Source organism: Vulpes vulpes, chromosome 3, assembly GCF_048418805.1.
Source record: "Vulpes vulpes isolate BD-2025 chromosome 3, VulVul3, whole genome shotgun sequence".
In the NCBI taxonomy this organism is placed as follows: Eukaryota; Metazoa; Chordata; class Mammalia; order Carnivora; family Canidae; genus Vulpes; species Vulpes vulpes.
The window spans coordinates 82,826,619-82,879,142 of NC_132782.1; the positions used below are offsets into that span (position 1 = coordinate 82,826,619).

General features: G+C 51.3%; 1 protein-coding gene and 1 long non-coding RNA gene across 2 annotated transcripts; one reads left to right on the plus strand and one right to left on the minus strand.

Moving 5' to 3' along the window:
• The first annotated feature begins 4,190 nt into the window (after positions 1–4,190).
• On the plus strand, positions 4,191–14,960 carry MYL10 (myosin light chain 10). The gene is made up of 7 exons (XM_026019612.2): positions 4,191–4,234; positions 6,493–6,585; positions 7,090–7,165; positions 8,083–8,187; positions 11,569–11,647; positions 14,373–14,421; positions 14,711–14,960. Exons 1-7 carry the CDS (start codon positions 4,232–4,234, stop codon positions 14,807–14,809), a joined length of 504 nt encoding a protein of 167 aa, XP_025875397.2. The 5' UTR covers positions 4,191–4,231; the 3' UTR covers positions 14,810–14,960.
• A 7,898-nt stretch (positions 14,961–22,858) lies between these two features.
• On the minus strand, positions 22,859–29,179 carry LOC140598127 (uncharacterized). Its single transcript, XR_012000255.1, has 4 exons — positions 28,968–29,179; positions 27,540–28,405; positions 25,783–27,357; positions 22,859–25,044 (listed from the first exon to the last, which is right to left on the minus strand). It is a non-coding gene; the product is annotated as an uncharacterized lncRNA (long non-coding RNA).
• Between the last annotated feature and the right edge of the window lie 23,345 nt (positions 29,180–52,524).

Sequence of the window (52,524 nt, forward strand, 5' to 3'; positions counted from 1 at the left end):
AGTCAGGAAGTCTGGGTTCTGATACTGACTTGTCACCACCCCCCACCTCCCTCTGACATCCTCAGTAATGAAATCAGAGATTGGGCAGAGGAGCGGTTTCCTCCCCACCCCAGAGGCTCTCCAAATAAGCTCTAGGAGGCTAGGCCCCCAATACTGGGGAGTGCATGCTCCTTGAGGATGATGCTCCCCACTCAGAATCCAGAACAATAAATCTGGCATGGAGCCGAGGGATATCCAACATGTGCTACTGGCACAGTGGGCCGGAGCTCACAGGGGTGGGGGGGCTGGGGAGAGGGAGCACCACATGCCTTACTGGCCTGCCCAAGGCAGCATGGCTCCTTGGCCTTTCCCTCCCTATTTCCTAGTGACCAGGGCCAGAGCCTGGGTCAGGCCAGAGCAGCCCACCACCCTGTAGTTAATATTTCAGCCAGAACCCAGACTTAGAGCCAATTAGCTGTTTTCTCCCTCTTACCCCAAAGGAAATTGCCTTTTGCACTGTCAACTCCCTAATTACCAGATGGGAGGACCAAGGTTTTGAAGACAATTGGGGGGGGGTCTGTCTTTTCCCAAACTCCCTGGTGTCCCCTCCTCCCCAGGCCCGCCCCTGTCTGGAGCCTTCCTCTAATTTGGAACCACTTAGAAAAGACAGAGAAGCCTTTAAAGCTAAGAAGAATGTCTCCCGGAATGCCTCCGCCTGTTTTATGGCTGTAGCTGGGCAGGCTGGCAAACTCACTCACTCTGCAGAAGCACGGATGATGCATCCTGTTCAAGGGGCCTGTGGCTATGGCATCCTGCTGTAAAAAGAGCTATGGGTTTGACTGGGTTTGACGGTTGAAGGGGGAGAAGGGGTCAGGAGTCACTCACAAACCAGAAGAGGGAGCTTCCGAGGCGGGTTTGGGGACTCTTGGCCTGTCCCTGCCTGGGTCACCTCTGGAGGGTTCAGCTGCCGCCCCTGAGCTCCCTGGCCCCTCTCCTCCCCTCTCCTGCCTGACCCTGGCCCCTCACTTTATATGCCTTCATATCTGGGCAGCTCTGTGAGTGCTCTGGGATGTCCTACACATCCCCCTGCTCTTCCGCAGAGCAATGACAACTCCCATTTTTGTCCTCATTCTTCGAGTCACAGTCAGATGGACCCCAGCCCATAAAGCCTCCTCGGACAGGTCATGGTGCTCTGTCCCCTCACGTTTGAAACCATACCTGTTTTTTTCACGTCTGTGTCTGCAATGCTCAGCACTCAAAAGTACCCATAAATATTTGATGAATGAATGAATACATGCAGCATACATTGTCTGACTGTGTTACTAAAATGATTCAAACCCAAGAATTTGTCAAGGATGAATTTTTAGTCTCCCAGAACACCCGGGTAGGGCCACAGCAGATAATCAATGAGCATTTGTCAATTCTGAGTTGCCACTGCTTGGGGAAGTGGTAAGTTCCCCATCACAGATGATGTGCAAAGCAAGAGTCACTTGAGAGAGTCTGCAAAGGACTCTCAGCATCTAGCAGGCCTCAGAGGGCCAGTGGATTCCACTGGATCTCTGAGATCCCTCTAGCCAGAAAGTCTCTAACAATGGTTCCCCATGTGGAAGGTTATGTATGAGCAACTCCTGGAAGCCAGAATTACTGAGGCCTCTGTGCTCCTAGAGGCCAGGTGGCTGGAGGCCAAGGAGCAATGACAGTAAGGTCCTAGGCCAAGGGAAAGGCAGGTAGTCACAGATCTACAGAGCAGAGGTCAGAGAGAAGCAGTGATTGTAGTGGAAGAGGGAAGGGAAGGGAAACCAAGGAAGGCTTCTGGGAGGAAGTGAGAGATGATAGAAAAGACAGTAGGAGGATGGAGGTGTGGTTGGGGTGAGAGAACACTCTCCATGGTCAAAGGCTTGGAGGAAGGAGATTTTGCAAATCATCGGGAAAATGGTGAAGGTCAAGAGGGTGGCCGGCCAGGAGGGAGGCCTGGGGGGCAGAGGACAGTCTGCTGACCATGAAGAATTAGAAGGGAGAGTTAGGAGAGATGTAATAGGCGAGGTCACCTGGCCCACTTTGCTCCCTCGTGATGTGGATGACAGCTGTCACCTCGCAGGGGACAGGCCATGTCCAAAGGCAGTTGATGCCTTTCAAGCTCCCTTCCAGGTCTGGTGACCCCTGGGAACTTGAGTTGCCCTCTGGAAAGTGGGGTGCTCTTCACAAGGGGCTAAGTACTCCTCTGACTTTCCCCAGTCTGACCTGGAATTCCAGTTCTGAAGCTGCTTACTCCCAGGAGGCCCCTGGCTGAAAGCACAGGCCCCTTGGGGACCACCCCATGGTCCATTGGGCCAAACAGTGTGGCCCGGACGGCAATGGCAACAGACTCGCCATCGCCGCCAGCTCACTGGCCAAGTGAGGGCCGACGACGTAGGCAGAGCTCACAGCTTCCCGGCTCGGGGCCCCTGCAGGCCCACCCCCTCGCCACAGCCCTGCTTGCCCCAGGGACAAAAGTTCTCCCCCCATCTCTCCTGTGAGTTTTCACAGTCCCGACCAGGTTTTTGATCAGGTCTCCCCACTTTTGTTACAGGGAGAAGGAGGCCGGGCGAGGAAAACATCAGGACTAGTTTGCTAAGCGTATGGAACCCCTGTTGTCACTGCCATCCCCTCTTGCATTTCCCTCCTCCTGACAGCTGGGTGGCTCACTCACGCGGGACTGGCCTGACCTCCGGAGCCCCTCCGTGGGTGAGAGTCCTGGGTGGTGATCCCCAGAGGCAGGAGCTTAGGAGGCCTCTGGCCAGCAGGAAGCAGGTGGTAAAGCCCCAGATGGCAAATCTCTCCCCACCCAGGGCCAGGCTCGCGGACTGGGCAATGAAGGGCAGCTCCCCGTAGCTGGTGCGGGCAGCAGCCCCCTGCCCCTCCTTGTGGACCTGCCACATTTACACAGCCCATCTCCTGCGTTCACCCCAGCCTGCTGGGCGCCTGTGGAGCATGTGGTTGGTCCCTGCCAGGGGTCAGGATGGCAGTCCTGGCCCCAGCTCAGTGTGGAAGTTTCCATCCCACGTCCCAGGGAGGTCAGGGAGGTGAGCATTGGGATGGGCAGAACTTTCCAGAACCACTGGAACCACTGCTTTCAGCCTTAGATGAGTGACTTCACCTGCGAGAGCCTCAGTTTTGTCACGTGGAAAATGGGGTGAGGACGCATGTTTTAGAACATGGCCTGACCCTTTTATAAACGTTAGCTGCTGCTCTTATTGTCATCATCACGTTTCCTCCCCCAAGGCAGGGATCAGCCGTCCTGGGGCCTGGAGGCCTGGAGACCAGCTCCAGGGACAGTTAAGCTGTGCAGTGCCTGGAGCTGGGTGGGCTCGCTTCCTGAGCCCAGCACTGCCGGCCCTGGCAGCAGATCAGAGGTGGTGGGTCCCACATGGGAGCTAACTTGGCTGGACAGATGGGGGATGCTGGGCTGCGCTGGACACATGGGGGTCATGGACAGGGGCAGGTGCGGGCTTGGCTTGGCACATCTGCTGGAGAATTCTCGGGCTGGATCAGGCCTGGTGGGGATGGTCCACGTCCGGGGGTACGTGTGGCCAGCGTGGAATGGGGATCTGATTTTCCAATTCTCTCTCATTGGGGTCACCTTTTCTTTTGGCTCCACTTGGGGTTCCATTTTTCTTTTGGCTGTCTCTGCTTTTTCAGCTCCCCAGATGTTTTCAGTGGCCTGAGGGCTGGAGGGGGTAATGGTAGCACTGGTAACCAACCACTAGGCAGTAGTCGCACTGCTTGAGGGGCCTCTCCCTGAGCTGACTGGTGCTTGCCCCTACGTGCTTGCCCCTTTGCACCGGTGAAGGATGGTGACCCACTCCAAGTCACACAGCCCAAGGGGTCGGGCCATGTTTCAGCCATGAATTTTCCCAGCTGGTGAGGGCAGCCCTGCCTTGGAAGCATTGTTGACCTCAAATGGCCCAAGGCCAAGTCCTCCCAGCTGGTCCCAGGCCTCAACATACTGTGCGTTCTCAGCCCAGTGCCCCTTCCTGGGCCATGGTCTCTTGGGTGCAGAGATCCGGTTGGCCCAGAACAGGCGGAGATCCTGCGGTTTGGACAGTGCCTGGTCCCCACCCACTCCAAATGGCCCCTGACAGGTGCCTGGCAGGGAGGCCTCCATCCTGTCCTCTGTCACCTTCCAAACTATTGTCTGGACCTGGAGCACTATTTAAAGAGCCATCCTTGAGAACTGCCAGCCCTGCTGCATCGAGAGGGAGCACTTCAGACCATGGTAGGGGGAAGGCTGGGGCTGCCCTGCCTCCTGACCCTGACCTCATCCCTCGACTCTGACCTCATCCTGGGACCTTGACTTCATTTGTGATTCTGGCCTTCACCTCATGCCTGAACTCACCCTGACCTTGACCTTGCTCCTCTCACTGACATCCTTGACCTTGACCTTGTGTTGTCCCTGGTCCTGACCTTTTTCTTCACCCTTGATGTTATCCCTGCACCTGGCCTGCCCTGGACTGTCCTTAAAGGATGGCCAGTCTATCCATGTAGGTCCCAATTTGGGCCTCTGTCTCCTGGACTTGGTGGGGGGGGGGGGGCTGCCGAGGTGAAGTGGTGGTGGAGGGTGGGTAGGAACGAGGAAGAGGAGGGTAGAGGGAGGCAGGGTGGGCTAGGCTTGGAGGTTTCATGGCAGAGGCAGGACTCTGCTCCTGTTGAGAGGACATGGCTCCTGGGGGATCAGGGTTGATATTCTGGAATGGCCCAGGTCCTATGCAGACTGCCATGGGGCCTGCCCTGCTGCCCACCCCTTGCCCCAGTCTCCAGCCCCTGGGGTGGCCCTGCAGGCTCTCAATGGCACGGCACTTCCAAGTCTCTGGCTCTCACACCTTCACTCTCCCTCCTGGCCTGAGAACTCTGACCTGGCTGTCAACCTCATCTCAGAAGCCACCTCCTCCAAGAGGTCTGCTCTGAATACCCCAGCAGAAGAGGGGCCTCCCTGTGTTCTCAGTGTCTGTCACTCCCACCATCACTCTCTACTGATCATCTGTCTCCCAGCTGGACAGGGAGGTGGGGGGTATCCTTGGGGACAAAGCAGGGCCTGATTTGGCACGAGGTCCCTGGGACTGGGCAGAGGGCCTGGCTAGAGGTCAGCAGGCACCTAATAAATGTCCTGATGCTCTGTGGTGGGCATCATCTTGGTTTAATAAATGGGGACACGGAGGCTCCAGAGCAGGCAACTGATTTTCTCAACATCGCAGGGCTGCGAGCGGCAAAGAAAGGATTTGAACTCGGGTCTGGGGGATGCCCTTCCGCCCTGAGGTGTTCCTTTTGGAAGGGTCCCAGCTGGGAGAGCAGGAGGTTGGCCGGTCAGGGCCTTGGGGCTCAGGGTGCTCCTGGGGAGTCCGAGCGAACAATCCCGTCCTCTCCTGGGTGTCCTGGAGGAGGGCCTGGCACACAGCGGGGTGACGTGCCATGAGAGGGACGTAATAGGCTGGCTGAGGCAGGGATGGGGGACACCCAGGCCGAGGGCAGGTCCTAGGAGAGAGAGGGTAGACTAGCCCACAGGCGGAAGTGATTGTTTTTTATTAATCAGAGGGAAATGTGTATGTAATTATGTGAGATGAGCCCCGCAGGGAGGTTCCTTTCTTTATGATGTCTGAAGGGATTTATAAATATTACAGAGGTTTTATAGCATCATAACGTCCTGGCTGCCCTGCCAGCCCCCTTTCAAAGGATTAGTGGAGACAAAGCACCCAGTAAAAGCTAATTATAAGTCAGCCGGCGCTGCTGCTCCTGAGCCTGGGAGCCGGAGGGGAAGTGGGGGTGAGTGCAGGGGGGGGGCAGGCGTGAGCTCGGGGAGGGGAGACCACACAGGGGCTCGGGGTGGGCAGGGGAAGCCCAGGTCCTGGGGGGCGAGGACAGGGGCTTGGCACCACTGATATAGAGGCAGGGGGCTGAGGGCGGGGGGCCACCCCTGCCCCCTCCTGCCCTGTGAAGCCCGGGCTGTCCTTCCCCTTGTGGCCAACTCCTGGCGAATACTGCTGTGGGTGAGGTCCCCTTGGTGAGGGGGTCCTGGGGACCCAGAGCTTTCAGGGAATGCTCAATGGCGGGCTCTCAGGCCCCTGATATCCTGAGAGAGGCATGTGGAGGCAGGACGGCTGGCCAGAGACCCTCCACGTGGATGGTCACCTGCTCTGCCCGCTGTAGAGATGGGTCCTGAGCTCTGGGCAGCTGGGCCCTGGGTGGGCGCAGAGGAGCCCCGAGGAGGGACCGACACAGGGAGATATGGCCCGACTGTGTCCTCTCTAGTATACTGTTCGGGTTCCCCATACTGGGTCAGGAAGGTGGGGGGTCCCCAGCCTCCAGCCTCTGCTTACCCACAAGTCTCCCTGTCTGTCTGCTGCACCCTGCGGCCCGGGGCGGCCGTGTTGTTTGGGACCGTGGATGGCACTCTGGGGGGTGAGGCGTGGGGGGGCGGACAGGATGCATGGTGACCTCTGGAGGAAGGGCTCCTGCAGCACCCCACCTGGCACCTCACAGGCACCGCGGAGAGCCCGCAAGAGAGCAGAAGGTGGAGCCAGCTCTAACGTCTTCTCCATGTTTGATCAATCCCAGATCCAGGAGTTTAAAGAGGTTGGTTGGTCAGTGCGATGCATGGAAAAAGCACTTGGGAGGGAGGGCGGCGAGGCCCAGGTCACCCTCAGTCTGTGAGGGTGATGATGTCACTCCCCTTAGAGGCTGCTGGGGTGCACCTCCATGCCTAGGGGTGTGACTTGCTGTGTTTGGGCAAACCCCTGCCCCTCTCTGCCTAAGCCTTTTCTTGCTGTATGACCTCAGGCGAGTCCTTCTGCTCTCTGAGCCTCAGTTTCCCTTTCTGTGAAATGGGGTTGCTGCAGCATGAAGTGAGGGAGGGCCATAGCGCCCCAGGTGTGCAGGGGGAGCTGAGTGGGTTAGCCAACACTCTCGTGCTCGTGCCATGCTGAGCCAGGATGCCAGCCGGCCAGAGGGGTCTGTACTGAGGTTATCCAGACAGCAGTGTGCAAGACAACAGCCCCGAGTGTGTGTGGGGGGGTCTGGGGAGGGCCTCAGGCTTGGACGAGTGGGTAGGTGGCTGCTCAGTACCCATGTCTCCACCAGGCCTTCACCATCATGGACCAGAACCGGGATGGCTTCATCGACAAGGAGGACCTGAGGGACACCTTTGCTGCCTTGGGTGGGTGACCAGTAGTTGGGGAAGCTCAGGGCTTGGGGCAGAACTGAGCCCAGGCCTTCTGGAAAGAGTGGGTGCCTGGGGACAGGCCAGGGCAGCAGTTGTAATGGGTGTGAGGGGCTTGGGTGCCATGGGGGTACAGGGGAGGGGTGGCCGGTGCCTGGAAGGTCAGAGGAGGTTCCTGGGGGTTCGAGGAGGTCTGGGCCAGGGATGCAGGGCGGGCACCAGGTACATGAATGGCCCATGCAAAGGCCTGGCCTAGGAGGCTGGGGTGGGGTAAGAGGGCAAGAGAGCAGGGGGAGATGCTCGGGAAGGAGGCTGGACATGTCCACAGGACTCAAGACTACCGGGCTTCGGCTGCCAAGGGAGGCTTTTGCCCTTTCTAAGGGCCCACAGAGACGCCTTAAGGCATGAACGGGGTGGGGGTTCAGGTCGCGGGAAGGGGGCATAACCAAGTCATGTCTGAACTAAGCTTTGAGCTCCTGGAGGTACGGTTTTCCACTGGGACATGAGGAACTCCCGAGTCCCCCCACCCGACCCCAGGTGACCTCCTCCTGGAGCATATGCGCTCTGAGCTCTGCACCTCCGTTTCGGCTTTTTTGGGCCTGTTCCTTCATCTGGGAAATGGAGATAATCACCCACTTGCTCTCCTTTCTAGGGAGGCCCAGGTGGCAGCAGTGGGGGTGGTGAGGCTGGGGGCAGCCCCAGGCTAACTGTGGCTGAATGTGTCCCCCTTCTAAGGTCCCCCAGGAGGTGGGCAGGGCCTGAGGCCTGAGTCGGGGTGGGGGAAGTGGGAGAGTAGAGTTGGGAGACCCTGCAGGACGCTCCCTGGTTCTGAGCTCTGCTGTCCTGGGCTGCCGGCGGGCAGGGTGCCCTCTGTTCCTCATGGTGATCCTGGGTGTCCCCCTTTCCTCCCCCAGGCCGCATCAATGTGAAGAATGAGGAGCTGGAGGCCATGGTGAAGGAGGCCCCTGGGCCCATCAACTTCACCGTCTTCCTGACCATGTTTGGGGAGAAGCTGAAGGGTGAGTGGGGCTCCAGGTGGCCCTGGGGAGGGCATGGGCAGCCTGGCCCTGTGTGCAGACAGCTGGGGGCATGGTATAGCCCCGGATGCCCCCTGGGCCCCGCCCCAGTTTCTACCTCTACTCCAGAGTAGGAGTGACTGTAATGATGCCTGCCTTGCGGGATGGGAGGGGACAGTTTGTGTGAAAGCCCTCCGCCCAACATCAGGACGGAGCCCCAGCCCCACTTCCCTATCCCCGGGCTCATCTTACCTGCTCTGCCTCATGGCCAACGGGAGGAAGGATACTGGGAAGGGGGTTCTGGAAGCTACCGTGACTGACCCCAGTACCAGGAGGGTCACTCACACAGCTTCTGGGGAATGGATCTAGAGGCTCAGAGGTCACCATCCCTGTGCCAGGTGCCCCAGCATCAAAGTGGCTGGGATAGAACCCCAACCATGACTCCTCGCTCTAACCATTGCCCCTCCCGAGATGCAGCCTCAGGCCTACGGTGTGGGGTCAGGGCAGTGGTCAGAACAATCCCGGCCCCTTTCTCTCTGGGCCCCAGGGAGCTACCCTTCGCTCCTTAGCAGCATTTTCCTGGGCTCAAGGCTTCCATGATCAGACGGAGGGGCCCGCCTGGGCTGTGACTGCCCTGGGAGGTGAGACTCATCACCACACACATCACCACCCACCTTCGGGCTGCCCTTGCCTGGTGGCCGCCCACTGATCCCCAGGGTGACCTTAGGCCAGGCTTTGCACCACAGTTTTCTGTCTGTATAATGGGAATTGTATTGGTTTCCTGAGGCTGCTCTAACAAAGAACCACAAATTTGACAGCTCAAAAAAGCCGCAATGTTCTCTCTCATTTCTGGCATCTAGAAGTCTGAAATCTGGACAAGAGTTTCCATCAGAGGCTCAAGGGGAGAGCCCCACTTATTTACCTCTTCTGGCTCCTGGTGGCTGCCTCCTCCCATTCCTATCTCTGTGGTCACACGGCCCCCTCTTCTTCTGCCTGGCCATCTCCCCGTCCCTCACTCTTAGAAGGACAATTGTCACTGGATTTAGGGCCCATTGGGATAATGCAGAATGGTCCCCCCATCTCAACATCATTTCCTTACATCTGCAAAGGCCCTTTTTCCAAGTTAGGTGACATTTCCAGGTTCTGGAGATAAGGACACAGGCATATGTTCTGGGGGTCACCCTGAACCCATGACAGGGGTGACCCTAGCAACATCACGGATGATGTTTGGCAGCAAATCATAATAATCTCATGGGTTGTGGCCTGCTGGAAAGTACAACAGCCTCCACACACACTGTCCTGGCTGTTCCTGGAGCTAGAAAGCCAACCTGTGACCTAATGGCCCCACCCTCCATGGAAACTGAGGGCCAGACATGGAGTGAGTGGGGAGCTGGAGCTCGCCCTCCTCCGGGAAGCTGTTAGGGGTTATTCCCGGGACTGTGGCCATCTCCTTGAAGAGCTCAGAACCCCCTGGGGCTGAGATAGGGGTATACTTGCAGGAAAGACATACATGACTCTAGCCAATGATTCTATGCAGGCAGCAGAGGCCCGAAGCTCATGTTGGTGACGGCTGAGCTAAGAGCTATGACCCAAGGCCAGGTGGGGCCAAGAGACTGCAGCTTTTTTCTCATTTTTGCAGGGGTACCAGGCTCCATCTGAGTTTGTCATAAGAACTTGGCTGAGCCTGCACACTTGGCCGCAGTGAGGACAGGAGAGGGGTCAGGGGGTCTGGGGCAGGCACCCTCTCATCCCTCTCACTGGGATGAGGACACTTGGCCATGTGATTCCCAATGGCCACTCTGCAGCCCATTCATTTGCTGTGGTTGCAGTCCACAGAGCAGAGCTCTTCTCTCGCAGGAGAGAGGGGAGGGTCGGGCCGGGGTCATTGCCCAGGAGGTCACTGCTCTGGCCCCTGGGCCTGAGCCCGGGACCGCTGGTCCTTAGGAAGGTGGGCTAGAGCCAGCTTGCCCCAGCAGGGAGGACTCTTCTCAAACCCTGGGAGGCCAAGACTTCCCACCAGCTCCCCACCATAATCCCTTGTGCACCCCCTCTCTGCTTCTGAGACCAGGATCTGGAGTGCCTGGGGCTCTGCCCCAGAGGAACCCTGGGCTGAGGCTCTGGACTGGGTAATCCCTTCAGGTCCCTACTGCCCTCCTTGGAGGAAGCCCACAGCTGTGGCCTCCACGAGCGACCAGGCTGGTGGGGCCAGCACTGTGCCAGGCTCGATCATTCAGGGACGCCGAGTGATTCAGATAACATCCTGCCCGGTATGTGTCCCCAGTCTGACAGATGGGAATACAGAGCAGCAGGACAAGCAGGGGGCTCTGGAGTCCAGAGACTCAGCTTCAGACCTTCCCTCCCCTTATCAGCGGGGACCTCAGGCAAGGTCCTCTGTCTCTGTTTCTTCTTTGACAAACTGAGGACATCAGTACCCACCACATGGGGTGTCCTGGGGCTTCCAGGAACTAAAATGGCACACAGCACTCAGAGAGGTTTGCAACGATCACTGATCAACATTTGACCAGATCTTTATCACTAGCGACCCATTTTGTGAACTGATCCTGGGAGGTGGGCAACAAACACCACCTTTGCCTCCACGTCCCTGGTGACATAGCTGAGCCTTGAGAAAGGACAGGGACATGCCTGGTCTGCAGTGAATATAGGGGCAGTGTGACAGAGGGAAAAAAGCACCAGGTCTCCTGCTGTCATTCATAGCTATGAGGCCTTGGTTGAGACCCTGCCTCTCTCTGGGCCTCAGTTTCCCCAGCTGTACAACCAGGGGGGTCCCATTGTGGTAATAGACACACTCCTTCTAAGGACATCTTCCCCCCCAAGCCCACACAGTGGAGGTGACAAAACAGAACTTCTCTGGCTGTGCCCCCCCAGCCCACCACCCTCCACCCACCCCTGCCTCTGGCCTGGACCATCTTGCAGACCCACCGGTGCCCCTGCCCAAGCCCAGCCTTCAAGCCCCAAGTACAGCACTGTCTTTCCAACCTGTCACCTCTTGTGCATGTCGTGGGTAGCAAGAGAGGCCCAGAGGTGACCCCATCCCAAACCCCACCCTCACTAATCATGACCTCTGAGCTTCAAGTTTCTCCATCTATAAGATCAGGTCCATTGGTAGGAGAGTTAAGCATGTAGTATGTGCTCAGTTGGGGTCTCCCTGTACAGCTGTGCAGGCTGCTCATAACTAAATGTAATGCCCTCGGTTGTTACTCCTACTCCTTGTTTCTCAAAAATCTCCCTTCTCTTGCTCCCACTGAGGAGTGGACATTGGGGACGAACCCCCCCCCCCCCCCCAGCCCAGCTCCTGCCCAGCCCCAGCCTCAGCCTGTTCTCCTCACCCTGGCTCTCTCTCTGCCTTGTGTGTGCTGCTTCTAGGTACGGACCCTGAGGAGACCATTCTCCACGCCTTCAAAGTCTTTGACACCGAAGGGAAAGGTTTCGTCAAGGCTGATTTGTAAGTCCACTCTGCCCTTCCTTTTCTTTTTTTTTTTTTTTTTAAGATTTTATTTATTTATTCATGTGAGACAGAGAGAGGCAGAGACATAGGCAGAGGGAGACATAGGCTCCCTCCCTGCAGGGAGCCTGATGTGGGACTCATCCCCGGACCCCAGGATCACCACCTGAGCCAAAGGCAGATGCTCAACTGCTGAGCCACCCAGGTGTCCCCACTCTGCCCTTCCTTTTGGCTTTCCTTCCGCAGAGGCTCAGGTGATAAGCGAGTTGGGGTGAGGACGGGGTGGGCTGTGCCCCACTCTCCTCCGGCACCCAATGCTTAGCCAGCTTGGGCAGTGTCTGGCCAGGAACCAGGAGGGCACTGCCCTGCCCAGCTCAGTCATCGCTCAGTGTCTCTTCCCCTTTCTGGGACTCGGTGTCCCCGTTTTTGCACGGAAGTGTATATGGAGTGTGGGGTCACCAGGGGCAGATTTCCCAGTGGTGAGGCGGAGTGGGGGTGGAGGTGGGCCTTCAAGGGCAACAACGTGCTGCCTAGGCTGGGGCAGGGAATGTTCTAGATGCAGGAACACAGCAGTGAAGGGACAGGGCATGGGGTTTGTGGGGTTGGTGAGAGGGCGGCTGGAGACTATGGGAGATGATAGGTAGGGGGAGAGTGGGGAAGGAAAGGTGGGCAGGGTCTAAGTGGGGTAGCTCCTGCATGCAACAGGCCCTGGATGCTGTGTCTGCCCTGGGGACCACTGGGCTGGCATTGTGGAGGTGGGGGCACTCATCCTGCTGTGCCTCAGCCCAGTGAGAGTGCTGAGCAGAGCCAAGGCGGTGGGCAGGGCCAGCCTGCCAAGAGGCTAGGACACCAAACTCCCTGGGCAGTCGTTCTAGAGACTCTGAGGTCTCGTTGGGCCTGTGGGTGGCCTGGGGCAGGTAAGATTTCCTCCCCAGGCACAGGCTTCCTGACTATTATGATGCTTGAGGCCTTGGCTTTTCTTTTTTTTAAGATTTTATTTATTCATGAGAGACACACAGAGAGAGAGATACAGAGACACAGGCAGAGGGAGAAGCAGGCTCCACGCAGGGAGGCTGATGGGGGACTCGATCCCTGGATCTGGCATCACACCCTGACCTGAAGGCAGATGCTCAACCGCTGAGCCACACAGGCGTCCCTTTTCTTTCTTTCTTTCTTTCTTTCTTTCTTTCTTTCTTTCTTTCTTTCTTTCTTTCTTTCTTTCTTTCTTTTTTTTAAAGATTTTATTTATTTATTCACGAGAGACACCCAGAAAGAGGCAGAGACATAGGCAGAAGCAGGGTCCCTGTGGGAAGCCTGATGTGGTACTCGATCCCAGGACCCTGGGATCACAATCTGAGCCAAAGGCAGATGCTTAACCACCCCAGTGCCCCAAGGCTTTGAGACTAGATTTGCTGCCTGCTGGAATCATCACATAATGGGGGGTTGGGGGGCAGGAGAGGGCAGGGGCTGGGCAGAGGGGAAACACAGAAGGTCCATCTTATCTCTCACGCCTTCTTACCACCCCCACCCCTCCATAGTTGTGAGTCACATGCTCCCCAGGGTAGGCAAGGGGTTGTTCAGGGTTCCTGCAGGCTGGGACCCTCTCCTTCACCCCTCCCTCGGTCTCTGCTTCCCAACACTCCTCTTGGGGGCCCCCAGGAGGCAGTGAGGGCAACCCCCGGAGTGGCCTGGACCAACCCCTCTACTGGGACTCACCTTTACTCCCACCAGTGCAAGGCCAGGCTTGTCTCAGGGACCCAGTTTGGGAACTGAAGCCCCCCCTCACCCCCACCCGGGGATACGGGACCTGGAAGCTGTGGTGGCCTGCCAGGCAGGCCACAGAGAGGCTCTGGCTGAAATGGAGTCTGAGAACAGTCCCCAGCTTGGAGAGTTGGAAACTGTGACTGTCCCACAGTAACATAAATAATGGAAAATGTGCGTTGGTCCTTAGCGGGCTCGCCACTGCCGGCGCCACAGGACACTCGGTGCTCAGGGCCCGGCTCAGGCCTCTGGTCCTTCCCTGCCTGCTGTACCCCCTGAGAGGCCTAGGGGCCCTCCGAGCTCCTGGGGCAGGAGTTCTTTGGGGCTTCACCTCTCACCGCCCCTCCAGGCCCAGGCAGCTCTGACCTCTGCAGGCAGCTGCTCCCCTGGACATCCCAGGGACACGGGCCCCACTGTCACTGCAAATCCTGATGTTTCTCGAACCTCAGTTTTTCCCTGTGAAAGGGGGCTCATAGCACTCGCTTCCCACGGCTATGAGGAGCAAAGGAGACCCAGGCAGGACCTTCCCATGCCTTGGCGGAATGCAAGCACCTTATACTCTCGAAGGCACAATGCAGATGTCAGCTCAAGCCACCCACTGACCTTGTGGTGCATCTAGAACCGAGGCTGAGAGGCTCCACTCAGGGACCTGGAGGTTGACTATTAGCACACAGTGGGCCATCAGAGTGGGCCCTAAGGTCATGGCAGGGTCCCAAGTTTCACTTCATTTGGGCCCCCCACCTTGGAGGAGAGTCTGGGTTACAAAGGAGGAAACTGAGTCTCAGTGATTGAGGAGTCCATCTGAGGCCACCTGGCTGAGACACCTGGCTGGTGTCCTCCTGGCATACAACGCCTCCCCGCCGCCTGTCATCTCTCACAACCCCCCCTCCCCACTGGGGATCTGCATGTGCACACCCCAGGGTGGTGCTTCCCCTGAACCTGACCCTTCCTCTCCCCTGAGCAGCATCAAAGAGAAGCTCATGACCCAGGCAGACCGGTTCAGTGAGGAGGAGGTGAGTGCGGGCTTTCCAGGGCACTGCCTAGAATCTTCTGGGGGAGGTCATGCCCAGCCCAGCCCCCCGCCCCCCCCCCCCCCGTGAGATCACTCTTTTTTAGACGCTGACTTCTTGGAGGGGGACAAGGAGGAGTGGGGGTGGCTGCGGGACGCTGGCCTCTGGGCCCTCAATCCCTGGCTCTGTCTGCAGAGAGGGGACCAATGTTCTGCCTGTCGCCCCAGGGTGACGTCCCAGCTCTGGCCCCCACTCCACCCATGTCCAAGCTGACACCCTGCTCCTTCTCCAGGTCAAGCAGATGTTTGCGGCTTTCCCGCCAGATGTGTGTGGTAACCTGGACTACCAGAACCTGTGCTACGTCATCACACATGGTGAGGAGAAGGACTAGGAGGCCAGGGATCCCCGCCCCCACCATTCAGAGGCAGGGAACACCAGTGGTGTTTTGGGGTGACCACGGGGGAGCCCCTACAGCCAATGTGTGCAAAGAAGAGGCTCCCCTGGCCCCATGGCTCGGGGGCAAAGGGAGAATAAATAACGCTAACGAGGCCTGAGTTGTCATGATTAATGCTCCTGTTGGTGAGAAAGCGAAACATTCCTGTGTTGGTGGTTTTTCCAAAACTTTTTACTTCCCCCGGCTTTGCTCAATTGTTCCTGATGAGCTGGTGTTTAGAACTAATTGACAGTTTTAATGATCCCCAGCTGGGCCACAGGACATTGCCTTCATTTAGGAAGCTTTTATTGAGCACCTAGGGCGTGCCAGACCTGGTGCCGCTCTGGGGGACACACAGATGAGCCAGCCCTGTCCCTGGGCCGGAAGGTCATGCAGTGAGGAGGACAAGAAGTGGGGTGGGGTCATGCAGTGAGGAGGACACAAGGGGAGGGGGAGGGGCCACGCAGGGCAGATCTTGCAGCTAGGAGCTGGGCAGAGGCCAAGAAGGTGGAGGCCAGGGTTTGGATGGATCCAAGTGACTTTCAAGGAGTAGGCAAGGATTCCTTAAACAGGACACATGTAGCACCAACTATAAAATAAATGAAAGTGCATAAATTAGACTTCATCAAAATTAAACACTTCCACTGAGCAAAAGACACTGCAGAGTGTGAAAAGGCAAAGCCCAGCATTGGGAATAGGTTTTGACAAAGATCTTGTATTATGAACATACTTTTAAAAAATCCTACATCGGGGCACCTGGGTGGCTCGGTTGGTTAAGCATCTGCCTTCAGCTCAGGTCATGATCCTGGGGGTCCTGGTATTAAGCCCCACATCAGGCTCCCTGCTCTCTCTGCCTCTCCCCCTGCTGGTGCTCACACTGTCTCTCTCTCTCTTTCTCAAAAATAAATCTTAAAAACCCAAAACTTTATGGAGAAACATTAAAAAAATTCCTACACATCAATAATGGAAAGCTAACAACCACACATGTGCCAAAAAAAAAAAAAAAAAAAAAAAGTCTCCAAATGGCCAAGAAAGACTTCAGAGATGCTCAGCTTCAGTGCTTATAAGGAAAACGCAAATGAAAACCTCCTTATAGAACACACTCACCGGAATGGCTAAAATTAAAAAAGATCGACAACACCAAGTATTGATGAGGATGTGGAACAAACAGAAGTCTCAGAGTTTGCTGGCAGGATTACGAAGTGTCAACCACTTTGGCAGCCTGCAGCAGTCCTTCCTCCTGAAGTTAAAATGGGTACGTATCCTGACCTAGCACGCCCACTTCTACACAGATACCACCAGAAACGTCCACACATATCCTTCAAAAGACAAGTGTGAGAACTCACGGATCTATAAGAGTCCCAAATTGGAAGCAAAATAAATATCTATCAAGAGAAATGACAGGGTGCCTGGGTGGCTTAGTCGGTTAACTGTGATAACTCTTGGTTTCAGCTCAGGTCATGATCTCAGGGTCATAAGATCGAGTCCTGCGTCGGGCTCCATGCCGGGCGTGGAGCTTGATTGACATTCTCTGATTTTCTCTCTCCCCCTCCTTCTGCCCCTCCTGCTTCTCTGCTCAAGCACTGGTGCCCAAGCGCTCTCGTGCTCTCGCTGTCTCTCAAAAAAAAAAAAGAGACATTTATCGAAATGAATGTAAGATGTTATGATGTCCACACACTGGAACGCTACACAGCAATAAGAATAAGCTGACACACACCACAGCACGGTGACGCTGTGATCTATTATATGACTTGGAAGAAGACACATACACACAATGTGCACCTGCCTGGCTCCCTTGGTAGAGTGTACAACTCTTTTTTTTTTTTTAATTTTTATTTATTTATGATAGTCACACACAGAGAGAGAGAGGGGCAGAGACACAGGCAGAGGGAGAAGCAGGCTCCATGCACCGGGAGCCCGGCGTGGGATTTGATCCCAGGTCTCCAGGATCGCGCCCTGGGCCAAAGGCAGGCGCCAAACCACTGCGCCACCCAGGGATCCCGAGTGTGCAACTCTCAATCGAGGGTTGTGAGTTCGAGCCCCATGCTGGAGGTAGAGATTTTAATATAAATTAAAATAAGCTCTTAAAAAAAAAAAACCAAGACAAACACAAAAGAAAGCACCCTTAACTTTTAAAATAATGGCATACTTTAAAATAACTTTTTAAGGGACACCTAGGGGGTTCAGCGGTTAGGCGTCTGCCTTCAGCTCAGGGCATGATCCCGGAGTCCCAGATCGAGTCCCCCATCGGGCTCCCTGCGAGGAGCCTGCTTCTCTCTCTGCCTGTGTCTCTGCCTCTCTTTCTCTCTATGTCTCTCATACATAAATAAATAAAATCTTTAAAAAAAAAGAAAGATAACTTTAAAAAAAGAATTTTTTTATTATTTATTTATGATAGTCATACAGAGAGAGAAAGAGGCAGAGACACAGGCAGAGGGAGAAGCAGGCTCCATGCACTGGGAGCCCGACGTGGGATTCGATCCCGGGTCTCCAATATCGCGCCCCGGGCCAAAGGCAGGCGCCAAACCGCTGCGCCACCCAGGGATCCCGAAAGATAACTTTTTCATTAAGATAAAATTCATGTACCATAAAATCCATCATTTTAGAGTATATAATTCAGTGGCTTTTGGTATACTCACAGGGCTGTGCATCTATCACCACTATCAACATCTGGGACATTTTCATCACCCCCCAAAAGAAACCCGTCACTCCTCATCCCTTTCTGTGCCAAGTCCCCAGCAACCACCAATCTACTTTCCTTTTCTTTCGACCTGCCTATTCCAGACATGTCATATAAATGGAGTCACACAGCATATGGCCTTTTGCGTCTGGCTTCTCAGCGTAATGTTTCCATGGTTAGTCTGTGTTGTGGTATTTTTCCTCTTTATACTGAATAACATTCTATTGTATGGCTAGACCACATTTTGTTTATCCACTCATCTCTTCATGGACATTAGGGATGTTCCTACTTTGGGGCTATCATGAGTAACAGGGTCGTGAACATTCATGTGCAAGTTTTTGTGCGAGCATGTTTTTTATTCTCTTCTAGGAGTGAAATTGATGGGTCATATAGTAACTCTATATTTAAATTTTCCAGGAATTGCTAAACTGCTCTTCAAAGCATCTTTTCAAAGTGACTGCACCATGTTACATGCCTGCCGGCAATGCTCCAGAATCTACTTTCTTAACATCCTCACTGGCACTGTTATTTTCTGGAGTTTTTTTTCTTTTTCAAACTTTTAATTTTTTTTAAGTAAGCTCTATGCCCAGTGTGGGGCTTGAACTCACAACCCAAGATCAAGAGTTGTATGCTCTACCAACAGAGCCAGCCAGGTGCCCCCACTGTTTTTTGTTTCTTTTTAAATAGCCCTCCTAGTGGATGTGAAGTGACATCTCATTTTGGTTTTGATTTGCATTTCCTTAAACGATTGATGATGCTGAGCATTTTATCACGTTCTTATTGACCATTTTTCTATCTTTTTTGGGAGAAATGTCTGTTCAGCTTCTTGGCCCATTTTTAAATTGGGTTATTTATCTTTTTTGTTGCTGAGCTGTAAGAATTCTTTATATATTTTAGATACTAGGCTCTTTAAATACACAATTTGCAAAAATGTTCTCCCATTCTGTGGGTTGTCTTTTCACTTTCTTAATAGTGTTCTTTAATGCTTATTCTTTCTTCTAAGAGTTTTATAATTTCAGCTTCCACATTTAGGACATCGAGACATCTTGAGGGCTTTGTTGTTGTCTATGGTGTGAGGTAGGGGTCCAGCTTCATTCCTTACCTATAGATATCCAGTTCTTCCAGCACCATTTGTTGGTGAGACTATGTTCCCCCTTTGAGAAGTTTTGGCACTCCTGTCAAAGATGAACTGATCAGAATTGTATGGGTTTATATCTGGACTCTCATTTCCAATCCATCTATCTCGATGTCTAAGAGTGCATACCTTTTGATTCCACTTATGTGGAGTTCGAAATCAGGTGAAACTAATTTATGGAGGCAGAAGGCAGAATAATGGTTATTTTTGGGGTAGGAAAGGGCCATGAGAGAAACCCATGGGAGTTAAAAATGCTCTATGTCTTGATCTGGTGGCAGGTACTCAGGCATAGACATGAAAGATGATCAAATGGTACCATTAAGATTTGAGCCATTAATGCACTTCACTGTATTTATGTTATATCCCAACAGGAAGGAAGGGAGCAAGAAAAAGAAGAAGGCAAGAGAAAGAAAGGGGAAAGAGAGAAAGTTGGTAGGGAGGGAAGGAGGGAAAGAGAAAAGACACTATAGTCAGGATACAGGGTGGAGACGATGGGCATTGGGGGACCCGTGGGGACATGGCTTTGGTGACTGATGGCACCATGCCCTGGATGGGAGGACTCAGAGGAAAATTGGCCCTGGAGAGAGAGGCTGAGTTCAGTTTGGGGCTGTTGAGTGTGAGTGGCGAGGTGCAAGGAGCAGCTGGATGCTATGTCTATGGCTCTAGGAGGCAATGGCCAGCATGGGACGCAGAGCCAGAGCCTGTGCTAGCCTGTGAAGAGACAGCTGGCAGTGGGACAAGAGGCCAGGGAGTAACCCTGAGCCCTTAGAGCAGGAGGAGGACCAGGCAGAGAGCGGTGGTCAGCAGGCTGGGGGGTGAGACCTGCCGGAAATGATCAGATGGAGGAATGCCAACAACGCGGGATCCCAAGTTCCAGGCTCCAGGCTGAGGTCTGCGTGCACCCTGATGCATCTCAGCCCTATGAGTGCAGGACAGGAAAGGGAGGCAGAGAGCTTGCCCACGGTCATTGGTGGGGCAGAGAGTGGAACCCAGGCTGCCCGGCTCTGAGCCTGCCCCTGTAAGCTCTACCCTTTACTACCACCCAGTGCAGTGGGATGTGGGGGTAGGGACAGAGTTTGGAGCCACAAGGAGAATGTTCCTTTCCTTTTCCCTCACCCTCCTGAGCTCCTTGTTGCCTGTGGGGGAGGTGGGGAGAGAGGTATGCCCATCATCCTGGAGCTCCCTGGCTCAAGGGCAAGGTCTGCGGGCCGGGGCTGGGGAAGGCCTATGGCAGAGGGGAGCAGTATTTGAGAAGAGCCCTCTCTCTGCCCAGGCCTTGTTCCTTCTGCTCTCTAAGAGTTTGGCTTTCCTGGAAGTCAGAATGTCAGCTGCCAAACCCGTCAGACCTGTTTGTGCCCTGAGGAACCAGGCCAGAGCCAAGCTGGAGGGCACAGATGCCCTGGGCACCTGCTGGCCCACCTGACACCCAGCTCCTGCAGTGACCCAGCTCCACAAGGACACTGGGCCGCCAGCGGGGAAGGCCAGAGGGGCTCTGTGTGGCTCAGGAGAGGAGACTGGGGGCCATTCCTTTGCTCATTCATTCCTCCATCCTTCAGACATCCATCCACTTACACCCCTCTGGTCCAGGGCCCAGAGAGATGATCTGTAATGGCAATAACGCCCACTTCTGTCCTCCATGGGCTCTGGCCTCACAGGCACAGGAGTGAGCTGACTCCAGTGGCCCAGGGAGAAGAAGGCAGGAGCAGAGTGCTGGGTCAGTTGTGAGGCTGGTGGTGGCTCCAAGGCACGGGCCTCTGCCCCTCTTGGCGACTCCACAGCATGGCTTGCTCATGGCCCCTCTCCTTCCACTGTGGTTCATCGGTGATCTCGGCTGTCCCTGACCTGAGCCCACAACCAGGGGCCTTTAATCTCTCTGATTTCCCATCCAGTTTTCGAGGTACACTTGGGTTGGCCCCACAGGCTGCCCAGATAGGTCCCCACTGGATTCTCCTCTACTCCAGGAAGCTGGGGTGGGAGTTGAGTGTCCTGAAAGTCTGAGAGAAATTGGGAGCAGCATTAATAGACTAACTATGTTAGTGAGTTAATAGACTAGCTATGTCTCCTGAGTCATATCTGGAATTGCTTTTTAAAGGTACAAGAACCTCCTTGTGACCTTCCTAACCTCCCCCTGCACCACCATCCTCTTGGCTCTTTGGCTCCTTGAGTGTGCACATTTCCTCCTGCCACAGGATCTTTGCATATGCTCTCCCTTCTGCCTGGAACACTCTCCCGCCTGGTACCACCCCCTCCTTGGCCCACCCACCCCACTCAGCTTTCTGTTCTCAGCTCCGCCTTGCATCCCCAGTTTCTGCTGCCTGGAATGGGTCACACCCCCTCCAGGGCATTTTCATGGCACCAAGCCCTTTTGCTAGGGATCTGTAAGTGGCGTTTGCCTTCCCGTAGGTCTTTAAGCCTGGGATCAGGTTGGATTCTGTCCTCCACCATACCCCTAGCACCCTGCACAGGGGCTGGCACTTAGTAGACTCTTGAGAAACATTTAATCAACTCCAGCAGGCCTGGAGAGTGAACCTGAACTGCATGAGGCCTCTGGAGGTAGCTTCTGGGGCCAGTGTTGTGGGCTCTGGGCCTCCAAGAAGGCATTACTATGGGCCAGAGCTTATGGGCAGGGCCCACAGCCAGTCCAGAGCCCACTGCTCCATGGGGGCCTGCCCCATCCATTTGGGCCTCAGTCACCCACAAACAGAATGGGATCCCATGGCCCCTGGAGGCTCAGGGATCTCCAGCCCCCTGGGCAGCAGGAAACCCTGAGGCCGTGGGCTTCCCTGGGCCTGCTAGCTGTGCTGTATGAAAGGTGACCCGTTCTCACCTGAGAGCTGGTCAGACTGGCTCTCCTGGAATTCTTGGTGGCCCCAGCCTGAGCCCAGTAGGTGACGGGCAACAAGCCCAGGCACAGCCACAGCAGGCCCTCCAATCCCCAAGGAGCTGGGTGCAGGGATCTGGCCCTACCCTGGCCCCGCCAGCTCCCCCAGCCAGCTGGGTCTCATTGAAGGTAATTAGCCCAGGGAGCCGCCTGGGTCTTGGCATCTGATTTTCCACTGTGATCCGTCAGCCGGAGCCTTCGGACAGTGGCCCCCGTATAAATCACGAGGGGGTCGCTGTTAAGAGAAACGGCAAATTCCTTCCACCCGTGCGGCTGGCTAAATTGACTCTGAGAGCAGATTCCCTCCTGGCGCTCACTCAGGAATGGCCAAGTCCTTTGAAGGTCTTTCCAGGACGGACCCCAGGGGCTTGGAGCCGGCTGGGCGGGGACTCTCCCGGGGAGCCTCTGCTGACCGCGGGAGAGGGGGAGCCCCTCCGGCCGGCCCACGGCTGTTGGGGGGGCCCTGCCGGGCTCTGCCTCCGCTGGCCGTCTCTGTGGCAACCCGGGGGGTGACTCTGCACCTTTTTCACAGCCAGCAAGTGGCTGGGGTGGAGGTGGGGGGGCCCTTGGGGGCCTCAGTCCAGGGACACTAGCCCTCAGCCGAATGAAACATCCCGCTGGCATTTCAGGCCTCGGAGGCCGCGGTGAAGGCAGGCGGTGAGGTTCTCTAGGCTGCCCCAGCAGCCGGAGTCTGCTTGGTGGGAAAACCTACCCCATTCCCCGCTGTGAGCTGAGCCTTGGGCTGGACCAAGATTTTAATCTGGCTGTGGGTCAGTCTGGGCCTCTGGGGACCCCAAGTGTCATGTCTGTGTGTCTCACACATAAAGCCTTCAAGTCTCACCTGACAAAGGTAAAGAAAAGCCCTGCACAGGACGCAGGTTGTGGTAACCTTGGCTGACTCCACAGCCCAGATGCCTGAGTTTGTATCCGACTTTGCCACTTCTGCGTGGGTGACCCTGGGCAAGTCGCTTACCTTGCTGTGACTCAGTTTCCCTATCTGGAAAATGAAGATCATGGCAGTGCTATCCTCACAGGATAGCTCCTTGCTTCATGCAGGCCAGGCTTAGGGATGCGGTGGTAGACCGGCAGATATCACCCAGGCCCCCGTTGAGCCCACGTCCAGGGAAAGAGAGACAGACACCAAGGCCAATAATGACATCATAAGGCAAGAAGGACTCAAGGTGGTGGAGGGATGGATGGGCAAGGGGCAGGTGAGGAGGCAGTAGGCCACCGCTATAGGCCAGGGTAAAGTTGTGTCCTAGAAGCAGGGACACTTCTGTGTCATTGGGAGTGACATGAACACAAATGCAATTTTTTTTTTTTTTCACAAATGCAATTTAATAACCCAGGGTGACAAGTGCAAAATCAGGGAAGGCCTGTGCAACTGAGAAAGGACCAATCCAGCCTGGAAGGCTTCCCGGAGGAGGTGATAACCTGAAGAATGGGTAGGGGAAATGCAGACAAAGATGATGACAGGCCTCCAGGTGGAAGATAGAAAAAGGGAGTCTTCTTCCAGAGAAGTCCACTCTTGATTATATCAAGTGGAGCGGCTTGGTTTGATGTTAGTGGGGCTCTGACCAGCCCATTGCCCTTCTTAACCATCAGGACGCAGACTCCAGGCCAAGAGGATTCTTCAGCCACAGCAGCCAGCCAGACTTGAGCAATATGGTTTTGTTCACCCTCTGTATTTTTATGGTCACCTCCTATTTATGGTGTGTGGAACTAGCTTCTCATTTTTGGTAGTGAGGTTTTTAGGAAAAGCTTTCTTCAGAAGAAATCTGTGTACGTGAGTCAATTTAAGGACAATAGACAATATTTAAGGACAAAAATAATAAATGTGGGGGTCGGAAACCCTGAGGTTTAGGAAGAGGTGAATTCTGGAGAAGAGACTGTGAGAGGCTATTCGGAAAGCAGATGTTCTAGAACTCTCTGGAACACGAGTTCTGGAACCCCTATGCTGAAAGTGTTAGCTTGAACAAAAAGGCTCCTTCCAGTAGGGCAGGGCCAAGGGAGTGTGACTGCTTGCTGACAGACCGACAGACGGGCTCTCAGCCACGAGAGGTTGTTGCCGGGCACTCGCGTAGGCTCGGAGTTCATTGTCTTGAAGCCAAACTCCCTGGATGATTCAGGCGCCAGCTCAGTCCCACTGATTTGTTGTCTCCGGGGGCACTCTGCATGTTTGTTCTCCTAAAGCCCACCCAGGGTGGCGCCCACTGCCCTCACTCCACCTGCCCCCTCTGCCCCCGCTCTCCCAGCTTGCTGGCTGAGTTTTAGAACTCGAGTCACTCATCAGGACAGAAAGATTGGGGTACATAAAGCCCCTAGCCTGTTGCCTGGTATGCAGGGATGTCTCTCCCCTCCCACACCTGCCTGGCTTCCATGTGGGTGTGACCCAACCAAGATCACAGAGCCTGAGGCAGGCTGAGCTGGAAGGACCCTCCAGGGTCATGGAGGTGCCATGAACAGATGACAAAGCTGACAGTGAGAGGGGGCTCTCCTGTCCCAGACCTTCCACAGTTGTCTCCCTTCCATCCGCCCCACATCCCGAAGGTATTCAGATCACATTCCTGTCCAAGTCGCGTTCCTGGGGTGATAGGTGCTAATGCGCGTGTGTCAGTGGGGCTGGGAAGGGGGACAACACATTAACATGAGACTTCCTAGGTGGTGATACGGGGCTGTGAGATGGTATTTCAGGCCTCTGGCAGGTCGTGGGGGGACCTGGGGCCCCTTAGCAGGGAGACGGTTTTCAGGAGAGGGGCTGTGTCTCGTGAAGCAAGGCTTTCCCTCTCTGGGCCCCAGATCTTTCTGTGCCAAGAGGACAGTGGACTGGGGGGGAACCGTGGGCGTGGGCCTGGCGACGGAGCTGGGAGGGACAGGCCAGCCTGGAGCCACCCTAATCTGGGGCTTAGCTCTGACTTCAAAGCTGGCGGCTTCAGCTTTGTTGGAATGTCCAGCCATGGTGGGGGCAGAAGGGGGATGCCTGGTTCCCATCAAGCTCCGGAGAATAACTGTGGCCTCTTGGGGCCCATGAGGGTAGGGTAGATGTCATGAATGCAGGGCTGGGGATCTCAGTGGGCACATCAGGTGTCGGGGAGCCCCAACCCCTTATAGCAGCTGTGTCCTCAGGCCAGTGACTGAATATCTCTGGGTCTTAGTATTCCTCCTCAGAGAAACAGGGTGAGTGGTGCCTCCCTCCTCGGGGCAGCTCCTCTTGTACGGTATGGCCCGCGCTTGGGAGGACCCCAGTCGGTGCAAGACCTGAGGAGCGAACACAAGCTCTTGGCGCGAGGGTGGCCCTTGTGGCACCACAGCGCCATCTACTGACGGACGAGCCGCCGTGCCAGGTTCCAGCTTCCCCAAGGCCTGGGCGTCTTCTGGGCAGCCATGGGCACAAGGCTAAACATGTAATTTGGGGGCAGACAAGACTGAACGTGAGTCCTGGCTGCTGGATTTCTGGATGAGTGACAGGTTTTTTAAGTTCTTCAAATCTCGATATCCTGTTAAAGACAGCAGCATACAGTTAGCGCCGCTTCACACTATGCTTTATAGGCACTCACACATATCACTCTCCCAACAACCATGGGAAGGAGAGCCTGTCACCATCCCTACTTCGCAGATGAAAAAACTGGGGCCAGAGAGGGTAAGACATTGGCCCCAGGATTCACAGCCAATAAGTGGCAGAGCTGGGATTTGAACCAGGCAGTCTGGCTCCATCAGTCCTGGCTTCTTACCACTAGGCTAAGCAAGGCAACAGGTATAGCTGTTAGAGTCACTCCTGGTAATGGAGCTGAAACCCTTGGCTCAAGGAGGTATGCTCCAGTGACTTCAGCCCAGACTTTGCTGTTGCTCTGGGTTCACGTCCTAGCTCCGCTACTTAATAACTGTGAGATCTGCGTGTACTTGGGCAGCCCTGGTGGCTCAGCAGTTTAGCGCCTGCCTTCAGCCCAGGGCATGATCCTGGAGACCCTGGATCGAGTCCCACGTCAGGTTCCCTGTATGGAGCCTGCTTCTCCCTCTGCCTGTGTCTCTGCCTCTCTCTCTCTCTCTCTCCCCCCCCCCCCCCGGCTTTCATGAATAAATAAATAAAATCTTAAAAAAGAGAGAGAGATCTGCGTGTACCACCCCATGCTTGGTGCTCACCATCCTCACCAATGGCTTGGTGCAAGGGTCAGAGATGAATCATGGAAGGGATCCCAGGGCCCAGCAACAGGGAGCTCTTCATCGTTTTCACTTACCAGTGATGTCCTTGTTCCAAGCAGGTGGCCCATGATGGTTCCTGTGTACCCAGAGACAGTCCATGAAACAATGCTTACACTGCACACTCCTGTGTCCCTGCAGGGCCAGAAGGTCTGCTCCGTGTTCAGGGGGAAGCAGCCTTTGTCAAGGTTCCTGTGTCCAGGAATGTGAACTGAGACTGCCTGAGCCCTAGGGACCCAAGTGGAGGGAGAAGCAGCTTCAGAGGGCTCTTATCCTAACCCTTCTGCCTGTTTGGAAACCTGCTGGAGGGAGGGGGTTGTCTCCCAGGACAAGATGGTGGCGAGAGGAAATGTCTGCCACCATATGTCATGTGATCCGCTCTGTGATCCTGGGTTTCCTGGTCTGCAGATGGGGTTACTCTGTACCTTCCAGCTACTTTCAGCTCTAGAACTCTCTCACCCTTTCCTGCCTTCCTCGCAGTGCCCATCAGAGTGTTGCATTAGCCAAGGACACAGTTCTAGGCCTCCAAACACCCCACCTGGGGAGGTCCTTTTCTATGCAGTCTGGCCGTCCAGTGAGAGCAACAAGCTTCCCAGCTGCCCTGGTGGGGGATGGAAGGGACAAGGATGGGGCCACGAGGCTCAGGTTCCCAGGGGCAACCATTCTGATCCAGCCTGCCCTCTTTCCATGTGGGCCTCCCGCTCAGCGCAGTGCCCATCCCAGAAACGCCCTCAACAGCTCTGTAATTACTGGTTCTCCTTCCTGCCCCACCCCCAAGCTTCATCAAATTTTTGCCGGCAGACAGGAGTCTGCTGTAAAAGTTGGGAAGCCCGGGCCAGCTTGAGCACATCCAGATAAAATAGAAAGGGAAGCAGGCATCCCAGAAATCTGTCCAGCTCAGGAGACTTGGGGGACAGATCAAGCTGGTCCCAGAGTGGTCCTGGTTGGGGGGCTGAGGACACTCACTGGACTACCATCCAGGGAGGCACTCTTGGATGGAGGCTGTCTCTATGCAAACCTGTCAGTGATGAGGTGAGCTCCCTGTCACCAAGTACTGAGGGGCCTGGGTCACATGCTAGGTAGGCTTTTGCTGTCTCCAGCACTTGGACCTCCATCCTGGGGTTTAGGGCTGTCACCACCTGGGAAGTGGGCCAGGCAGGCAGGAGAGCCCATTTTACAGATGAGGAATCCAAGGTCCAGAGAAGAATGGCAGCTTGCCTTTGGACACAAAGGAAGGAAGTGGCAGAGAGGATCGCAGAAGGGCTGAGGACCCCAGGATCCATGCTCTCCCTATTGCCTGCCTTGGGGTCCAGCCCCTAGCTCTGGTCTGCTTCCTGCGACTGGGCATGGAAGACACAGGCCCCCAAAGAGTGTTCAAGTTGGGGTTGCTCAGCTTGGAGATGGGCTGGTCCTGGGTCCTGAGGCAGACTCAGGGTGTAAGGGAAAGGCCCAGGAGGAAGGGGCATCTCAGATGAACCAGGATAGGGCAAAGAGGTGCACGCGGAAAGGCAGGTGATGGGAGGCATCTAGGGCTGCAGGGAAGCCGATGTTTCTTGAGCACCCTCCTGCTGGGCCCGATGCTGTGGGTTTCACACAGTTGATGTCTCTGAAACCTGTGATTAGCAACAAGAGATCTTGACACAGACATCATATCGAGAGTACACTTATTAAAAACCCTACATATCACTCATGGAAAGACAATAACCACCGCAAAAGTCTCGAGGTGACAAAAAGGATCTCCAAACTACATTCCTTATGAGAAAAATGCAAGTTAAAACGTCAGTAAGATACATACCTAGAAGAATGGCTAAAATGAGGGGGGAAATGGGTGCTAGGATCCCCATTCCACAGATGAGGACACTGAGGCCAAGGCTGTGCAGGGTCATCTGCCCTCAAAGTCGGCCATCTCTCTGCTCCCGGGGTGTGGTCAGGCTGCCTTCCAAGAAGCAGACTTCTTGAATGCATGCTCTCTGCCAACCTCTAGTGGACACTGCCTTCGGCCAGGCCATGCGGGGCCCTGGGAGTCAGAGCCGACTCACCCCCAGCTTCTGTTCCTCAGCAGCCATGTCCAGAGAGCAGTGGGCGCATCCATAAAAGTCCCTGGCATGGGCTGTACAGTCCTGGGGGGTCTGGAGGAGAGAACAGCTCTCACTGCCAGGGGTGGACACCAGTGAGCCAGGCTTGCCAGAGCAGGAGGAGGTTTGGGAGGCAGCAGAGAGGCCAAGCTATGCAGGTGGTCGGGAGACGGGCCCTGAGGCTGGGAGGAGCCCTCGGGCTCAGGCAGCAGGGCCTTGGGCCTCCAGCCAGAGCTGGGCCGTCATCCCGAGGGCGTGGAGGAGCCATCCTCAAGGGCTGGGAGACCCACATGGGCCCTGTGGTATAGCCTCCCGGTGGGGGATGGATGGAAGGCCCACGCTGTTGTCCACAGAGTGATGACCGAGGCCACTGCTGGACACGTCACGAGGCCGGACGCAGTGAGAGGTGTGCGCACCCAGTCCTGGCCTCCTGCCACGGGAGTACTTGGAGAAGTACTTGGAGAAGCCAGAGACTGCTGCTCATCTTCGAAGTAGAGCCAAGAAGCCATGCCAGGAGCACAGAGGGCAGTGCTTCTTCAGTCATCTGAGAATTCGTCAGGGTCAGTTTGGGCTCCCAGGCCATGTCCTGTGAACTCACAGAAAGTGGGCCTCCCGTGAGCTACAGGTTAAGGAGTTCTGGAAGATTCCATCCAAGATGAAGCCACTGCTCCCCTGATAGCTGCCTTCCCCTCAGGTACCAGGAGGCCAACGGGGGACAACACCCAGATTCCTTCAGCCCCAGCCCCCAGCTACACCCAGCGTGTCAGGGACACCAGGCTGAGGTGGTGTGTGTGTGTGTGTGTGTGTGTGTGTGTGTGCCTGATACCAGCTAGCTCTGCCAAAGCCGACTGACCAGAGCAGACAGGCTGCTGTGTCCCGGGGAGTGGGAGCTGAGGGGGCTGGGCTCCAGTTGGGCCTGGGTTTGCCATCCAGGGTAGATGCCCTGCATCTGCCCCAGCACCCTGTGGTCCCACCTATCTGTGCCCCTATTGGGACTCGGCCGTTTGTCCATGGAGTGGGGTGTTGGCCAGACCTGGGAGGCCTAGGGACCTATGATTTGTGTCCTCCACACTGGGTCACCGAAGGCTTTAGGCTTTACGAGGCCCTCTGGCAGGCCCACTGGGTTTCCATGAGGTGAGATCATGTACCTGAAAGTGCGGCCCGCCCGGCGCTATACCTTCAAAGGGCTCCTTGTTCTCCAGGACCCGGCTGTCAGCACCCGGCTTGTTAACGGGAGCTGGTTCTTTTGGCCACTCGGCCTGGCCGGAAGCTCTGCCAGAGGCCAGGGGAGGGTGGGGGCAGCTCAGACTTGGTCCTGAATGTGCCCATCAGGTGAAGAGCCCTGATCTCTCTGTATCCCTGGTCCCGGGGAGTGGGGAACAGCGTATGGGAAGGGAGGAGCCTTATCACAGAGGCATGCAATGATTGCCTGCTCTGTACTCTTGGGTTTCTAGATATCAGCAAGGGCTGCAGGACTCTGATGCCTCCCCTGGGGCCCCATCACTGCCCTCAGATGCTTCCAGCCCAGGGAGCAGGATAAGTAAGTGGGTCTCAGCAACACCACACGCAGGTGGGCTCTTAGAGGGACTCCACAGATCCTCGGGAACAGAGGGAATGAATGAGGGCTTGCTGTGGGGGTAGACCTCACGGAGTGGGGACTCTAAACTCCACCTGGACTTCAGGCAGAAAAAAAGTATGGGAGGGCAAAGGGGCGGGCGAGGATGTCTGCAAGAAGGGGCCAGGGGAAGGGCTGACTTACCTAAAGGCCTAGAAGGCCACTGGTGGGAAGCTGGCTGGGGACAAAGACAGGCACAGCTGTTGTAACCCCCCCAGGGCAGGGCGGTGGAGATAGGGGTAGGGCGAGGTGGGCTGCAGGGTGCAGGCTTTAGGGACTGCCCTGGCCAGCTGGACTCCCTGTCCAATCTTTGTTCTCCTCCTCCATCAGAAAGTTTCCATTTGATCTCTTCTGGGTTGCTATCTTACCATTTGTCCTATAATTTGTTACATGTTCTGCACCATTAGCCCATTTTTAGACTTCTTAAAACTTGCAAACTTTTAAAGAAACAAATGAATAAATAAATAAGCAAAAAAGTCCACAGTGAGTTCTTGCTGTTGCTGTTTTTACTCAGTGGACTAAGTGAATAAATGCCCAGAAACACATACAAATCCTTTTACTCAGGGATTTAGGTTCAGAATGGCGACACATATTTAATGTTCTGTAGTAGGGATCGGTAAACTTCCTGCAAAGGGCCAGGTAGTTAATCTTAGCTTCTGCAGCTGTCAGGCCTTGGCTGTGACCACGCAGGTCTTCCCCTGTGCCAAAGCAATGTGGCTGGTGTGTAGAGAAGATGTGCATGTTCCAACTGCACTTCACTGATGGAGACTGAATTTCAAATTTCATGTAATCTTCACGCACCAGTCACCAAACCATTCTTAACTTGCAGGCCAGACAGAAACAGGCAGCTGACTGTTTTCCATAGTTTTCTGATTCTTGTTCAAAAGAGAGAGTGGTTACTTTTTTTTTAATATTTTAGTTTTAAGTAATCTCCACCCCCAGCATGAGGCTCAAACTTACAACCCTGAGATTAAGAGCTGCACTCTGCAGTCGTGCGCTGTCGACTGAGCCAGCCAGGTGCCCCTAGAGTGGTTGCTTTTTAAAAAATTAGTAAATAAGGGCAGCCTGGGTGGCTCAGTGGTTTAGTGCTGCCTTCAACCCAGGGCATGATCCTGGAGACCCTGGATCGAGTCCCATGTCGGGTTCCCTGTGTGGAGCCTGCTTCTCCCTCTGCCTGTGTCTCTGCCTCTGTCTGTCTCTCATGAATAAATAAAATCTTTTTAAAAATTAGTAAATAAATAATTAGAAATGCATATGTGTCTTGTAAATAGGTATACCATAAGGTTTGAGTAACTGTTGCTACATCAAACTGCCCCAAAACTAGGTGATATAAAGCAATAACGATCTTACTAAATCCTGTGATCCTATGAGTTAACCATGCTCAGCTGGGAGGGTCTCCTTTTTCACTCCTGTTCAATGTTTGGTTGGGACTGCAGCCACCTGGGGGCTGGAGAGGGCTGGAACATCCCAGATGTAACTGGCAGCTAATGCTGGATGTCAGCCTGAACCTTAGTGGGGATTGTCATCTAGAGTGCCTGCATGTGGTTTTCTGCATGTTCTGGAACAAGATGGCTAGATTCCAAGACAGCGTATCTCAGAGAGAGGAAGCAAAAGCTGCTGGTCTTCTTAAAGGCTGGGAATGGGCCCAGCAGAGTGTCTCTTCCATGGTGTTCTGTGGGCTAAGCAGTCACAATACCAGACTAGACTCTAAGGGAGAAGAGGTAGACCTCTTGAAGGAAGGGACCAGTATTCTGTGGACATCTTTAATCCACCAGACACCTGTCAAGGTCAACAGGTGGATGGGCTGAATGGCTATGGATTTCAAGTGATTGTCAGATGCTCGAATGTTCAGGGGACACACTAATGAACACCACAGCCAGCGGCTCATGGACACGCCCCTAGCCAGGTAACATTTTTTGAGCACCTACAATGGGCTCATTAGAAGTACAATACTGTATCCCATTAATATCCTACTATGTCAAGTAGAAACTGTTGTTGGTCTAATTTCACAGACAAGAAAACAGAGGGTCCACCTGAGATGGGCTAAGTCCCAGGGTCCATAGGACACTCCAGAATGAGGCCCAGGTCTGTGGTACACAGAATAAAGCCCAGGTTGTAGTGTTGCCAGAGTCTGGGACTCAGAGGGAGATTAGAGCTAGGGCGGAATGGCTTAGTGGTGGGAAGTAACTTATCCAGGATCAATCTTGGAGTCTCGAGTGGACAAGAACTGAAGGCCCCTCACCCCAGAGGGCTCACTTTATCTCCATCCTGGGGCTTGGACAGACAGTTCTGCATTCTCACTCAGACTTGCAAGGTGGATCGGTCAGCTTCTCTGAGCTTCGGGTTCCTCAGTGGCCAACAGAGCAAATCAATGGCTTCCTCTTGGAGCTGTGGCAAAGGTCAAACAAGACAAAAATCACCACCGCTATTATTTTGGAGTGTCTGGAGCTGGATGGACAAGAACTGCTCCCTTAGTATGTGGAGTCTAGCAATTTTCTCATCTATAAAATGGGCCGCGGTGTTGTGAGATAATGTGGGTTGTGCACATAGCCCAGGGCAGCCCTGCCATCCTCTGAGCTGGTACGGAGAGGGTCCCAAAGTCCCAGCCCATCGTACTCCATCCTATCATGCCCCACAGCAGCGCCCAACAGATATTGAATGCATGAGTGAATGAACATGTCCTAGAATCCCTGTGAAGGAGAATGATGAGGGGCAGATTCAGTATTGTGCTGGCAAATGGGGGGGATCCCCAATGTGTAGCATCTGTCAATCCCCAGGTATAAATGCTCTCACTGTGGCTGATTCCAAGATGTCATCATGACGTTGGCTTACTGAGAGATTAGCACAGCTCTTGGAACTGGCACGAGCAGGTCCCAGCACCACTGGGTGAGCCTTCACCCCGTCCTCCCACTCTCTGGAGCAGGCTGGGGCAGGTGGGCACACATGCACATCCAGCAGGTATGCATAACAAAGCAGTGGGCTGGCGACCGTGGGGGAGAGAGGACCCAGATGTAAACATGCCCTGAAACTCAGGAGAGCTGGCTGGTGGCTTTACTGATTCATCGCTACCCTCTCCCCAAAATAAAATCAAGGCATTTTACAGCAATGAAGACTGAGTGATTAAATAGGATTTGGGGCTGATAAATATTAATGCTTGGAAGGACTAGAATAAGGCTAAGAACAAGGTTAAGGCCCAAATTATTGCCACAATATACTTTCTTCCCTCGGCTCTCTGGGGCTGCCTCCCCTCTCTTGTGGCCTCTATGATGCACTCAGCCTTCTGTGCCAGACTAACAGCTGGGAGGTGACAGTCTGGGGAAGCCTAGAGGGGGACCCAGACTGGGGAAGAGAAAGCTCAGCGCTACCACTGCCATCTTCGGGTTTTCAATGGAGACATTCTACGACAGCAGGAATAAACAAAGTCCAGGGGCAGGACCACAGCCAACATGGACCTCCATCCATGGAAGAGTAGCTCATAGTCAGTGCTATCCATGGAGGACCCTCACTGCCTGGACAGGTTGTGAGCTTCCCATCAGGGGAAGGGTGTAAGCAGGTGCTGAATAGCCACTGACTGACACTTTGCTGGGCATTTGACTTGGGGGCCCTGAGTACAGGCTTTTGACTGGTCAGTACAAGGTAGAGGTTAGGAATGTGTCTTTGGTCCCACATCCCAGTTCAGCAGCTTCCTAGTCATGGAGTCATGATTTAGTCTCTCTGTGCCTGGATTTCCTGCCTCCTCACCTCCACCTCCATGTCCATGCCCTGCGGGTGGACTCCTGGTGGAGATGTTCCTGGTCTCCTAGGATTCCCAAAGCAAGCTGAGTTTGAGGGCAGAAGGTGCATCAGTGGTGGTAAGAAACAGCAGCCCTTCGGGGCTGCAATCCCAAGACTTGAGCTCCTCCTTGCTCCCTCAGCTCCTGCCTATGCCTCTCTGCTGCTGCTGCTGACTTCTCCCTGGGAAGGGGTCCCGGAGGCAGGTCTTGCTTCTGAGCCCCCTCTTGGTCCCTCAGATCCTAACATAGGCTTGGCACATAGGAGGCCTCAGTGAGTGGTTCTTAAGAGAATGGACGAAAGGTTGGATGGATGGATGGATGGATGGATGGATGGATGGATGGATGGATGAATGGATGATGGGACAAGTGGGTGGGTGGGTTGGTGGGTCAGTGGATGGATGGATGAATGGATGGATGGGTGGGTGGGTGGATAGAAGGATGAGTTGATAATGGATGGGTCACTGGAGAGATGGGTGGATGGAAGGAAGAAGGCAGATGGATGGTAATAGCTTTAATATAATTCCAAAGCATCTCAACTTCTTTATTTTGCTTTATCCTCCTAACTCTGTTTTGCAGGCAGGGCTAGAACCATTAATCTCATTCTACAGAATTGAACATTGAGGCTCAGAAAAGCAAAGTGACTTGCTCTGTGTCACACAGGGAGGAAGTGACTGAGACACATGTCAAGATTAGTCTCTTGACACTGTTCCTGCTGCCTTTTCCAATAAGCTCCATCTACCCCCTGATTCATTCATGTATTCAGGCAGTCACTGTCACTTGCTGAAGCCTGTTTGGGTCCACTCGGTACTGGGGACCCGGAGATGCAGCAGATCTGCTCCCTGGCTTTGTGGAGCTCCTAGGCCCATAAAGAGCTTGATGGGATTAGGGCAGAGGTCTGGGCTAAACTCAGGGAGCACCAACTCTTCTGGGAGGAGGAATCTGACTCTGTGTCTCTGAGGAGATGAGGCAGGACAGGACGTGGAAGGAGGTGCCCGGATTGGCCAGGTAGAGAAAGATAAGGCCATTGATCTCAGGCCCAGGCTGTGTGGGGACCCAGGATCACAGAGGCAGCTCTGGTCTGAGACAATCCGGGCATTGTGGGCAGCTGAAGGGTGGCTGACTGGCAGGGGCATTGCCAGGGAAGCTGGTGGGGATGGATCTGCACGGCTCTGAGCACCGAGCTGTGGAGGTGGAACCTCACCTGAGACAGTGGGGAGATGCTGAAGGGTTGAGGTCTGGGGGGTCCCCCTGCTGACAGAAGAAGGCTGTTGGCCCTCACCCAGGCTGCCTTTTGGTCCCCTGCCCCTCAGGCCTGCCCTTGGCACCAGGCCACCCCCAGACTCCACGACCTGGGCTGGGCCTAGGCCCCTGGTGTTGCCCTCCCTTCCCCCCGGGGGCAGGGTGAAAGGCAGCCAGAGCAGAGGCCCACCCACGACTGCCCACCCCAGGAGCATGGCCCTTGCTGCCAAAGGGCCGCCAGGCGCCCTGGAAGACCCCAGGGCTGGGTTTAGGAGGCACAGCGCCTCAGAAGCTGCCTCAACGGGCGAGGCCGCGACGCCAGGTGCTCCCCAGCGCTCATTAGGCCTCGGTGCGTGGCCCGGGCTTCAGTGTGTTTCTGAGAATCCCTGAAGAAGAAACAAATCAAAGTCTGGGGATTGAAAAACAAGAATGGGGAGATATAAAACAAGATTTCTATCTAAATAATTTCCTCTAATTGCTGGTAAGAGACATTAATTTTCCTTTTGAAGCTCCCCGCGGCCCCGGGCGCCTCAGGACGTGCCAAGATGGCAGCCCGTCTAGCCGGATTATTTCACCGCCCGCCCGCAGGGCTGGCGCGGTGCCCACCACGGGGGCGGGCGGGGTGGCAGGCTGGGTGCCGCTCAGCTCAGCATGGGGGTGCCCCGGGTGGGGGTTGGGGGGGAGAGAGGGAGCCCTAGACCTGGACGCTGAGGTCCAAGCATAAGGGGCCTTGGGAGCTCCGAGTCTCGGGCCAGGCCACCTGACCTCATGCCACCCCAGTTGGAGGCAGGAGCGTCAGGATCCTGGGAGGCCCGGGCCCCTCTTCTTTGCTGCAGAACTCCCGGGCCTTTGGACATGCTAGGCAAGAGCAGGGTGGAAGCCTGAGGGACTGCTGTCTTTCATGCCTTCCCTGCCCCTGGCTGTGGCCCCCACAGAGGACAAAGCCAGGTGAGGCCAGCAGAGATGAGGCTGTGGTGAGAGAGGCCCAAGTGAGTGCCCACCTGTCCACAGCCCCTCACAGCTCCCCTGGGTGGATGGATGGAAGGAAGTAGGCCTCACCATCATCCCATTTTACAGATGACCAGTTGAGGTTCGAGGTTGGAGCAAAGTCTCACAGTAAGAGGCTGACTGGCACTTCTGTCCCCAAGTCCCAGTCCTCAAATAGCACCAGAGGAAAGCACATGGGGAAATCCACATTCTTTAGCAGTACATTCAAGGCAATCCTGATCTGTGCCCAGCTCACATCTTCTCTCTTTTCCAATTGTCCCTTGTCCTATTTCCCTCACTTGGCTTGGCTCCCTTGGGTTTCCCCAACCCTGGGCATTCCCTTCCAGTATTGGTCACAGCGACTGCCACTGCCCCTCATAGCTGGTGTTTCTGCCTGCCTGTGAGCACCCCAGGTATGGGCTGTGTCTGAGCCCCCTTCGTGGCCCATGTCCAGCCTGGGGTTCACATCCATCAGGGGTACAGGGATGCTGGGTGGAAGGAAGCGCCGGATGGAAGGCAGTGGTGTGGGGCCTTTCAGCTGGTGATGGAACTCACATTGTCTTTTACCCTAAGAGATTTTTCCTTCCCTTTTGATCTCTTGCAATTTATGAAAAATAGAACACATGTGTTCCTGATTAATTTCTACAAAATCACGGAAATGTTGACTTTTAAAAAAAATTTTTTTTAATGTTGACTTTTAAAAAGTCATTTTATATGGAGGCTCCCTTTGGATTCTTTAAAGCCTTCCTTTGAGTTTGGGGAGGAGAAGCATCACCCTGCCACCTCCAACCTCCCATCAACATTTGAAGAAGCAGCCCTGTCACAAAGCTGGCCCCGGTGGGCAGGTGTCCCTGGTCGTCCTCACCTCACTTACTTTCCTGCTTGGCTCCCCATGGCCGTCAAGATGAAGTCTGGCTCCTTATCCTGGCATTCAAGGCCTCTACACCTGGCCTTCCTGGCCTCTCTGGGCCCCCTCTCCTCCCTCAGACACCCTGATACCCAGCCTCACTGACCTTCCACTTGCTCCCAAAACAAGCCAGTCTATTTCTTTCCCTATTCTTTTGCACATACTGCTCCCTCTGCTGGGACTGCTCTTTGCATCCCACTTTCTCTAACTGACAAACTTCTACTCATCCTTCAAAACCCAGGCCCAGTGTTCCCTCATCTGTTCAGCATTTGCTGCCTCACCCAGGCAGCCCCTTGTGGTTACCCCAGCATTCCAAGAAGTGAGTCCTCATTTGACGAAAGAGGCACAGACACACTGCCTCTGGCTTGCCTCCCAGGGTCACTGACCTGGGTGTGCAAAGATGAAAGGCTGGTATGTCGTGGTAAGAAGTAATAAAAGGGGAAAGACAAACCCTCCTCAAATGAAAGCCATGCGCACAGTGTTTATTTTTGGTATTTTATGGGGTGCTTTTGAGAATGGGAGATGGAAAAAGAGAGTTCCACTAGGGACAAGCAACAGATTTCACCCTTGGGGTGGGAGGAAGGAGAAACAACAGCCCCTCACTTGTCCAGTGCTGAACTCTGGGTCCTGCCTGGATTCCAGAGGAGGCAAAGTTGCTGCCGCAGCCCAGAGCTGGTCACTGGGAGGATTTTAGATCCCAACAGAGGGTTCCCTCTGGCTCTACCACATCTCTCCTCCCTACCCCCACGCAGAACCCCTTCTCGAGTGCTTTGTAGCTAACCTTGTAGGGTGGGCGGAATGAATATGATCCCCATTTTACAGATGTGCAAGTTGAGACCCAGGCATGAAAGGGTTGGCTTAAGGCCACATGCTAAATTAGCAGCCAGGCAAAGACTAGAACTCAGGGCGTCTGTCCCCACAGTTTAGACTGGTTTCATTCTAGCCCAGCTGTCTTCAGCCATGGAGGGATGGCCCTGGGGGTCTCCGACCCTTTGCGCTGGTAGCAGAGGGTACCACAGCAGTCTGTTTCCTCCAGCCACACCAGGCCCTGCCCTCTTGGATATCCTGCTTCCCAGCCTTACCATGCCCCACTGCTTCTATGCTTGACAAGGAAGGCAGACCACACATGAGGAGTTCCAGTCAGGAAACCACATGGCCCAGCTATGGAAGGTTGTTCAGTGGGTGGGTGGGCCCCAGAAACAAAGGAGACCCTCATATGCCAGTCTGTCTCCTCCTTCTCCAGCCACAGTGCAGAGGACTGCCAGTAGCCTACCCTGTCCCCACACTCACAATAACCAGGGAAATCACAGAGGGCTTCCTGCAAGCAGCACCCAGCTGTGGATGGGAGCCTTCCTCTCATTCTCTCGACTAATGAAGCCCACAACAGAGGTTGGGAGGATCCAGGGACTGGAAAGGCCATGGGTGCTGTTCGGTGCCAGCCCCAGGGAGGGCTGGGTGGTGGGAGCATGTAGGAGACCGCGTGGCCCTAAGAGAGCATACATTATATCACAGAAAATGGTGCAGCCTCTATGAACCCCACTTCCTAAGCACCTATTCCTAACCCAGCTCTGTACCCTTCTAGAACCACCACAGAATGCTGAGTGTGACCTCACTTGCCCCATTTTACATAGAAGAAAACTAAGAAGCTTGGGAAAGATCCAAGGGCTGCTTCAAGGTTTGGAGGGGTCGACAGGGGATTCGAAACATCTCTGACCCATCTCTTTGACCTCAGAGCCTGCACCCTGACCCAGGGGAATGGCTACTTAGAGCGGCGGGAGCACCCCAGGGCCCTCCCCATAAGGGAGGTTGTTAAGTTTGGAGGAGAGGCTGCTAAACTGGCCCCAAAAGGCATCTCTGGTGCATAGCCTCGTGCCACCCCAGGCAGGTCCCATGGGGCCGGGGCCACCATGTGCCACTTTGGAAGAGGGCTGGGCATAAATCAGCCCATCCTGGTCCACGCGCACCTCTGCCACCTTGAGGCTCAGCCAGAGCCCACCCCGGCCCTCTCTTGTGACTCGCACTTCGTTAAGCACTCAACAAACGCGCACTAACTAGCCATGTGCAACAGTGCAAAGGCAAAAGTGCAAATGCTCACCGACTAGCCACGTGGTCTCCCCGCATGCCTGTCCTCTGGCTGCAGGGGTCCTGGAGGGACACACACTCCAGATAATGAAGCTCTAAGGGGTAAAGGAGACACCCCGTGTGGAACTTTGCAGGAAAAAAATTAAAGCTTTGTCTTGGGTTAAGCAACTGAGCTGTGAGGCTTCCACTGACGTCAATTACTTGAGATCATCCTCCAGGGTCAGAAAGTCGTGGGAACTAGGGGTTATTGTGCCCATCCTGCAGACGGATGCACTGAGGCCGAGAGAAGGGACTGGGCCGCAGTCTCCAGTTACAGAACCACTTCAATCCGGAGTCTGACTCCAGACCCCATCGGGTTTTCCCAGCATCTTGCATTGTTGGCATGTTGCAAACCACCCACAGGGCCCCAGGCCCATAGGAGGGGGGAGGCGAGGAACAGGACAGCCTGCTTTTAAAAATTGCATGTTGTTAAAACCCCATCAGGCCGGTGTAAACCATGATATGTGGCATGGCTGCTGTTCGGCAAAGCACAAAGGAGGCCTAAAGTGGGAGAGATGGGTAAGCCCCCCAAGATTGCGGCAGGATGTGCACAGGGGCACAAGGGCAGCATGTGGGGCCGGCTGTCAGATGCTCCACCTGCAGCATAACGGATGGCAGGTAGGGGCGGCCAGGAAGACAGAGAAGAAGGAGGAGAGAGGCCTGATTTACAGGCACCGGGGAAGAAAATGCAGCCAAGATTTATGGAGACTCAAGTGACTCGTTGGAGCCGAGTTTATTATCCATCACGTGCATCTGAATGTGTATTTATGACTTTCCAAATGATCCTGTCTCACTGAAAATTATGTCCAAAGAACATCCACAGCAGTTCATCTGCATTGAGAAAGCCCGATCCAGACTGGAGTTCAAGGCTTCTGCTAGTCACCCAGGGAGGCTGGGGGCTGGTCTCACTTGTGTGTGCACAGGTTCAAGAAGCGGACACCAGCCGGTGGACGCTCTGAGCTGGGCCTTGCACTGGAGCCAGTGTGCAGAATTGAACCCATCTCCTAAGGCCCCTGCTGGCATCCTCCTCCCCACCCTCCTGCCAGGCACTGAGCGAGGTGCTAGAACCCACAGTTCCACTAAGGAGCAGAGAAGGAGGGTGAGAATGTTAATTCTGTCACTTGACTGCTAAGTGACCGTGGGCAAGCCACTTAACCTCTCTAAGCCTCGGTTTCCTCATCCAGAAAAAGGAAGTAATACTGATGGTAACCCCAGAGAGTAATTAGTCATACAGGATACTGCATGTGAAGTGTTGAGCATGGTCCTGGCATTTGTTAAGTGCCCACGAACATTATTTTCTGCTAATATCGTGGTTAACACTCTAAGCATCATACGCAGTGTTTGGCACAACCTGACCATCAGACCAAACAAAATAAGACAAATTTCTGGCTGAAGCCCCATTCAGTAAAAGAATGACCACTTACCTGCTTTGCACACATCGGACACCAGAGAGGTAGGCCCAGCCAATCAGATCACCACCTAAAAGGTTTATTTTCCTTCTCTTGGAGCTTTATGAATGCATGAAAGAACCGATTGTCAACGGCTCGACTTGCTTGGGTGTCAGGCCTGTAGATGACTTAACTAAGCTCTGAACTTTGTCACAGCTGGAATGTTGCTTCCTTTTTTTTTTTTTTTTTTTTTAATATTTTATTTATTTATTCGTGAGAGACACAGAGAGAGAGGCAGAGACACAGGCAGAGAGAGAAGCAGGCTCCCTCCAGGGAGCCCGACGTGGGACCCAATCCCGGGACTCCAGGATCACACCCTGGGCTGAAGCCAGATGCTCAACCCCTGAGCCACCCAGGCATCCCAGAATGTCACTTCCTTATGTGTCAGTAAGTGGCAGCCACTCTAAACGCTGGAAGTGCCTCGCCTGCTGCCCTGGCCACCGAGCCCCTCCACCAGGACCCCTTGATTAGGGGGTGTCTTAATTTGTATTGCCCACAGATTAGAGCCTAAGACAAGGTCTTGGGAATTTATTTGAGAGGTATCTCAGGAAATAAGTAGAAGGAGCAAGGGGAGTGTTGGAGAAAGATGAAAAGCAGCAGATAACTACTCTAAGCATTGGGGGCTTGATTCTGTAGGGACCCCTGAGAAGAGTACAGAATGTCTTCCAGAGCTGACTTTTCTGGAAGAAGGAGGATGGAACATTCGTCCATTGCCTCCTGTGCCCCAGTGGCTGTTTCCCTTGGGAGTATTAACTCTCCCCCCAGTTCTGCCTGCAGTGTTTGCTCAAAGACTCAACAGGCCCTTGTTGTTGGAGAGGACCGTGAGCCAGAGGGGGGAAGGACGCATGTCACAGGCTTACATGTGACACTGTCAGTGTGCCCGAGCTCACCTAAAACTGGCCACCCAGCTGCTGTCCAAACAGAGGGAAGCTGAGCGGGTGTCACACGGGGACACCAAAAAGCACCTGCTATAGTTCACCCCTTATAACATTCAGATCCATCTGTGCCCACATTAAGTCCTCTATGACATTGGGTCTTCAGGTGGCAGACAGCCATAATCTCTAAAAACTTTAACATAGGATTCTGGGAGGATATGGAGTAGGAGGCACCAGGAATCTGTCTCTCCACCTAGACAACAATTGCATTGGATAGAATCTGTCTGATATAAATATTTTGGGGGCTCTGGAGTCTATTGAAGGCTTCACCTTCCAAGGGAAGCCTTAGATGGTAAATTGCAGTTGATTTGGAGATGAGTGATAAAGCAAATAAAAAAAAAGTGGACCATATATGATTCAACCATAAGGTGGAGGAAGCATTTACACCTGCCACAACATGCATGAGCCTTGAGAACATGATGCTCAGTCAGAGAAGCCAGACTCAAAGCCCACAGACTGTGTGATTCCATTTGTATGAAGCATCCAGAACAGGCAAATCCAGAGCCAGAAACCAGATGAGTAGTCAGGGGAGGGGGGGCGGGCAGAGAGCATGAAGGGATTGGGAGTGATGGCTAAAGGATATGGTTGTTTTTTTTTGGGGGGGGGGGTAGGCTATAAGAATGTTCTAAAGTTGATTTTCCTGATAGTTGCACAAAACCATGAATAGATTAAAAGCCAGTGAACTGTTCACTGCAGGTGGGTGAATTGTAGGCATAGGAATTATATCTCAATAAAGCTGTTTTAAAAGAATTTTTTTTGACTGCAGTTGATTTTAGTCACTTTAAGCTCATAGCACAGTAGCAGCTACCCATCCGCACCCCTATCCCCACAGCAGGCAGCTATACCCATGTGCCTGGGGCAGCATAACTTGTGGGAGCCAGGGTGGGGGGAAAATCCCTAAGACATTCAAAACAACTACCCATTTGGGGAAATTTAGAAAGTGACCAGCATGCTCAGAGAAAGGCTCAGAAAAGATCTGAGAAGGCTTTAAGTTTACACCCGCCTCAGCTTGATCTTTAGCACAGAGACAGCCTTTAACCATTGAAACAACAAATAACAACAACAACAACAACAATAAAAACAGCAAACTTGGAGAGAGAGTGAGAGTAGATTTCCAGAGTTACCACACAATTAGATTCAAATGTCCAGTTCTCAACAACAACAACATATCTCAAGGCATACCAAAGAAACAGGAAAGTACAGCCCAAAGGGGAAAAAAAATTCACCAGAAACTCTCCCTGAAAGTGACCCAATGACAGATAGATAGACAAAGACTTCAAAACATCTATCAATGATGCACAAAGAACTAAAGGATGATATGGAGGATGTCAAGAAAATGACATGTAACAAAATGGAAGTACTGTAAGGAGATCAAAACCAGAAAGATTCTGGAGCTAAAAAGTCCAACAATTTTTTAAAAAGATTTTATTTATTTATTCACAAGAGACACACACACAGAGAGGCAGAGACACAGGCAGAGGGAGAAGCAGGCTCCACGCGGGGAGCCCGATGCGGGACTCGATCCCGGGACTCTAGGATCACACCCTGGGCTGAAGGCAGGTGCTAAAACGCTGGGCCACCAGGGCTGCCCAAAAGTCCAACAATTGAAATGAAAAATTCACTAGAGGGATTCAAAGGCAGATTTGAACAGGCAAGAGAAAAGAATTAGTGAACCTGAAGATAGGACCATGGGAATTATTGAAGTCAAGGAACAGAAACAAAAAAGGTTGAACAAAAGTAACCAGAGCCCAAGAGACCTATGGGACACCATCAAAAGAACCAACATATGCACTGTGGGAATCCCAGAAGGAGAAGAGAGTGAAAGGGGCAGAGAATATTTGAAGAAATCATAGCTGGAAACCTCTCAAATTTCATGAAATACATGAATATAAATTTCCAAGAAGTTCTATGAACTTAAAGTAGAATGAACTCAAAGATACCCACACTGAGACACGTCATAATCAAAATTTCAAAAGGCAAAGGCAAAGAGAGAATCCTGAAAGAAGTGATCAGGATGCCAGGGTGGCTCAGCAGTTAAGTGTCTGCCTTTGGCTCAGGGCATGATCCTGGGGTCCTGGGATCAAGTGATGCTGTATTGGGCTCCCTGCAAGGAGCCTGCTTCTCCCTCTGCCTATGTCTCTGCTTCTCTCTCTCTGTGTCTCTCATGAATAAATAAATAAAATCTTTTTTTAAAAAAAGTGAATCTTCACCCATGAAGGATCAGTGATAAGATAATCAGATTTCTCATCAGAAACTTTGAGGCCAGAAGAACTTGGGCCAATGTATTCAAAGAGTCAAAAGAATAAAACTATCAACCAAGAGCCCTATGTCTGGCTAAACTGTCCTTCAATAGTGAGGGAGAAATGAAGATGTTCCCAGATAAACAGAAGCCGAGAGATTTCAGGACCATAAAACCCACTCTGCAAAAAATGCTCAAGAGAGTCCAAGGTGGAATCAAAGATCACTAAACAGTAACTTGAAGATAGATAGAGAAATAAAAGTCTTAGTAATTAAAGGTAGATACACTGGTGATGATAAAACCTAGTATTACTGTAGCAATGGTTTGTAACTTTACTTTTCCCTTGTTTTCTACAGAATTTAGGAGACATACATTTTTAGTGTTGAGTGATGGGTGGAAGAGGTGAAAGGGAGTAAGAGTACACTTATTGTGGGGCACCTGAGTACCTTGGTCAGTTTAGTGTCTGACTTTTGATTTCAGCTTGGGTCATGATCTCAGAATTGTGGGATCAAGCTCCACATCCGGTTCCATGCACAACAGGGAGTCTGCTTGAGATTCTCTCTCCCTCTCCTTCTGCTCCTCCCGCTGCTTGTTCTCTCTCTCTCAAATAAATAAATAAATCTTAAAAAAAAAAAAAAAGAGGGATCCCTGGGTGGTTCAGCAGTTTCACGCCTGCCTTTGGCCCAGGGCGAGATCCTGGAGTCCCGGGATCGAGTCCCGCATCGGGCTCCCGGCATGGAGCCTGCTTCTCCCTCTGCCTGTGTCTCTGCCTCTCTCTCTCTCTCTCTCTATGTCTATCATAAATAAATAAAAATAAATCTTTAAAAAAAAAAGAGGGCCATCTGGGTGGCTCAGTGGTTGAGCATCTGCCCTTGGCTCAGGGTGTGATCCTGGGGTCCTGGAATTGAGTCCCACATTGGGCTCTCCACAGGGAGCTTGTTTCTCCCTCTGCCTGCATCTCTGCCTCTCTCTGTGTGTCTCTCATGAATAAATAAATAAAATCTTTTTTTAAAAAAGAATATATTTACCATGATGAATAGTGAGTATAGAATTGTTAAATCACTAGATTGTACCTAAAACTAATATGACACTCTATGTTCACTACACTGGAATTAAAAAAAAAAAAAAACGACATAGAGAAAGACTAATATATTTACCAAAAGACATTAGTGTAAAAACTAGTATTACTATAACTGGTTTGCAACTCTAAATCTTGTTTTCTACATAATATAGGAGACTAATGCATTTAAAGGAACCACAAGTTTATGTTTTTTGCAACGCAAAGTATAAAGATGTAATCTTCTGACACCAACACGTGAAAAGGGTGGGGACAGAGCTATAAAGTAGAGTTTTTGCATTTTATTGATGTTAAACTGGCATAAATTCAGATTCGAGTGTTATAACTTTAGGATGTTACACATAATCCCCACAGTAACCACAAAGAACATAGCTATAGAATTTACACAAAAGGAAATGAGAAAGAAATTTCAACATTTCACTACAAAATTCAACTAAATGCAAAAGAAGACGGTGATGCCGGAAACTAGAAACGCAAAAAAGCTATAAAGCATATAGAAAACAAATAGCAAAACGACAGAAGTCTCTCCTCATCAGTAATTATGTTAAACATAAAGGAACTAAACTCTCCAAAAGACAGAGATGAGCATAATGGAAAAAAACACATGATCCAACTATATAGTGTCTACAAGAGACTCACTTTCTTTTTTTGAAGTCTTTATTTAAATTCCAGGTAACATACAGTGTAATATTAATTTTAGATGTACAATATAGTGATTCAACAATTCTGTACATCATTCAGTGCTCATCACAACAGGTGCACTCCTTCATACCCATCACCTGTTTCACCCATCACCCCCCTCTCCCTTCTGGGAGCCATCAGTTTGTGAGAGACTCATTTTAAATCCAAAGATACAAGTAGCTTGAAAGTGAAAGGATGGAAAAATGCATTCCATGTAAATAGCAACTGAAAGAGGACCAAGCAGGAGTAGCTATATTGATACTAGACAAAATAGATTTTAAATAGAAAAAGAGATGTTTATTATAATTTAAAAAGTCTTTTTGATTATAGCCACCATAAAAAAACTTTTTCAAGAGTTTATGAAAGAGAAGGACATGATATATTAATAAAAGGTTTGGGGATGCCTGGGTGGCAGTTGAGCATCTGCCTTCAGCCCAGGGCATGATCCGGAGTCCTGGGATTGGAGTCCCACATCGGGCTCCCCACAGGGAGCCTACCTCTCCCTCTGCCTACGTCTCTGTGTCTCTCATGAATAAATGAATAAAGTCTTTAAAAAATAATAAAAAATAAAAGGTTTGATACAGCAAGAATATATGTTATAAGCATTTATGCACCTAATGGCAGCCCATCAAAATATATGAAGAAACAACTGGCTGGATTGCAGGGGGAAACAGACAGCTCTAGAACATTAGCTGTAGATTTCCATATCCTAATTGCATCAGTGGATAGAACAGCCTTACAGATATAAGTAAGGAAATGACACAGCAAACAGACTAGATCTAACAGGCATATACAGAGCAATCAACCCCAAACCAGAATACGCATTCCTCTCAAGTGCACAGGAGACATTTTCCAGGACAGACTAGGTTAGGCCACAAAGTAAGTCTCAAGGAATTTGAGGGGGTAGATATCATACAAAGTATCTTCTCTGACTGCAAAGGGATGAAGTTAGAAATCTATAATGGAAGGAGAATTGGAACATTCACAAAATTGTGGGAATTATACAACAGACTTTTAACCTGTTAAAAAGGTTAGATCAAAAGAAGAAATCACAAGGGAAATGCGAGAATACTTAGAGACAACAAAAACAAAACCACAACATACCCAAAGTTACAGGAGGCAGCAAAAGCAGGACCTAGGGGGATATTTATCAACATAGACACTTGCATTAAAAAAAAAAAGAAAAAAAAGAAAGATCTCAAACCAACAACTTAACGTAAAGAATTATGAAAAGAAGATAGTGTGCCTGGGTGGCTCAGTTAAGTGTCTGCCTTCAGCTCAGGTCATGATCCCAGGATCCTGGAATAGAGCCTGGCATCAGGCTCCCTGCTCAGGGGGGGCATCTGCTTCTCCCTCTCCCTCTACCCCTCCTCCTGCTTATGCTCTCTCATTCTCACTCTCGCTCCATGCTCTCTCTCAAATAAATAAAATCTTTAAAAAAATTATAAAAAGAAGAACAAAGAACCTAAGATCTAAGAAAGAGCAGAGATCAATAAGAGAATAGAAAAACAATAGAAGAAAATCAATGAAACTAAAAGTCAGTTCTTTGAAAAGTTCACCTAAATCGACAGATTTTTAGCTAGAGTGACTAAGAAAAAAAGAGAGAAGATGCAAATTACTAAAATCAGAAATGAAAGTTGAGATATTTCTACTGATTCTACAGAAAGATTATAAGAGGAACAGTATGAACAACCACATGCCAACAAATTGAGTAACTGTTGGTTTGCAGGCTCTTAGGAGCTTCCCGGGTGTGATCTGAAACTGGCTTCGTTTGCAGAGGGCAGGGAGAAACCCAAGAAAGAGACAGGCCACTCCAGACTGGGAGGTGGCAGGTGTAATAAGCCAGGGAGCTTACATACAAGGCCTGTCTTGGGCAACTGAGAGATGAGTAGATCTCCACACCCACCTGCCACATTTTAAAAGCTTATATAGAGGCCTTTACTGCATTTGGTCACATATATCAGTCTGAAAGCCACATCATTATCTCAAGGCTCTGTCCTTGAAGCAGCCATTGGGAGCAGGGAAGGCAAGTGGAACCCATAATCCAAGTACAGGGGAGGGGGTGAGGAGTCTTTGATTGGTGGGGACCCGTGTGGTCCCACGGGCCAACAGTGGTCATGTCTTCTGGATGACCTTCCCCCAACAATAACCTAGATAAAATGATAAAATGGACAAATCCTTGGAAACACAAAATCTAACAGTGCTAAATTGTGAAGAAATAGAAAATTTCAATAGACCCATAACTAGTAAGGAGATTGAATCAGTAATTAAAAATCTCCCAACAAAAAAAGTCTAGACCTAGTAGCATCACCAGCCAATTCTACCAAACATTTAAAGAACTAATACCAATCATTCTTAAAGTTTTCCTAAGAATTAAAGAGAAAGGATCACTACCTAACTCATTCTCTGAGGTCAGCATTAATTACCCCATAGTAAAGCCAGACAAAGACACTACAGGAAAACCATACACCGATATCTCTTATGGGCATTAGTGCAAAAATCTTCCTAAAGCACTAGCCAACAAAATTTAGCAGCCTGTTAAAAGAATTATAAGCCATGACCAAGTGGGATTTATTCCTGGGATGCAAGGATGCAACATAGCAAAATCAACCTATGTAATATCTCACATTAGCAAAATGAAAAACAAAAAAAACACATGGCCATCTCAATTGATCATTGGACTGAATTATATGGCCAGCTTTCCTGGTGTCCAGCTTGTAGATGGCAGACTGTGGGACTTGGGCCTTCATGGCTGCATGAGCCAATTCCTATAATGAATGTCCTCTTCATCTTTCTCTGTACCTATCTACATGTCTATATCTGCTCTATAGCTATATATCCTACTGCCTCTTTCCCCTGGAGAACTCTAATACAGCATCCATTGTTTATCATTTCCCTTAAGAATTATTGAAAAGTTCCTGGTTCTTTGTATGTTTTGATTTTATCCTGGAATTCTGAGTACTGTGAAATTATAGGTCCTATTAAAATCTTCTGATAAATGTTGATTTAAAAAAAAAAAAAATAAGGACGTCATGTGGGTAGTTTCGGATGCCAAGTTGTGATTCTCTTCCTCTGAACTGTGATTCTAAAGCAAGTTCCATTTTAAAAACCTTTGCAGTGCTATTTTGATCAGTCCCATGTGTGCACTACCCAGAGGCCAGTTTGGGATCTTGGTAGTGGTCTACACTAGCGGTTGGCAAACTACAGCCCACAAGCTCAATCCAGCCCATGGATTGTTTTTATAATGGCCTATGAAATAAAACTGGTTTTATATTTGTATGAGAAAAAGAGAGAGAGAGAGAGAGAGAGAAGGGAGGAAAGAAGAAAAGAAGGAAAAAGATGGAATATGTGACAGAGAACATATGTTACTCACAAAGCCTAAAATATTTACTATCTGGCCCTTCACAGAGGAAGTTTTCTGATCTCTGTTCTCAAAGCCTATGCTAGGCTGTTTCAGGTTAGTTCCACGCACACAAAACTCAAGTCTTGGGACTTTGTGTGCATGCGTTTGAAGAATCCTTTTCCCCAGCTCTGTCCTCTCCATGACTTCCCCCACACTGTCCAAATCTCCAAGACCCACTTTCCTGGTTCTCCCACTAGAAAGTTGGCTGTGTGCTATTAATCATTCCCTACAAATGAGTCTATCTCAGCAAGAAGGGGCAACAGAAAAAAGAGAACATGGAGATTCCTCACCCTCTTCAAATGATAGGAAGCACTCTCTGACCAGAGAGAAATGTTTTAGGTGCCTGTGGGATGGCTGGTACCCTCAGGAATGTACTCATGACTGGAGCTTGCCTCAGGACAGGGCTGGTTTAAAAAAAGAAAGGACTTTCCTGTCATGCTCTCTGTCCTGCAAAATACCCCGTTCCTGATTCTCTGGTCAGAAAGACAGTTTTTTTTTTTCTTAGAGTTTCTTCTGTTTCCACCCTCTTTGCAGTTCCAGGATTTGAGCTGTACTAGAGTTTAACATGGAAAGGTGAAGAGAGAAACCCAACCAACCAGGGAACTCAGATATTTCAATCTTTGATTTCCCTCCCTAATCCACTTACTCTGACTTACTTTTCAGAGTGAGTAAGAAAGTCTTCAGATAGTTGCTCTGTGAATTATGTCCTGGCGTTTTAGTTGTAATCAGTGGGAGAGGTAGGATGGAATGTGCTTACACTATCTTCGGAGGATCCAGAAGTCCTGCAGTTGAGCTCTGTATAGCGATCTTGCTAAGCATGCATTAATTCTAACAATTTGTTTACAAATTTTAAAAACTTCTAAATGTAAAATAATTTCATCTGTGAATAATGACAATTTACTTCCTCCAATCTCTATATCATTTTCTTGCCTAACTAGAGGGTGGCAAACTTTTTCTGTAAAGGCCAGATAGTACTTATTTTAGACTTTGCAGACCATATGGTTTCTGTTGCAACTACTCAGCTCTTCAATTGTAGTGTGAAAGCAGCTATAGACAATATATAAATGAATGGGCATGGCTGCTTTCCAATAAAATTTTCTGTACACAAACAGGTGGGGTGAAACACTTGTGGAATGACAGAGTAAGGACTTCCAAAAATATGTTCCTTTGTAAAAGCAATGAGCATGTTGGCAAAAATCATCAGAATCAACTTTTTCATGACTTTGGAAATTAACCAAAGGCTTGCAACAATATTTATTTTTGTTTTTAAAAAATATTTATTTATTTGTTTTTTAGAGAGAGAGAGAGAGAGCATGTACAGGGGGGAGTGGCAGAGAGACAAGAGAGTCCCAAGCAGACTTCACACTGAGTGCAGAGCCCTACACAAGGGCTCAATCCCATGAGATCATTACCCAAGCTGAAACCAAGAGTTAGTGGCTTAACCAACTGTGTCACCCAATCGCCCAGGAGTATTTATTTTTTTAAAAAATATGGCTGAATCACAATAAGAACAGCAAGCTTTGTGAAGTTTTAACCTACCCTATTCCCATTTCCTTCTCCCCAGCTTCATTGAAAAATGATAGTCTCACAACTATGGTGGTCAGAACAACCAGCAGCCCTGCAGCCACTAGAAGGTAAAGAACGGGTTTGGAGCTTCCAAAAAAGCCCCATATCCAGGGAATTGTCACTATTTGATCTGTCTGGCAACTCTCTGAAAAACTCCATTCCCAGGGTTGCTTTTTTTGACCTGCCTTAAAGATTGCTTTGTGTGAACATCTCTAACTCCAGATCATTTGTCAAAAATAATTAGGTGCAACTGTTTAACACTGTAGCTGCCTGAAAAAGTGATATCAGTTGGGGTTAAAGAGAGGCTAAATAAAAACTGGAGAATGAGATGTCCTTAGGGGGCTTTGAAAAACTCCAACATGTCCCTGGGATGCACATATGTGTATAGCTGTGCACACGCCCAGGAAAGACCTGTGAAAGCTTGAATGTCTCACCTCCGGCTGACCTTGAGGCTCTGTACAAGCAGGAAGGGAAGGCTAGGACAGAGTTGTCAGTTGCTTGCTAGAGCACTGAAGGCATGCCCCAACACACAGACAGAGCCCCTCAACAAGGACTGGGAGACTTACTGATTTAAGGGATTTAAGGAAATCTCTAGCCAATCAGTAGCTGACCACTAAGCTAACTGCACAGAAATTTCAGTGGCTAAACACAGCAAAGAACACAGACCACAAGATTATTCCAGGAAAGTTACTAATGAAACCAACAGCAGCACCTACAAGAGCAAATTGCAGTAACAACAAACCCTTGGGAAGTGGAGATCTGATCCCAGATTTATGACATTATATTATTTTAAATGCCCAATTTTCAACAAAAATTCATGAGCCATGCAAAGAAACAAGAAAGTATGACCCAGTTACAGTCCCCAAGGGAGCCTAAACACCAGACTTATTGAAAAACTTTAAATACACTATAAATGTGTGCAAAAGAAATTAAAGGAACAACACTAGTAACCAAATAGACATTGATAGAACACACAACGACATCCTGGGCACATTGCTGGTGAGGCCGCAGGGACATTCTGTTCAGACTCTGAGCAGTTTCCTCACCAGAAGCTTCCTGATTCCAGCTTCATTTGTGGATGTCTTGCTGCCTGTTTATTTTCTCTGTCCAACTCTCCCATGTTCCTGATGATTCGGAGCTCTTCAACATTGTCCCAGTGAATTCTTTCTCTGCTTTAGCCAGCCAGCCAGACTGGGTTTTGAATGCCAGCAGTTAAGAACCCCCAACTGATATACTATTTTCTTTCTTTCTTTTTAAATTATTATTATTTTTTATTTTATTTATTCATGAGAGACACACACACACACACAGAGGCAGAGACACAGGCAGAAGGAGAAGCAGGCTCCATGCAGGGAGACCAATGTAGGACTCGATCCTGGGACTCCAGGATCATGCCCTGGGCTGAAGGCGGGCACCAAACCACTGAGCCACCCAGGGATCCCCCACTTTTTTAAGATTTTATTTTTAAGTAATCTCTACACCCAACATGGGACTCAAAGCCATCACCCAAGATCAAGAGTCACATGCTCAAAGTCAGCCAAATATACTATCTTCTATCTTAGACATATTTTCATGCCATTAAACATTTTTCAAAATATTAGTTTAATTAATAAGTGCCCAATATTTCATAATTATACACTGTAATTTATTTAGCCATACCCTAGAGTTTGAGTGAATTACAAATTTATACCATTTACAATAAATATTATTGTATTCACATTTTAGTTTCAATCTTGACTATCTTCTTAAAATGTATTGGAAGTGGGGTTCCAGGTTAATGGTATGAACATTTTAAAGCTCTGTAGCATAAAGCCAGTTTTTCCCTAGAAATTTTATACCAGTTTGTACCCTCACATTTGTACCCTCGTTGGTTTAAAAAGCTCACTTTCACTCTATTCCATAAGATTGAGTACTACAATTTTAAACAATTTTTGACAATCCAATGGGAAAAGTTTTGGTGTTTTATTTTTTAAAAAGATTTTATTTATTTATGAGAGACACAGGGAGAAAGAGGCAGAGACACAGGCAGAGGGAGAAGCAGGCTCCATGCAGGGAGCCTGACATGGGACTCAATCCCCGGTCTCTAGGATCATGCCCCGGGCTGAAAGCAGGTGCTAAACTGCTGAGCCATCCAGGCTGCCCGAAAGTTGGTGTTTTAATGAGCATTTCTTTGATTACTAGTGAAGCTCAATATTTTAAAATATTTGTGTTTTCTTTTGTACATTTCTCATTGACTCTTTTTCTCCTGGAATGTTCATTTTATTGATTTGTCATTGCTTTTTATATATTAGAAGTGTTAACCATTTGTCAGATTTTTTTGTGACTTTTATCCTTATTTATAGTTCCCCAATAAATCTAATTAAATGGCTTTTTAAAAACATATTTAAATTTTTATGTATTAAATTTTATCTAATTCTTTGTTATTTTTTCCTGCTGCTTTTATGTTTTGAAGGTATTTACTCACCCAGAGATCAAATATTTGGCTATAGTTTCTTTGAGTGTTTGATGATTTCCTTCTTTGTTTTAATTCTTTGAATCCTCTGGAATTCATATTGGAGTATGGTGTGAAGGAAGGAGCTAATTTTATTTCTTTCTGAATAGCTTAGCAAATGTCCCGGCATCATTTATTGAATAATCTGTTCTTCCCCCACAGATTTGCAATGCCACCTCGTAAGCTGAGATGCGGTGATCACCATGGCAACGGGGCTGCGTT

Bases quoted from the DNA above. Each gene is read 5' to 3' on its own strand.
- MYL10 (XM_026019612.2), top strand. The intron at 7,166-8,082 runs GTGGGTGACCAG...TTCCTCCCCCAG, and splicing joins GGACACCTTTGCTGCCTTGG to GCCGCATCAATGTGAAGAAT. The intron at 8,188-11,568 runs GTGAGTGGGGCT...TGCTGCTTCTAG, and splicing joins GTTTGGGGAGAAGCTGAAGG to GTACGGACCCTGAGGAGACC.